Below are 72,089 nucleotides of genomic sequence, written 5' to 3' on the forward strand. Positions count from 1 at the left end.
CTGTACTAGTGCCGACATTGTGCATGCTCTGTTGCCTGTGTCTATGTGCCTGTGGTTCTGTCAGTGTGATCATGTGATGTATCTGACCCCAGGAATGTGTCAATAAAGTTTCCCCTTCCTGGGACAATGAATTCACGGTGTTCTTATTTCAATTTCCAGGAGTGTATGTGTCTTACAGTGATGTATTTCTGAAGGTACTACCTGCTAGAAGTGCTGCGAATGAGTGAGAAGCAACGAAGTAATAAATTTAAACGTCTTGCATCAAGCTGCGCTTTTTCACGTATCTCAGTGTTTATGGCACTACCTGTCGTACAATGATATAATTTTTCTGATAAATTCAGAGGTGTATATGAATCCTATCTGCAAAATTTGACTCCAGGATATGTAGTAGTGAACTAGTAATAAATTAAAGCGTCATTCCTCATCCGGCAATTTTACTATCCTGACAATGAAAATGTAATAATCGATAAGCTTTTTCCCTTTCTTCATTTTGCAGGGGTTGTCAGCAAGAAACAGTTTCGTACAAATTTGTAATGATGTGTAAAGATTGTTGCAGGTGACTAAGTGCTTTGATTCTCAAATGCTGGATGAATAAAATTTGGGTAGTCGCGCATTGTAAGCTGCATTTCTTTTTCACTCCATCCCCACCCTTCTATAAGTTCTTACTCCCATAGGGATTCTTCCCAGACAATAAGTAAGTGTACCAAGTTTGGTTGAGATCCATTCAAAGGTTTAGGAGGAGATGTGGAACATACATACGTACATAAAAAGATATATGCATACACCTAACTTATAATGTGTAGCAATTAGTGGGTCACTGAACCGTGGAAAAGTTGTATGACAGTTTAAAGTATATTATAATTTAAATAAAGTCTCATTATAATACATTTTTATGAAATTATGGTGTGGCGTTGATGGCCGGAAGGCCCCATCAGGGGAAGTTTGGTCGCTGGGTTACAAGTGCTGTCTCTGGCGACGCCAACTTGGGCGACTTGCTAGTCGGTGATGATGAAATAATGATGATGAGGACAACACAACTCCCAGTCCGTGAGCAGAGAAAACTTCCAACCCGGCCGGGAATCGAACCCAAGCCATCTGCATGGTAGACAAACACGTTACTACTGAGCTAAGCAAGCGGATTTTTATTTCCTGTAATGGATGGAATACATATATACTTACTAGAGAGAAAACTTTTCTAAAAATCAGCAGTGAATGCATAAAAAAAAGAAATGACGCTAACACTATGGTGCACACCAAATGACAGGGAAGACTGCATCGCGACACAGAACATGTCATTCTATTCCAAGTTACTGAGACAAAATGAGAAATTATAATGAAATTCAAGTTGCATGCCAAAACAACTAAGTCACGAGCTGCTCAGCATATGGATCGCGCAACTAAAAAGAGATGGGGGAGGAGGCGAAGCGATATGAAGGGGTGGGGGTGGGAATTAGATGGGCAAATAGAGGGGCGGGGAGGGTGAGAGAATGAGGTGGACAGAGAGATGGGGTGAGAAAGAGATTGCTACAGCAAGAGGGGAGGATGAGATGTGTACAATACATGTGTTGAACGCATATGCGAGTGAAGCCATGGTGAAGAGGCTGGTACATGTAAGAAGAATGGTGGAGACTTTGCACTTCGCGACTATAGCAGAAGTTGATTAACAGAACGGGATACGGACTCTGCACTTGGGGACTATGTCAGGACTGGTTAACACGTGTCAAACCGAGATATGACTCTGCACTTGGTGGTTAATGCGTGTCAAAAAGAAGTACGGATTTTGCACTTTTTGACTGCGACAGGAGTGTCAGAGGGAGGACGGACTCTGCACACGATAATGGCGTCGCAGCGAGACAGGGGCGCCACGGCTGCAGCTACTTACAGCGGCTGGTGGCGGCGAGCTGCCTCCAGCTGGCGAGGTCGTGGCGGGCGGTGGGCTGGCAGCGCGCCCCCGCGCCCGCCCCCGGATGCGCGCCCCAGCAGCCGCCCCCGCCGCCCCCGCCGGGGCACTGCAGCGACACCGAGCCGCCCAGGGCCGCCTCCAGCAGCGCCGGCTGCGCCGTGCCGGCGTCCGCCCCTTCACCCCTGCCGCTGTCCGATGTGGCCTCCGGTTCTGAGTCTAAACACACGTGGCCAGGTGTCATGCCACTTGTCCAACACGCTGGTCGTTCTCTAAACAAATGGCTTCAAGAATTTGCACAAATAATTTAGCAAAGTGAAATTCCTCTTGAGGTGATTTCTTTGACGAACCTCACTATTAGCGTGCTTGTTTGGTTGAACAGTAAATGTTTGAGAATTCTCCCTGGAGAAACAAAGAATTACTAATTGCACGAAACTTCCTGGCAGATTAAAACTGTGTGCCGGACCGCGACTCCAGCTCGGGACCTTTGCCTTTCGCGAGCAAGTGCTCTAGCACCTGAGTTACCCAAGCACGACTCACGCTCCGTCCTCACAGCTTTACTTCTGCCAGTACCTCTTCTCCTACCTTCCAAACTTTACAGAAGCTCTCCTGCGAACCTTGCAGAACTATCACTTCTGAAAGAAAGGATAATTTTTGTTTGTTCTACTCACGTATGTTTTAGCGATTTTACACCATCATCATTGGGTTACGTTTTGTTCTACTTAACGGCACATTTACACTGAAGTGCCAAAGAAACTGGTATAGAAGCGCGTATTCAAATACAGAGATATGTAAACAGACAGAATACGGCGCTGCAGTCTGCAGTCGGCAACGCCTATATAAGACAACTGTCTGGCGCAGTTGTTAGATCGGCTACTGCTGCTGCAATGAGAGGTTATCAATATTTAAGTGAGCTTGAACATGTCGGCGCACGAGCAATGGGACACAGTATCTCCGAGGTAGCGATGAATTGGGGATTTTCTCGTACGACCATTTCACGAGTGTACTGTGAATATCAGCAATTTGGTAAAACATCAAATCTCCGACACCGCTGAGGCTGGAAAAAGATCCTGCAAGAACGGGACCAACGAAGACTGAAGAGAATCGTTCGCAAACTGCTGCAGATTTCAGTGCTCGGCTACCAATAAGTGTCAGTGTGCGAACCATTCAACGAAACATCATCAATATGGACATACATAGTCGAAGGCCCACCCGTGTATCCTTAATGACTGTACCACACAAAGCTTTACGAATTGCTGGAGCCCGTTAACACCGACATTGGACTGTTGATGACTGGAAACATGTTGCCTGGTAGGACGAGTCTCGTTTCAGATTGTATCGAGCGGATGGGCGAGTACGGCTATGGAGACAACCTCATGAATCCATGGACCCTGGATGGCAGGAGGGGACTGTCCAAGCTGTTGGAGGTTCTGTAATGGTGTGTGGCGCGTGCAGTTGGAGTGATATGAGGTCCCTGATACGTCTAGATACGACACTGACAGGTGACACGTACGTAAGCATCATGTCTGATCACCTGCATCCACTCATGCCCATTGTGCATTCCGGCGGACTTGGGCAATTCCAGCAGGACAATGCAACACCCCAAACGTCCAGAATGGCTACAGAGTGGCTGCAGGAACACTGTTCTGAGTTCAAACACTTCCGCTGGCCACCAAATTCCCCAGATATGAACATAATTGAGAATGTCTGGGATGCCTTGCAACGTGCTGTTCAGAAGAGATCTCCACCCTGTCGTACTCTTACTGATTTAAGGACAGCCCTGCAGGATTCCTGATGTCAACTCCCTTCAGCAGTACTTCAGACATTATGGGAGTGCACGCCATGTCGTGTTGCGGCATTTTTGCGTGCTCGCGGGGCCCCTACACGATATTAGGCAGGTGTACTAGTTTCTTTGGCCCTACAGTGTAGTTGTTCACGGAACTGTGCGGCTTTTGGGGCACAGCATGTGCTGTAACACTGGTTCTCATCTGCAGTTGTTTTGACAGTATTAGTTTTCACGTTGTTACAAGTCTATATACTGTATCCACAACAAGCACTGTTTGAATGTTTACGATAGATCTATCTGACATAACAACATATATGGGTGAAAATTCTACAAAACTTCAATGATGTATGCAGAGTGAAACATCACCATAAAACGAAGAAGTCGATGTACGACTTACTGGAAGCTAACGGACCAGGTACCTGTGATATGTTTACCAGGCAGAGGTCACTGTGGGCTTTCAAGTCGACAATAGTCAAATATCGTGGTACTGTCAGTGACAGTAAGCTGTAGTGGAATTCGGTCATTAAAACCATTATCAAAAACAGCGTACAAGCAATAAATTGTCTACATTGTCTATGGTATTCAATTTGGCAAACCGGTCGATTGGACTGATGTTTAATCGCACTTTACTCCATGATCTTGGTGGTTTGGTTCACCACTCAGTTTACCTTCACGCCATGGCCCCAACTCAAATCGTCGTCATTCGTGAGAAATTCAGTGCGAAATCCTTATTACAGTTGCTGTAGTACACGGATGCTAAACTCTTAGAGAATATTCGACAGCTACCTGACATATGGCTGACATCAAAGTATTTGTTGGAGAGGCGTCAGACAGACTCGTGGTGGAGTTTGAAGCGAAATGTCGTCATCGCGTAAGATACTGTTGAGAGGTGCGCCGCAAACTCTAGCGGTCAGAAACTCAGCTCCCCGGCGAAACACTGCTGGTCAAAATTTATTCCAGTCCCAGGATTCGAGTCGCCTTACCTCAAACTGCCACTGCACAGGCGTGCGTTAGCGACCTCGGCTACGGAGGTGGCAATGGGGGGCGCAGTTTAACGTGGAGTCCAAAACACTCCTCAGTACGGCACTTTTTCACATTAAGAAATCATTGCTTGAGATGAGAGGAGCAATAAGTGGACTGCAGAGGCATCGAACCCTGATCCTTTGGAGTACTGCTCTGGCAGTCCACACTGAGCCGCCGAGCAGTGTTGTTCTACACTATTAATAGTTTATAAACAGACGGCATAACACCGTCTGGATCACTATTTTTTATTAATTATGACTGGTTTCCATCTGATTAGCAGACCATCTTCAGATCTAAGTTGGGAAAAAGGAAGGAAAAAAGAACAAAAAGAGAAAGGACACGACTGTATAAAAGATTTACTTGCGTGCAAGCTGGCCTCTGTGGCCGAGCTGTTCTAGGCGCGTCAGTCCGGATCCGCGCTGCTGCTACGGTCGCGGTTTCGAATCCTGCCTCGGGCATGGATGTGTGTGATGTCCTTAGGTTAGTTAGGTTTAAGTAGTTGTAAGTCTAGGAGACTGATGACCTCAGATGTCAAGTCCCATAGTGCTTAGAGCCATTTGAACCGTTTTGAACTTACGTCGTCAGTGAATTTCAGACAAGATTTAAACATAGCGAATATTTAAAGTAACAGTGGCGGCATTATTTATAGCGTTACACTTTGAAAGTTATCTGTTACGTTCACAAATTTAAGCATTCAATTTCTTTCGAGTCTCAGACACTCTGCGAAGATATAAACTGCCGGAAAAAATGCAATACCTTCAAAGACAAGATCATATTATTGACAAGTGATGTGACAGCTAGTCTTAATTTTAGGGATACATGATAACTAATTCAGTCCAAATGAAACACACATGTCGCAGTAAAGGGTGTGCAGACAGTCAAGTTTATATACGTGCCGTCAACGCAGGCGTTTATCCTCGTATACAAACAATCATAAAGTTGCCGAATGTCATCCTGTGAGAGACGGTAGCGAAGGTGTTGCACCTTTTGTAACAATACGGCAGTGGTTTTTGCAGGCTCTGGGGAACGAGGAAGTTCCCGCTTCATCATGCCCCACACGTCTTCAATTGGCGAGAGATCTGGGGATCTTACTGCCCAGACCACAGACCAGCTGTCGTACGCAACGAACAACGTGTTGTGTGGCGGCAGTTGTATGTAGTCGTGTATTGTCCTGCCGGCTGAGAAGGCGCATCAACACCATGTCGAAGAAATGGCAGTAACAGCTTCGGCAACGTAGCGGGGACCGTAGCTGGTTGCTTGGCTGTGCAGAAACACCGCATGCGACAGCACTACACACACACATGAAACGCGCCTGGGGTGGGACCTGTGTGTGATCTCTGTGGAATAGGCAGCTCAGCAGTTCCACGCCACACCAGTGATCCTCCATCAGTCGCCTACAGAGAGAACCTCCTCTCATCACTGAAGACAACAGAGTTCCGGCCGACTCTTTCACCACACCAGAACTGCCGTACTTCGCAGTGTCGCGGTGTCAGCTGTATGCTGGCCAGAGGCACACGTGCTCTTAGTCGGTTCCCAAAGGTACCTGGTGACAAAGCAGGTCCAGCATGTGCCCGGATTTCTTTCCTGGCTGATCTTCGGTGGGCCACTGTTGCTCGCACAAAGCATCAGCACGTCAAGGCTAAGGCCCCCGTAAACGATCAAACATGTTTCACAAAATCGCTCTTATCTAGCCACGAATTTGCCAAGCAGGCCTGTACACGTTCAAATAGTGTTTGTCAGCTTAAACTCACTTCGAAGCAGACGCAATTCGCTTTCGTGTGTATTTTGAGCGCAGCGAGTACGGCCACAAATGCAGTTAAAGCATTCCTGACATTGACTTTGCCACTGTGTTTAAAGAAGAAGAACAAAAGAAGACTCTCGTCCAGGGAATGGCTTAAAACGGGAGATTTACCATGAAAATATGCTAAAGGAAATGTGGTGTCACCGCCAGACACCACACTTGCTAGGTGGTAGCCTTTAAATCGGTCGCGGTCCGGTAGTATACGTCGGACCCGCGTGTCGCCACTATCAGTGATTGCAGACCGAGCGCCGCCACACGGCAGGTCTAGAGAGACTTCCTAGCACTCTCCCCAGTTGTACAGCCGACTTTGCTAGCGATGGTTCACTGACAAATTACGCTCTCATTTGCCGAGACGATAGTTAGCATAGCCTTCAGCTACGTCATTTGCTACAACCTAGCAAGGCGCCATTATCAATTGCTATTTATCTTGTGATGCATGTACCGTCAGACCGATGTTCACCAATTATGGATTAAAGTTAAGTATTCCAACAGCTACGTACTTTATTTGCTAGACTCAAATCCTTTAACTGTTCCAGACCTCACGCCAGCCTGCGTGAGCTTAAACGCGTGCCTTTCGGCTTCACCTCCTAGTTGGTTCAAATGGCTCTGAGCACTATGGGACTCAACTGCTGAGGTCATTAGTCCCCTAGAACTTAGAACTAGTTAAACCTAACTAACCTAAGGACATCACACACATCCATGCCCGAGGCAGGATTCGAACCTGCGACCGTAGCGGTCTCGCGGTTCCAGACTGCAGCGCCTATAACCGCACGGCCACTTCGGCCGGCGTCACCTCCTAGTGGCTTGGCTGTCTTGCCAAGTCACAACAGGAAATAATACTCTCAGAACGGGATGATTTCAACTTTCTTCAAATGGACAATGAAACTTTTTAAAACTTGTTCAGTCCCTCCTAAAAGAGCAAGCTTGCCTCTGAAGTTCGCTCTTATCTAGCCACGGATGTGTCAAACAAAGCTTGTCAATTGGTCCTTACTTTTGAAGCAGACACTTTTCGTGTATTTTGGCTACAAATGAAGGTAAAGCATTTCTAAGATTGCCTCTGGCACTGTGTTTGTAGAAGAAGAAAACAAGAAGCTGGACCCTGGGATGGTTTAAAATGAGAAACATGCAACTGGAAACCTGTTAACGGAAATGTTTCACTTATTACCTCATCATTACATCAGCTTTCTGCGGATGGACAGTGAAACGTTAAAAAAGTTGTTTACTGCTACTTCGCCCTCACATTGAGAAACCCGACACAAGTTTTCGAAAATTTATTCTCTTCTATTTGGTCGCCTAATGACAAGTCATTAAAATACCGCAACGTGGTAACATGTATAATGACTTTTCTGGAGACTAGAAATATACTCTGTAGGAATCAGCATGGGTTTCGAAAAAGACGGGAAATCACGGGAAACGTCAATCAGGATGGCTGGACGCAGGTTTGAACCGTCGTCCTCCCGAATGCGAGTCCAGTGTGCTAACCATTGGACTACCTCGCTAGGTAGAGGCCAGCGGGTAATGATTATATGTTAAAGAGCAGATAACTAAAAATGTGGCAAATTTTTTGAAAAATAACAACACAGGAAACAGTAGCGACAAAAATTCACCTGTAGAAAAAATACGTGTAAGGTTTGATAGCTCTTTGCTTCCTACAGTTTCTTTCAAAAGAGAATAAACGGCGGAGTACAGTGGAGGACAGGTAATAACAATAATGATAGTGACAATTTCGTGTAGCGCAGTGGCACAGTGCAAGTCTTTCAATTGGACGGCACTTCGGCGACGTGCGCGTCCCTAACCTACCCCAGTAACCCTACCAGGGTGAAAGGGACAGTTGAAGGCGCAAGACCTACCGCGAAAAGAGGTTCTGCTCATGGGAGGAAGAATTTTGATTGAATAAACAGTAGACGAAAACATCCAGCGATCTTGTGGGATACACAGCTTGTATAATTATGGCAAGACGTAAGGCACAGTGCAGTACAGCTGTGTGAGAGCAGGTGAGCTCTCAGCTTGTCGTCGCGCAGACCGGTGCAGACGGTGGAATCGGCGGGCGCAGCAGCAGGCGGCGCGGCGCGGCGCACTCACACAGCACGTTGAGGAAGTAGCCCAGCGAGCTGGCGTCGCCGCTGGTGCACTTGTACCAGCCGCTGTGCTGCCGGCTGATGGCGCTGAAGTTCAGGAAGCCGTCGCCAGACTGTGCCACCGGCGGCGGGCCGTCGTCTGCACAGAACGCACAAACACGCCGTCAGCACGCGCAACCGCTCCAGCGATGATATGACCGACATAATTGTTGCTCACTTTACCTCTCCATTTCATCTGAAACACCTTTACATTACCAAATGAAATTCTGCGCCAGCAGCTGTCGAGACAGACAGCCTGGAAGCATTGGTCCTTGTCTGGAAATGATTATGGCGGCGAGATACAGCTCAAAGGAGCTGTGCCACGTTTCAGTGGCACTCCCACGTCTGCAGTGGCTGCCTGAGTTCGTCATCGAGCCAGGTGTGAAACGCAGAAACTGGACAAATATTCAGGAGGGACTGATTAAAATCGCCATCTGGTCGTCCAGATTTAGGTTTTCCGAATTTCCCCCAAAAATTGCACAGACAGATGCCAGGACGGTTCGTTCGAAAAGGTCACGGGCGACTTCCCGTCCCATTCTTCCTGTTTCTGAGCTCCTGCTGCGGCTCTAAACCATGATCTACATCTACATCTACATACATACTCCGCAATCCACCATACGGTGCGTGGCGGAGGGTACCTCGTACCACAACTAGCATCTTCTCTCCCTGTTCCACTCCCAAACAGAACGAGGGAAAAACGACTGTCTATATGTCTCTGTACGAGCCTAACTCTCTTATCTTATCTTTGTGGTCTTTCCGCGAAATGTAAGTTGGCGGCAGTAAAATTGTACTGCAGTCAGCCTCAAATGCTAGTTCTCTAAATTTCCTCAGTAGCGATTCACGAAAAGAACGCCTCCTTTGCCCTAAAGACTCCCACCCGAGTTCCTGAAGCATTTCCGTAACACTTGCGTGATGATCAAATCTACCAATAACAAATCTAGCAGCCCGCCTCTGAATTGCTTCTATGTCCTCCATCAATCCGACCTGATAGGGATCCCAAACGCTCAAGCAGTACTCAAGAATAGGTCGTATTAGTGTTTTATAAGCGGTCTCCTTTACAGATGAACCACATCTTCCCAAAATTCTACCAATGAACCGAAGACGACTATCCGCCTTCCCCACAACTGCCATTACATGCTTGTCCCACTTCATATCGCTCTGCAGTGTTACGCCTAAATATTTAATCGACGTGACTGTGTCAAGCGCTACACTACTAATGGAGTATTCAGACATTACAGGATTCTTTTTCCTATTCATCTGCATTAATTTACATTTATCTGCCATTCTTTACACCAATCACAAATCCTGTCCAAGTCATCTTGTATCCTCCTGCAGTCACTCAACGACGACACCTTCCCGTACACCACAGCATCATCAGCAAACAGCCGCACATTGCTATCCACCCTATTCAAAAGATCATTTATGTAGATAGAAAACAACAGCGGACCTACCACACTTCCCTGGGGCACTCCAGATGATACCCTCACCTCCGATGAACACTCACCATCGAGGACAACGTACTGGGTTCTATTACTTAAGAAATCTTCGAGCCACTCACATACTTGGGAACCAATCCCATATGCTCGTACCTTAGTTAGGAGTCTGTAGTGGGGCACCGAGTCAAACGCTTTCCGGAAGTCAAGGAATATGGCATCTGTCTGTTACCCTTCATCCATGGCTCGCAAGATATCATGTGAAAAAAGGGCGAGTTGCGTTTCGCAGGAGCGATGCTTTCTAAAGCCTTGCTGATGCATGGACAGCAACTTCACTGTCTCAAGGAAATTCATTATATTCGAACTGAGAATATGTTCGAGAATCCTGCAACAAACCGATGTTAAGGATATTGGTCTGTAGTTTTGAGGATCCGTCCTTCTACGCTTCTTATATATAGGCGTCACCTGCGCTTTTTTCCAGTCGCTCGGGACTTTACGTTGGGCAAGAGATTCGCGATAAATGCGACCTAAGTAAGGAGCCAATGCAGTAGAGTACTCTCTGTAAAACCGAATTCGAATCCCATCAGGACCTGACGATTTATTTATTTTAAACCCATTCAGCTGCTTCACAACCCCAGGGATGTCTATCACTATGTCCTCCATACGGGAATCTGTACGAGACTCAAACGGCGGTATGTTTGTACGATCCTCCTGCCTGAAAGATTTCTCAAATGCTAAATTTAAAATTTCAGCTTTGGTTTTGCTGTCTTCCGTTGCCAGGCCAGACTGATCAGTGAGTGACTGGATGGAAGCCTTCCACAGCTCGTCTAGTGTCATGATTTTTTCGCCAGGTGGCCAGATCGGTGGCAGCTTGTGCAAAATTTTACCAATTCGTACAGTGTGGTATCCTGTAGCTCTCTGGCTTACAGGGATAATAATCGTAACTACATTGAATATGTTACTTTTACGTAAATGAATTGAACAGTTTAAATAAATTTAAATTAGTAGTTAACAGTTTAACATTGTGAGCAATAAAATAACATGGCAGAAAATGATGGTAGCAGCGGCAGTCGAATCTGGGAAGACGAACTGCCATCGTGGTTGACCATTCAACCACAGCGTCATTACGTCAATTGTTCCTAAAAAGTCCGTCATACTCTGTGCTTCCACAACACGTTACAAAGGAAAGCACTGACCCAAGGCTGTGAGCAAACGTAGCACTCATAATGCCGGAAGGGATGACGTCACACCGTCCAACACTTACAGCTACGTCCCTGTCCTGAGTTGATTGTAGTGCGGCTGACCACTGAAGCAGAACATGGTACTGGTTTCTAGCTATCGCGGAGCGAGAGCTACAAAACATGTTTTCGCCCATTTTATCTGCCAACTAGCATGTATTCGCAGAGAAATCGCTTAATGTTAGTATGATTTCTGGCCCATATTCGACGAGAAACAGCAGCATTTTAGTGTGCTGTAACAGATTAGCACATGATAACTGGCCGCCAATGGACCAGATACTACCCATATCCTATCTACATTACCTGAAGAAAAACTGAAGCACCCAGGTGGTGGTGGTGGGTAGTGTTTAACGTCCCGTCGACAACGCGGTCATTAGAGACGGAGCGCAAGGAACCATCCCGGCATTTGCCTGAAACGATTTAGGGAAATCACGGAAAACCTAAATCAGGATGGCCGAAGCACCCAGAACTTGGAGCATGTACACACTGCTAGTGTGTGTATAAATGATCAGGCCAGAATATCTCTGTGGCTACATCTCTGAACCTCCCCCCCCCCCCTCATTTCATGGCTTATTATTCACACAATTTTGTCACTCTCACTGTAGTATCCTGAATACATGCCAATGCTTGCGAGAAGACTATAATGGAACGTTTTGTTTCACTTTTTCTTGAGATCAGTATCCTGAAAGGCTTCAACCAATAGACCTCTCATATAATTTTGTGTTTTTGCTTTTTCACATTTGGAAGAGTATCTTTTGTCTTCCTAAATTTGCTCATATTTTCCATGCCATAGAAGAAGATCACACTGATAATCTAAACAGTGTGCTGTGTTTATTCTTACTTTAATTTCGATGTCCCCAACACAGATAACCGCTCGTTTTGAATGAATGTGAGTGTAATTAGAAATGCATGCAACTACGCAGATTCAGGGGGAAGATATTGATTTGACTTTGCAGTAGCAGACTGGGATGGTATTTCAGTGTAATCTTTGAAGTTAGGTCGGCGGCGATAGTTTGTCATGACACTTTGTCGCACTACAGTTGGCTGTGCGCCTCGAGAGATGTGGCCAAGTGGTTGATCCTTTCTAATCCAAGTGCAGAGACAATAACTTCAAATTTTCATCCGTTGAACGGAGTGGAACATTTTAGGTCGAAATAAATAGGTATCGTCCGTCACGTTTTCTGATTGTAGGATACGCCTGCTCTTACTGGCAATATCATCTTGGTGATGGGTCAGTGCGCCCAACAAATTTTGTTCGCTCACTGTCTGCAGAGGCGAGGCAGTTTCGGGTTTAGACTGAATGTACGGCAATGCGGCAATCCGTTGCTATTCCGCGGTCAAGTAATTATGAAAAATTTTGGAAATTTGTGGTAAGGTCTTAGGGGACCAAACTGCTGAGGTCGTCGGTTCCTAAGCTTACACACTACTTTATCTAACTTAAACTAATTGACGCTAAGGACAACACACACACCCATGCCCGAGGGAGGACTCGAACCTCCGACAGGGGGAGCCGCGCTGGCCGTGACAAGGCGCGCCAGACCGTGCGGCTAGCCCGCTCGGCAGTAATTATGACGTACTATGTCTGTACATATATGAACAGTGATATTTGGATGACATTTAGGTCGATTTAGGTTTGTCTATGACTATAATATTCAAGCGTTAGGAACAGTACGGAATTATCGTGAGTGACGACTTTAGTATTTTCTTACGCAAATTCAAAAGGAACCGAACTTGGTCCTTAATCGGTCACGATGCACTTCATGCATCGTGTTAACCTTCTCGATTCTTTCCGCTGTGAGTCAGTAACTGGCTTTGATGATTCATTTATCAGTGTGTCCGCAGCTCGTGGTGTAGCGGCTAGCGTTGCTGCCTCTGGTTTACGGGGTCCCGGGTTCGATGCCCGAGGACTGGGTATACGTGTTGTCCTTATCATTTCATCATCATCATCATCATTGTTCGTGACAATGGCTAGATTGTGAAAAAAAAATGAACTGTGTCAAAACTGGTACTTCGTAGGGGTGCTTCATGACAACGCAGTTGAGCGCCCCACAAACCAAACGCCATCATCATCATTTACCACTGGAAAGTAATGAAATTTGTTTTCAATTACTGAGTGCATTTGAATCTTTGTGTGTGAACCATAATTCTTCTACGTGTTATGTGTTATGAACAACATACTAGAAATCCTGCCTGGTGTGGGGTGAGTATGGCAGTTGGGTGGCGTCTGAACGTCTCTTTTGTACGTTGTTACTAAATAACTTGAAAACTTCGGTCTCTAGAAAAAGCGTATCCCAGTTCAAAATGTAGCCACACTCAACTTGGTCCAAAAGGTATTGTTCATTTTTTTATGTAGGATTAGTTTTTGCGTGTAACGAGCGAGAGAATATGAAAATCTCGCTTTAGGATTTTGAAGGGCAGTTAGAATATTGCGGGTTGCGTAAAACTACGATGGTTAGATCAGCTGAATAACCCTGTACGTGCGTAACATCGAGTATTACGGAACATACTTCTGTTAAATTAATAAGAACGATTCTCAGAATCTTTCACAAACGCTAAGGTGAATAACAAAACTTTTTCAGTTGGTAGGATGCGAAGCAAAACTTTTGGTTTCTTAGCTCCACATGGATTCCTATTACACCACGGCGATGACCTACAATTCTTACATTGTCCTGTGTCATATATCACATGAAAGTTTTAAACGCCGATGAGTCATACCTGAAATTTTATTGCAACAAAAAATGGCTCTGAGCACTATGGGACTTAACATCTATGGTCATCAGTCCCCTAGAACTTAGAACTACTTAAACCTAACTAACCTAAGGACAGCAGACAACACCCAGCCATCACGAGGCAGAGAAAATCCCTGACCCCGCCGGGAATCGAACCCGGGAACCCGGGCGTGGGAAGCGAGAACGCTACCGCACGACCACGAGATGCGGGCTTTATTGCAACAAACTGTACCAATACTGAAATCATTTGTAGAGATCGTCAATGTGTTACTGTTTTGAAACAGGATTTTTCAAAGGACGTAAAGAACAATATAAAGCACGCCAAATACGATCTTGGTAAAATCCGATATGTCGTCTCCCAGGTTTGATACGTTGAGGTGACAAAAGTCATGTTACACCTGCTAATATCATGTCGGACTTCCTTTCACCACATGTAGTGTAGCAACTCGACATGGCATGGACTCAACAAATCGTTGGAATACCCCTGCAGAAATATTGAGCCATGCTACCTCTATGACCGTCAATCACTGCGAAAGTATTTCGGGCGCAGTATTTCGTGCACAAACTGACCTCTCAATTATGTCCCATTAGTGTTCGATGTGTGACCATATCATTCGCTCTAATTGTCCAGAATGTTCTTCAAACCAATCGCGAGCAATTGTGACCTGGTGACATGGCGCATTGTCATCCATAAAAATTGCACCGTTGTTTGGGAACATGAAGTCCATGAATGGCTGCAAATGGTCTCCACATACCCGAACATAACCATTTCTAGTCAATGATCAGTTCAGGTGGACCACAGAACATAGCCCATTTCACATAAACAAAACCCACATCATTATGCAGCTACCATCAGTTTGTACGCCGTGTTCTTGACAAGTTAGTTCCATGGCTTCGTGGGGCCTGTGTCACACTCGAACGCCGTGACCAGGTCTTACCAACAGAAATCGCGACTCATCTGACCAGGTCACGGTTTTGCAGTCGTCTAGGGTCCAACCGAAACGATCGCGAGACCGGGAAAGGTATTGCAGGTGATGTCGTGTTGCTAGCAAAGGCACTTGCGTCGGATGTCTGCTGCCGTGGCTCATTAACGCCAGATTTTGCGCACTGTCCTAACGGATCCGTTAGTCGTACGCCTCACATTGATTTCTGCAGTTATTTTACGCGTGTTGCTTGTCTGTTAGCAATGATAACTCTATTCTCGGTCGTGAAGTGAATGCCGTCGGCCTCTGTATTGTCCATGGTGAGAGGTATTGCGTGAAATCTGGTATTCTCGGCACACTCATGACATTTTGGATATCGGAATACCGACTTCCTAACGATTTTAGAAACTGAATGATCCGTGCGTCTAGCTATAAATATCATTCATCTTTCCCCGTTCAGAGTTTGTTAATTCCCGCCGAGCGGCCAGAGTCACGTCGCACACCCTATTACATGATGCGCCTGACTACAAGTGACAGCCCAGCCAATACACTATCCTTTTACGTACACTACTGGCCATTAAAATTGCTACACCACGAAGATGACGTGCTACACACGCGAAATTTAACCAACAGGAAGAAGATGCTGTGATATGCAAATGATTAGCTTTTCAGAGCATTCACACAAGGTTGGCGCTTGGCGACACCTAAAACGTGCTGACATGAGGAAAGCTTCCAACCGATTTCTCATACACAAATGGCAGTTGACCGGCGTTGCCTGGTGGATTGTTGTTGTGATGCCTCGTGTAAGGAGGAGAAATGCGTACCATCACGTTTCCGACTTTGATAAAGGTCGGATTGTAGCCTATCGCGATAACGGTTTATCGTATCGCGACATTGCTGCTCGCATTGGTCGAGATGAAATGACTGTTAGCGGAATATGGAATCGGTGGGTTCAGGAGGGTAATACGGAACGCCTTGCTGGATCCCAACGGCCTCGTATCACTAGCATTCGAGATGACAGGCATCTTATCCGCATGGCTTTAGCGGATCGTGCAGCCACGTCTCGATCCCTGAGTCAACAGATGGGGACGTTTGCAAGACAACAACCATCTGCACGAACAGTTCGACGACGTTTGCAGCAGCATGGACTATCAGCTCGGAGACCATTGCTGCGGTTACCCTTGACGCTGCATCACAGACAGGAGCGCCTGCGATGATGTACTCAACGACGAACCTGGGTGCACGAATGGCAAAACGTCATTTTTTCGGATGAATCAAGGTTCTGTTTCCAGCATCATGATGGTCGCATCCGTGTTTGGCGACATCGCGGTGAACGCACATTGGAAGCGTGTATTCGTCATCGCTATACTGGCGTATCACCAGGCGTGATGGTATGGGGTGCCATGGGTTACACGTGTCGGTCACCTCTTGTTCGCATTGACGGCACTTTGAACAGTGGATGTTAAATTTCAGATGTGTTACGACCCGTGGCTCTACCCTTTATTCGATCCCTGCGAAACCCTACATTTCAGCAGGATAATGCATGACCGCATGTTGCAGGTCCTGTACGGGCCTCCCTGGATACAGAAAATGTTCGACTGCTGCCCTGGCCAGCACGTTCTCCAGATCTCTCACCAATTGAAAACGTCTGGTCAATGGTGGCCGAGCAACTGGCTCGTCACAATACGCCACTTACTACTCTTGATGAACTGTGGTATCGTGTTGAAGCTGCATGGGCAGCTGTACCTGTACACACCATCCAAGCTCTGTTTGACTCAAAGCCCAGGCGTATCAAGGCCGTTATTACGGCCAGAGGTGGTTGTTCTGGATACTGATTTCTCAGGATCTATGCACCCAAATTGCGTGAAAATGTAATCACATGTCAGTTCTAGTATAATATATTTGTCCAATGAATACCCGTTTCTAATCTGCATTTCTTCTTGGTGTAGCAATTTTAATGGCCAGTAGTGTATATTATGTGTACGCGATACTACCGTCGTCAGTAATACATTCACATCGCTGTAGCACGACTTTTGTCACCTCAGTGTATACCTTTGAGAGAAGTGGAGCCACACTACCTCTCGTAACGTATACGTAAACAAAGGCGCGCGTCTTCGGCAGCGGCGACGTTCCACAGGTGCGGCGGGACCAGGACACCAACTCCAGCTGACGCGTCCCGGCATGCAACGCGCGGCAGCTGGGACACTGCCGGTCTGCTGTACTGACCTTTGACCCAGACGGGCCTGGACGGAGGGTTGGCCTCGACTTCGCACCTCAGGGAGACCGGCATCCCTTCCTCAATTGGGAAGCCGAAGCCAGGGTAGCGGCTGATCATGAAGGACGGAGTATCTGTAAGCAGATGAGTACAGTTGCAACATGTATCTCCATTCATGTGTAAACATTAACAGTGAGTAATTCTACGCTGAACAGCCTGAACAACTTTAAACTGAGAGTCGAGCTGAGCCCTCTCTATACTGTGCGACTGATTATAGAGGCGGACATCTCCAACTCGAAAGCAAAAATCGTGAGCCCCTCTCATTGAAAGCTCCAGAGGCACTGAAATACGAATCTGAATGAAACTAATAGAGCTGCATTTAATTTTATATTGTAAGTGGAAACACTGGAACACGTGAGGCAATACTGACCTTACGACTTATCTTAGAAGAAAGATTAAGGAAAGGCAAACCTACATTTCTAGCATTTGTAGACTTAGAGAAAGCTTTTGACAATGTTGACTGGAATACTCTCTTTCAAATTCTAAAGGTGGCAGGGGTAAAATACAGGGAGCGAAAGGCTATTTACAATTTGTACAGAAACCAGATGGCAGTTGTAAGAGTCGAGGGACATGAAAGGGAAGCAGTGGTTGGGAAGGGAGTAAGACAGGGTTGTAGCCTCTCCCCGATGTTGTTCAATCTGTATATTGAGCAAGCAGTAAAGGAAACAAAAGAAAAATTCGGAGTAGGTATTAAAATTCATGGAGAAGAAATAAAAACTTTGAGGTTCGCCGATGACATTGTAATTCTGTCAGAGACAGCAAAGGACTTGGAAGAGCAGTTGAATGGAATGGACAGTGTCTTGAAAGGAGGATATAAGATGAACATCAACAAAAGCAAAACAAGGATAATGGAATGTAGTCTAATCAAGTCGGGTGATGCTGAGGGAATTAGATTAGGAAATGAGGCACTTAAAGTAGTAAAGGAGTTTTGCTATTTGGGGAGCAAAATAACTGATGATGGTCGAAGTAGAGAGGATATAAAATGTAGGCTGGCAATGGCAAGGAAAGCGTTTCTGAAGAAGAGAAATTTGTTAACATCCAGTATTGATTTAAGTGTCAGGAAGTCATTTCTGAAAGTATTTGTATGGAGTGTAGCCATGTATGGAAGTGAAACATGGACGATAAATAGTTTGGACAAGAAGAGAATAGAAGCTTTCGAAATGTGGTGCTACAGAAGAATGCTGAAGATTAGATGGGTAGATCACATAACTAATGAGGAAGTATTGAATAGGATTGGGGAGAAGAGAAGTTTGTGGCACAACTTGACCAGAAGAAGGGATCGGTTGGTAGGACATGTTCTGAGGCATCAAGGGATCACCAATTTAGTATTGGAGGGCAGCGTGGAGGGTAAAAATCGTAGAGGGAGACCAAGAGATGAATACACTAAGCAGATTCAGAAGGATGTAGGTTGCAGTAGGTACTGGGAGATGAAAAAGCTTGCACAGGATAGAGTAGCATGGAGAGCTGCATCAAACCAGTCTCAGGACTGAAGACCACAACAACAACAACAACAAGTGGAAAATGGAAAAGAAATGCATTCAATCTGTTACCCCACACACACCACCTTCTTTCACATACACCGTGAAGCACCTAAGAAAGGCCAACTGAATAACTCAGCCACAATTAGTAACAGAAGAAAATATTTCAAACAAAATCTGCTTACCTTGTAGTGTGGTGTTCAGGATACAGGATATATGATATTCAACTTTGTTGTTTTAAAAGGATTGGCGTGCTACATTACTTGCCTTTCAATAGAGTTTTGAAGACGTGCACGCTGCGTTAGGTTGTACAGTACTCATCTTAGCTGTTGTCCTTTTGTACGCACATTTGCAAACACATACTGTGAGACTACGATGAAATGTACGATAAGTAATTTAATGACGTCAGATACGAGGGTCACTCCAAGAGAAATGTACATTATTTTTTTAAAAATCCATCTTTTATTGAAAGTTTTATTGAATGTTTCAAAGTTTCAATCCCTCTCAACTGCTATACGCCATCTTGGAACCAGCGGCTGTATACCCGTATGGTAAAATTCTGGACCAGCCTGTTGGAGCCAGTGTTTGGCAGCGTGCACAAGGGAGTCATCATCTTCAAACCTTGTCCCACGAAGAGAATCTTTGTTTCCCAAAGAGTTGATAGTCACGTGGAGCCAGGTCAGGACTGTAAGGCGGGTGTTTCAGTGTTGTCCATCCGAGTTTTGTGATCGCTTCCATGGTTTTTTGACTGACATGTGGCCGTGCATTGTCGTGCAACAGCAAAACATCCTGCTTTTGCCGATGTGGTGGAACACGACTCAGTCGAGCTTGAAGTTTCTTCAGTGTCGTCACATATGCATCAGAATTTATGGTCGTTCCACTTGGCATGGTGTCCACAAACAAAAGTCCTTCGGAATCGAAAAACACCATAGCCATAACTTTTCCAGCAGAAGGTGCGGTTTTGATTTTTTTTCTTGGGTGAATTTGCATGATGCCACTCCATTGATTGCCTCTTCGTCTCTGGTGAAAAATGATGGAGCCATGTTTTATCACTTGTCACAATTCTTCCAAGAAATTCGTCTCCACCATTCTAGTACTACTCCAAAAGTTCGCTGCATACCGTTTCTCTTGTTTCTTTCTGAGCCACTGTCAACATCCTTGGAACCCACCTGGCACAAACCTTTTTTAACGCCAACACTTCCAGTATTCTGCAGACACTTCCTTCCCCTATCCCAACGTAGCGTGACAATTTGTTCACTGTGATGCGTCTGTCAGCAATCACCAATTCGTTAACTCTCTGCACATTGTCTGGAGTGTGTGCAGTACGAGGCCTGCCGCTGCGAGGACAATCCTCAATATTGCCGTGCTCGCTTTCATCACGTAACCTTCTTCCCCACCGACTAACTGTACTGCGATCGACAGCAGCATCTCCATACACCTTTTCAACCTCTTGTGGGTGTTTCCCAGTGTCTCGTTTTCACAGCACAGGAATTCTATGACAGCATGTTACTTCTGACGAACGTCAAGTGTAGCAGCCATCTTGAAGACATGCTGTGACGGCGCCACTCACGGGAACAAGTTGAACTAAGTTTGAAAACAAGCGGAAAGGATGTATCTACACACTGTAAAACTTTCACACATTCAGAATGAAAACTGTATTTTTACAAAAATAGTGTGCATTTCTTTTGGAGTGAATCTTGTAGCTTTGTTACGGCATGTGTTCAAAATGGTGACCATTAATAGTTAGTCATACATGCTGTAAACCGATTGCATGTGGATCATAGTGTACGTTGAATTTCACCCAAGCTGATGGCGGAACAAGCTCGTCTACTACGGTACTTCACGTCTTCGTGAGTGGTTGCAGTTTCATTGCAAACGTGTTATGTCAGTGTACTCCGCAAGTGAAAGCTCACATGCGTTACGTCTGGCGAACGTGCAAGCCAGTTTATGTCGTGAGACCGACCAATACGAGGCTCTCCAAATCCGTTGTCCAGAACCTCTGTAATTCTCGGTGCAGAATCTACAGGACATCCATCGTGTCCAGTGGAATATCCTCTAGTGAAAGTGGCAGTGCCTCTTTTAAGAAATGATAATACATTGCTCTATCACTCTTTTCAACATAGGACTATACAGCCAACAGGTTGAAAATAACTGTTTGGTACACTGACAAGGTTTCGACACCTCTACGGATGTCTTCATCAGAATGATATTTTGAGGGACCGTAAAATTACTTTGGGAGAAAGCAATGGTCAGAATTAAGAGCAGATACGCTAAATTCAAAAACGTTTTTTATTTTTTGACTTGAGCATATCTGCTCTTAATTCTGACCATTCCTTTCTCGCAACGTAGTTTTACGATTTCTCAAAATTTCATCGGTAGGGGTGTCGAATCCTAGGTCATTGTACCAAACAGTTATTTGCAACCGGTTTTCTATATACTCCTATATTGAAACTAAAATACGGTTGCTGAAATCAGCCATGTTTAAAATTGCAACATTGCTCTATTTAAGTTCCTATAAAATAAGATGGGGTCAATAAATCGACTATTTAATTGACCGCACCACACGTTGACCGACCAAGGTCCTGGTTTGTTCTCTTCTATCAGGCACTGTGGGGTCTCAGAGGACCACTAGTGTATGTTGCGAAGCTTGTACAGCCCATGCTCTGTTTGCAAATAACGTCTTCATCTGTTTGTATTTTCCATGGCCCCCCTTCGCAGAACAGTGCTCCTCGTCGAAAGTCATCGCTATGGGGCTTTTTATATAGATACGTAGTATGGGTGAAGTTTGTTGGAATATAATATTCGAAGAATGCATCGTTTACTAATTCCACCCTCGTGTTTGAGCTGTCTAGTTGTAACACGTGGATAGTGTGCTACAGCTGCTAAGACGTCAACTGCGTGTCGCTCATCGGTTGCTAATTCGAGCCATTTACGTGTTTTCGCTTTTGACGTTTCCCGTTTCGTGAAATGCATGTATTAATTTGCAAAGATGAATCACAAAGGTGTCGCACAATCGGGGTACCTCTCTGCATGCAGTCACACTGCTACTCTGATATTTTGACAACGTTCGCCGTAAATAGAAACAATATCAAATTTCTTTTTTAGCTTTTGTGCAGAACATTATGAAGATCCAATAACTTTATGAAGACGTCACCTGCTCGCTGCGACAGCAAAACCAAAGGCTAATGGTGTTCATACTACAGAGAAACACACGAACCCTGCAATGAGTGGCATGTTCTTTACATTTGATGCAATCTATACACTAAATCAACCACATTGTGTTTAAGTTTTTTACTGAAGACACTCCATGATTAACGGACGCTCATAGATAACCAGACGTAACAGAAGATATTAAATTGTACGCGTTTACAAACGCATTTACGAGTAAAATAACAAAGTTGGCTATCAGTCGCCTCTATCCTTCAATCTAAGAAAAAATTATGAACATCATGCTATATCGCCTTTGTAGCTAAGCAGATTTTGTTTGACAGATTTTATCACTAAAAGTGGTTGAGTTATTCATGTGATGTGTCTCAACCTTGTCGCCCTGCCTCCAACTCAATCATCAGTGGTAGCCGCTGTTTGCGTCCGACTCCAACCCTTCTCGTGACAAATTCTCTTGATACTTGTCTCCAACAGGTCCCCACATTTCTCTGAATACAACTCTCTATGGACTGGACGGTCACTCATAGTGTTTGTTTCGCTATTAACTGTTCCTAGAGAAAAACGGCATACTGGCGAGTAACTGAGAACTGTTGGTTGATTTCATCCCACAGTGCTACAAGGCTGTGTCGCATTTAATCTAGTTTTGGCGATTAATATTCACTGATTCCTTTAATTGCTTGTACACTACTGGCCATTAAAATTGGTGTAGCAATTGCTACACCAAGAAGAAATGCAAATGATAAACGGGTATTCATTGGACAAATGTATCTAACTAGAACTGACATGTGATTGCATTTTCACGCAATTTGGGTGCATAGATCCTGAGAAATCAGTACCCAGAACAACCACCTCTGGCCGTAATAACGGCCTAGATACGCCTGGGCATTGAGTCAAACAGAGCTTGGATGGCGTGTACAGGTACAGCTGCCCATGCAGCTTCAGCATGATACCACAGTTCATCAAGAGCAGTGAGTGGCGTATTGTGACGAGCCAGTTGCTCGGCCGCCATTGACCAGAAGTTTTCAATTGGTGAGAGATCTGGAGAATGTGCTGGCCAGGACAGTAGTCGAACATTTTCTGTATCCAGAAAGGCCCGTACAGGACCTACAACATGCGGTCGTGCACTATTCTGCTGAAATGTAGGGTTTCGCAGGGGTCGAATGAAGGGTAGAGCCACGGGTCGTAACACATCTGAAATGTCCACAGTTGAAAGTGCCATGAATGCGAACAAGAGGAGACCGAGACGTGTAACCAATGGCACCGCATACCATCAGGCCGGGTGATACGCCAGTATGGCGATGACGAATACACGCTTCCAATGTGCGTTCACCGCGATGTCGCCAAACACGTATGCGACCATCATGATGCTGTAAACAGAACCTTGATTCATCCGAAAAAGTGACGTTTTACCATTCGTGCACCCAGGTTCGTAGTTGAGTGCACCACCACAGGCGCTCCTGTCTGTGATGAGGCGTCAATGGTAATCGCAGCCATGGTCTCCGAGCTGATAGTCCATGCTGCTGCAAACGTCGTCGAACTGTTCGTGCAGATGGTTGTTGTCTTGCAAACGTCCCCATCTGTTGACTCAGGGATAGAGACGTGACTGCACGATCCGTTACAACCATGCGGATAAGCTACCTGTCATCTCGACTGCTAGTGATACGAAGCCGTTTGGATCCAGCACGGCGTTCCGTATTACGCTCCTGAACCCACCGATTCCATATTCTGCTAACAGTCGTTGGATCTCGACCAACGCGAGGAGCAATGTCGCGATACGATAAACCGCAATCGCGATAGTCTACAATCCGACCTTTATCAAAGTCGGAAACGTGATGGTACGCATTTCTCCTCCTTACACAAGGCATCACAACAACGTTTCACCAGGCAACGCCGGTCAAGTGCTGTTTGTGTATGAGAAATCGGTTGGAAACTTTCCTGATGTCAGCACGTTGTAGGTGTCGCCAAGCGCCAACGTTGTGTGAATGCTCTGAACGGCTAATTATTTGCATATCACAGCATCTTCTTCCTGTAGGTTAAATTTCGCGTCTATAGCACGTCATCTTCGTGGTGTAGCAATTTTAATGGCCAGTAGTGTATGTCCCCTCTTAATAGTATTTATTAGCTGAGTACCAAGCGGTGCGCTCACATTCAGAAAAGAACAGAAGACCTTGAACGATTAGAGAAAAGACGTTCATATTCACAGGACCTGTACATCAATATGTTCTGCAGAAGTGATTAGTATTTGAACCATGTTGGTACGCGGTTTCAAGGTCAACACTGAAATCGGGGCGCGGCACCACCTACCAGTAAAATGTGCCTGCTGCTATCGTTGTCGCTATAAACAGAAGGTAATCGATGAGCGAGCAGACGTGCAGGATGCCTCGCAGACTAGGCGGTACCGTACCGTCAAATCAATGAGTTTGAAAGAGGGCGCATTATTGACATCAGAGAATATGATGCATCCATTCGGGGAATTGTTGCTCGTATGGGATGAAGCGTTTCGGCAGTGCGACGGGTGTGTGTAAATGGTGCACGGAAGGCCGTAGAACGTGATGAGATGGGTCAGGTCGCACAACCCAGACACCCCACCTTCCCCCGGAGAAGGTCGACATCTCATCCGAATGGTATTGAAGGACAGATCTGCGGCGTCCTCGGCTCAGGCGGAACAATGGAACACGTCGTACGTTTCTTATGACATGGGTTACGTGCGCGTCGTCCACTTCTCCGTCTACCTTTGGCGAATGTACAGAAACATGCTAGGCGTGGAGCGACGTCACTGGGAACAGGAATGACATCGTAGAGTGTTTTCGGATGAATCCAGGTTCTGTTTGTTTCAAAATGAGGGTTCGCCGCAGACGGGGGCAGCGGCATGATAGTGACTGCATTCGACAAGACATACAGCGCCAACTCAAGGCACGGTGTGGGTTGCTATTGGCTACAGCCATAAATCACAGTTGTTGAGTGTCCAGGGCACTGTGACCAGTGTGGCCTACGTGAATGATATCCTGCGACCCGTAGTCATACCCTTTCTGCACAACACTCCAGACGCTATTTTTCAGCAAGACAATGCACGACCACATGTTGCTGCACGAACACGTGCCTGCCTTCTTGGTGTCACAGGATGTCAGCGGTCTGCCCTGGTCTGCCAGATCACGAGCCAGTCGAAAATGTGTGGGGGTATGGTGAAACAGCGTTGTGACTCGATGCCAACCACCACAGACGAACTTCGCAACCAGGTGAGTGCAGCATGGATGGCTGTACCACAGAACACCATTCGCGCCTTATACGCGTCAATGCCATCACGGTCCGAGTGGGAGAGGGGATTTAAATCGGCCGCCCACCCTCAGGAGCTCAGTTCGCCAGCGCACCTGACGATGGCAGCATGTCTGATCGCCGAAATATTGTGCCCACTGGACGCTATGAACCGGCAGCATACCCGTGGACTGTTCGAGCAACTAGGTACTTAATTTGCATCTCCAAAAAAATCACCATCACTGCAGAACGTTAACTTTAGTAGCGAATACCGGAAATGGACTGAACAAGTGTCAGTCCTCCTGTTGAAGAGAGAGAGAGACTGAGGAATATGGCTGGGAGCAGCACCGGCAGCACCGGCGGGCTACGTACACTGGACGTCGAGCAGCAGCTGGACGGAGAGCGGCCGCTGCAGCGCGGGGTGGTGGGCGCGGCAGGCGACGGTGGCGCCGTGGTGGGCGCGCCGCAGCGACTGCAGGCGCAGCTCGGAGCGCCGCGACGCCCGGCCGCCCGGCTGGTGGCCCGGCACGCTCTCGGCGGGCGAGCCGTCGGCGCGCGACACCTGCCACGACAGCGACGGCGCCGGCACACCACCCTCCGCCACGCACCACACCGAGAGCGCGGCGCCCTCCCACACGGGCAGGAACTGGTTGCCCGGGTCCAGGCGCCGTCAGTCCACCTCCAGGAAGACGCCGTGCGGCGGCTCTGCCGTTCACATCGCAATACCCCGCCGTCACACTCCCGTATTCTCTTGTTCGTTAAGCTATACAGTTTACTTGATACTCGGAGTTTACAGCTGCAAAATGTAAGGTAAATAAGAAGGCGAGAATATAACAACTACAGCTCATCCGCCCTGAAGTCGTAACAGGATTTTTTCCTTCCTATACAGGGTGGTCCATTGATCTTGACCGGGCCAAATATCTCACGAAACAAACTACAAAGAACGAAACTTGTCTAGCTTGAAGGGGGAAACCAGATGGCGCTATGGTTGGCCCGCTAGATGGCGCTGCCATAGGTCAAACGGATATCAACTGCGAATTTTTAAAAAGGAAACCCCATTTTTATTACATATTCGTGTAGAACGTAAAGAAATGTGAATGTTTTGCTTAATTTTATCCATTGTTTTTCAGTGTTTCGTCCGCGACTGTTTTACTTTCGTAAAACGAAGAACAAACCGCCTTCAGTCACAAGTTGCGTTTATTTACTACACTGTGCATTTCGAGCCCTGGAGGCTCATCTTCAGGTGCTTTATAGTGATTTGCATCAGGTTTTTTTTTTGTTGTTTGCCTGTTGATATTACATGTTTCTGTTACAACATGGTATGTTGTAGATATAAGTTTAACAGCGTTAGAAATATGAAAATAATTAACAGTTTAAGATTGCATGACGTCTGCTTCTGTTGTGCAGTTGGTATACACAATATACATCTTTAATTTTGCAGTACATACTGGGATATATACATAGTCACACACTTTTTCGCACATTGTAGTAGCAGAACGTAAACATGCCAAAGATTCTCGTTCATACAGATGTTCTACTTCTAAATATAATCGATTTTCTTGTTCCACAGAAGATAATATGATATAGTATTATTAGTACACAGGTATTATTAAAATAATTATTTGGCACTATGTTGTAGGTTGTCAGCTGTTTGTACTATTATAGATTTGATTCCTCAGGAAAAAATAAACTTTTTTATTCATTTTACGAATATGAATGTTTTAGTTGGACCACTTTTTTCGCTTTGTGATAGATGGTGTTATAATAGTCACAAACATATGGCTCACAATTTTAGACGAACGGTTGGTAACAGGTAGGTTTTTTCATTTAAAATACAGAACGCACGTACGTTTAACATTTTATTTCGGTTGTTCCAATGTGATACATGTACCTTCGTGAACTTATGAATTCTGAGAAAGCATGCTGTTAAGCGTGATTACCTGTAAATACCACATTAATGCAATAAATGCTCAAAATGATGTCCGTCAACTTCAATGCATTTGGCAATACTTGTAACGACATTCATCTCAACAGCGAGTAGTTCGCCTTCCGTAATGTTCGCACATGCATTGAAAATTCGCTGACGCATGTTGTAAGGCGTTGTCGATAGCAAATATCCTTCAACTTTCCCCACAGAAAGAAATCCGGGGACGTCAGATCCGGTGAACGTCCGGGCCATGGTATTCTGCTTCGACGATCAATCCAACTGTCATGAAATATGCTATTCAGTACCGCTTCAACCGCACGCGAGCTATGTGCTGGATGTCCATCATGTTGGAAGTACATCGCCATTCTATCATGCAGTGAAACATCTGGTAGTAACATCGGTAGAGCATTACGTAGGAAATCAGCATACATTGCACCATTTAGATTGCCGTCGATAAAATGGGGGCCAATTATCCTTCCTCCCACAATGCCGCACCATACATTAACCCGTCAAGGTCGCTGATGTTGTACTTGTCGTAGCCATCGTGGATTTTCCGTTGCCCAATAGTGCATATTATGCCGGTTTACGTTACCGCTGTTGGTGAATGACGCTTCGTCGCTAAATTGAACGCGTGCAAAAAATCTGTCATCGTCCCGTAATTTCTCTTGTGCTAGTGGCAGAACTGTACACGACGTTCAAAGTCGTCGCCATGCAATTCCTGGTGCAAAGAAATATGGTACGGGTGCAATCGATGTTGATGTAGCATTCTCAACACCGACGTTTTTGAGATTCCCCATTCTCGCGCAATTTGTCTGCTACTGATGTGCGGATTAGCCGCCACAGTACCTAAAACATCTACTTAGGCATCATCATTTGTTGCAGGTCGTGGTTGACGTTTCACATGTGGCTGAACACTTCCTGTTTCCTTAAATAACGTAACTATCCGGCGAACGGTCCGGACACTTGGATGATGTCGTCCAGGATACCGAGAAGCATACGCAGCACACGCCCGTTGGGCATTTTGATAACAATAGTCATACATCAACACGATATCGACCTTTTCCGCAATTGGTAAACGGTGCATTTTAACACGGGTAATGTATCGGGAAGCAAATACCGTCCGCACTGGTGGAATGTTAAGTGGTACCACGTACTTATACGCTTGTGACTATTACAGCGCCATCTATCACAAAGCGAAAAAAGTGGTCCAACTAATACATTCATATTTCTTTACGTACTGCACGAATATGTAATAAAAAATGGGCGTTCCTATTTTTAAAAAACACAGTTGATATTCGTTTGACTTATGGCAGCACCATCTAGTGGGCCAACCATAGCGCCATCTGTTTCCCCCTTCAAGTTAGACGAGTTTCGTTCGTCGTAATTTTTTCATTTGATTCTTATTTCGTGAGATATTTGGCCCAGTCACTATCAATGGGCCGCCGGCCTTGGTGGCCGAGCGGTTCTAGGCGCTTCAGTCTGGAACCGCGCGACAGCTATGGTTGCAGGTTCGAATTCTGCCTCGGGCATGGATGTGTGTAATGTCCTTAGGTTAGTTAGGTTTAAGTAGTTCTAAGTTCTAGGAGACTGATGACCTGAGATGTTAAGTCCCACAGTGCTCAGAGCCATTTGAACCACTATCAATGGACCACCCAGTATTTATTGTTATTTCACACCCCTGCTCCCCGTGTGAGGGAGGGTGGGCTGTAAGCAGTAGAGGCAACCCACTTTTCAGGCAATTGACAATACAAAATTTAAAAAAAAATGGGAAACACATAGTGGACATGTTTACAGTTGACTTAAAATTTTTTAAAAGTGAAAAGAAATGGGATTTTTTGATATATGACACATGACTTCTTGCACTGCTAGTTAAAAACAGTAATAATAAAAGTTAAAATGGAACACAGTAAATGAACCATTAGAACAATTAAAACGTTGCTGACACACTGATATTTGGAAGAAGCACTTTCCTGTCACCAGAAACTGGAGAAACCTGTCATGGAAGAGGGAGTCAGCAGGTGAAGGGGAAAAGGTTGCCCATTATGGACGGTGGCAACGGCCTTGCCGCAGTGGATACACCGGTTCTCGTGAGATCACCAAAGTTAAGCCCTGTTGGGCGTGGCCGGCACTTGCATGGGTGACCATCTAACTCCCATGCACTGTTGCCATTTTTCGGGGTGCACTCAGCCAATTGAGGAGGTACTCAACCGAACAGTAGCAAGTTCGGTCAAGAATACCATCATACTGACTGGGAGAGCAGTGTGCTGACCCTACGCCCCTACTATCCGCATCCTCCTCTGAGGATGGCACGGCGGTCGGATGGTCCCGGTAGGCCACTCGTGGCCTGAAGACGGAGTGCTATATTATGGACGGTAGGAATGTGGTGGTATAAGGATGGAGGACTGGTGCAGAGCAGCGATGGGGAGTAGTGGCTATTGAGGCAGAAGATGGGGTGGAATAGAGTGGGAAATTGGTGACACTTATACGAGTAGTTGTTGGGAAAAGGGGTTGGGGAAAGAAAGGCAGTATGGGGGAAAAAGAGATAAGGAAATGTGGCGTGGGGTGGGAGAGGAAGTCTTGAGAAAGTGTGTTGGGTATAATGGGCTTACAGCTGGTAGGAATTCGTGACCTAGGAGGGGCAGAGGATTGGAGAGACCATGTGGAGGATGTGTATGTGGAGGGTTTGTGGGATGTGTTAGTAAAGGCATGGCAGCGTAGGAGTGCTGGCATGTAGAGAGGAAATGACAGAATAATTGGAGTCGAGTTTGCAGATGGTGAAGATTGTTTGGAGGTGTTCCACATGAATAGGAGAGGTGAGAATTTGATGAGTATTGTAGGATGTCACAAAACTCCTACATGCAATGCTCGATTTTGAGAGCCCCACACTGTGAAACTACATGAATTTGTCAGAAACTATTGGCTCCATCTTTTTTATTTTATAATGTAAGAGAACTACAGGGTGCCAATCCAAAGGAAGTCTTGGTTCCAAAATTAAATAAACTGAAAACTAAGATCGATAAAGGAGTGCAGCAAATTGTACGTTTATTGTGGAACCTGTAAGAGTTTTATACAGACCTTACATGGATGTTTCGAAATAGTTCGAAAAGCTACTAACTGGTGGCTCTGTAATCCCAAAATGTAATGCCTACAAGTAACGCACTGCAGTGCAGACCGACCAGTGTTCTGATGCACTGCCTCCAGTCGCTATCTCGGAAGGCCCCATCCCGTGGTCAACAAAGGGTAACTACCTAGGGATGACACTGGACTGCGTTCTCACCTGACAACCCCACACCTGCGTCATGTGCAACAAAGTATTGGGGACCTCCGCGCTTTTCTCGCATACCTGATCCTCAGCCCGGCATGTACGCTTCCTTCCTGATGATGATGATGAGAAAGTTTTATGAATTTATTTGTAAAAGTACAGACAGTGGAAATTAAAATGTCCTGTGGTGCCCCTCCTGCTCCAAGTCGCTCCATTTGACGTCCTACACTAGGGTGACCAAATTATTTTCGGTGAAAACCGGGACACATTCACCCGGGTGCCAATGGACACCTCATTCCACATGTACCCAGGTTTCTTAATTTAAATATTAATGTTTTGTTGATACATTTTGTTAACCCGATTATTATAACTACTAAGAGGATACAAAAGACTGATATAATCTAGATTATCTGTATAATTAATGACATTTAATGAACGTATACAGCAATAAAGAAATGTATTACGATTTTACAAAATTTTACAGCCATTCAACTTTTAATCAATTAATATTAACATGAGCTTTAATATTACTGAGCACTTGTAGATGGAATTGACTGTCCTTGGAGAAAAGGGTATTTTTCACTGCCTCTAGCCTTCTTGATCATGTCTTTGTTGTTTGAGATACAATGATAAAACTCGGCACAATCCATTTTGTAGTTGTACAGGATCTGCAGGATTGCTTCAAGAGAGTCCACCTCCATTCTGTTTCTTTCATCAGTCCACTGGATATTCATGAACGAAAATATTCTTTCCACATTGGCATTATGGGCTGGGATTGCAAATAAATATCTTGCAATTATTACCAACTCAGAGTAATGCTGAAGACAGTCACAGCTTTTAAAAAAACTCACCCACTTCTCATGACATTCCAATGGTGGTTTTTTTTCATCATTCCACTTGTGAAGACTTTCTTCAACAAAATTTATCATTATGGCGAACTGATCAAAGAAAATGGAATCATTGGTTTCAATCTCTTTACTCTTCAAATAAGAAACTGTCTGTTCAACACTTTCCCATTTTGGCACTCTCTTCAGTAACATCCAATCAAACACCGGCGATGAGGGTAAATATGAGGCGCTCCACTTGCTAAGATATTCTACACAAGTGTCATAAAACTTGTTAACTTCTTCTTAAAAACTCCTTTCCGGTGCTTCGGATACTTCTGCTCTTTTAAGGACAGATTTAACATTAAAAGAAATGAACTGCTGTTCTCTCCTCTTAGTAACAGTTTCCAGAGTATTTTTCAAATCATCATTTACCTCTATTACACTTTTCGTGCTTCCCTCAATTTCCTTTATTCCATGCTGCAAAGTGCTAAGCTGACTGTGAATGAACCATAAGCAGGCTTCATTTAAAGGGTTACTGAAAAACTGAACCAATATTTTGGGGGCTTTGTCTTCATCTAGGAAAAAATCTTTTAAGGGTTCAAACAGGCGGACTGCTCTTTCAGCTGCTGGAAACAGTGATAACCAGCGAGTTTCCGAGTGACACATTACATTCATATATTCAGTTCCCACATAGTCACAGAACTCCGTAAGCCTCTCTGTTCTAACAGTATATATGTAAACGTGTGAGTATACCTTTATGACGATAGTTTCAACATCACAGCTTAAACTGTCAGGAGATGTCTGCACGCTATTGTGTAAAACATGTGCAGGGCACACTATGCCTTCAATGTTTTCATGCAATGTTGCCTTTAATTTGGTAAATACGTTGCATTTGCCTTGCCTTTTTAAACCACCAAAGTTTGCGTTAGTGCTGTCTCCACAAAATGCCACACATTTATTTTTCTCAAGATCAAACATACAAACCTACATCAAACATACAAAATCTTGAAATTTCGTCAGATGTTTCATTAGGTAGCGAACACACCTTCAAAAGTTTGGTCTGAATTCCCTGATTAATATCGAAAAACTGAACAACAAAGGGAAATATTTTAGTGGCCTTATGATTGTGGTTCATGGTGTGGGTTCCTGTAGTCATGTCCTAGTTCATGAACCACGGGCAACGTATGAGTGGCCAAGTAAGTGGTCCCGACAGTCGGGATACCAGTTACTTTGGAATAAGGCTGGGCATCTCGGACATATTCTGAGTCGTGGTCACCTTTGTGCTCATACGGCAAAGACTATCAAATCCACCGGTTAGTCCCTCAGCCGTTAGGGGTAAAACCCAATGGGACTCGGGGCAAGTAAGGCTAGCAACCTGCTTCCCTGGTACTTTAAATATGATGCTGACAACAATCAGAGCAAAATGCCTCGGACCTTTGGAGGTGACGGAGTCCCACCTCTAACTGACAAACCAGGGACTCCTAAGATACGACTTGGCAAACAAATGGTAATGAGATGGGGAGCTATTAATATCAATGGGGGCTACTCTGGGAAGAAGGTAGAGCTGGCAGAGGCTGCAAGTAAGATGGGGCTGGACGTTTTAGCTGTTAGTGACATCCGGATAAGGGGTGAGAAAGAAGAAGAAGTGGGAGAATACAAGGTCTACCTGTCAGGAGTCAAAGCAGGAATAGCACAATGGGGTGTAGGGCTTTACATCAGGAAAGAAATGGAACCCAGTGTCGTTGCAATAAGGTATGTAAGCGAACGACTGATGTGGATAGATTTGACAGTGTCTAGCAAGAAAATTAGGATCGTGTCAGTATATTCGCATTGTGAAGGGACTGATCAAGATAAGATGGATAGTTTTTATGAGGCACTCAGTGATGTAGTTGTTAGAGTAAAGGACAAGGACAGTGTTCTGCTCATGGGTGATTTTAACGCCAGGATTGGAAATCGAACAGAAGGGTATGAAAAGGTTATGGGTAAATTTGGAGAGGATATGGAGGCCAACAGGAACGGGAAACAACTCTTGGATTTCTGTGCCAGTATGGGCTTAGTAATCACAAACTCCCTTTTTAAACATAAGAACATTCACCGGTATACTTGGGAAGGCAGGGGAACCAGATCTGTCATTGACTATATAATAACAGATCAGGAATTCAGGAAGGCTGTGAGGGACACACGTGTATTCAGGGGATTCTTTGATGACACTGATCATTATTTAATCTGCAGTGAAATTGGGATTGTGAGGCCAAAAGTGCAAGAGGTCAGGTCCATATGTAGGAGGATAAGAGTGGAGAAACTTCAGGATAAGGAAATCAGGCACAAGTACATAACAGCGATCTCAGAAAGGTACCAGTTAGTTGAATGTAGTCAATTACAGTCATTGGAAAAGGAATGGACAAGATACAGGAACACAGTACTAGAAGTGGCTAAAGAATGTCTTGGAACAGTAGTGTGTAAAAGTAGGATGAAGAAAACAGCTCGGTGGAATGATACAGTCAAGGCAGCCTGTAAAAGGAAAAAGAAGGCGTATCAGAAATGGCTACATACCGGAACCCAGGTAGACAGAGAAAGTTATGTTGAAGAAAGAAACAAAGCCAAACAGATAATTGCAGCATCCAAGAAGAAATCGTGGGAAGACTTTGGAAACAGGTTGGAGACTATGGGTCAAGCTGCTGGAAAACCATTCTGGAGTGTAATTAGCAGTCTTCGAAAGGGAGGTAAGAAGGAAATGACAAGCATTTTGGACAGGTCAGGAAAACTGCTGGTGAATCCTGTGGATGCCTTGGGCAGATGGAGGGAATATTTTGAAGAGTTGCTCAATGTAGGTGAAAATACGATCAGTAATGTTTCTGATTTCGAGGTAGAATGGGATAGGAATGATGATGGAAATAGGATCACATTTGAGGAAGTGGAAAAAATGGTCAATAGATTGCAGTGCAATAAAGCGGCTGGGGTGGATGAAATTAAGTCGGAACTCATCAAATACAGCGGAATGTCAGGTCTTAAATGGCTACATAGGATAATTGAAATGGCCTGGGAGTCGGGACAGGTTCCATCAGACTGGACAAAAGCAGTAATCACACCAATCTTTAAACATGGAAACAGAAAAGATTGTAACAACTACAGAGGTATCTCTTTAATCAGCGTTGTGGGTAAAATCTTCTCAGGTATTGTTGAAACGAAAGTGCGAGTATTAGTTGAGGACCAATTGGATGAAAATCAGTGTGGGTTTAGGCCTCTTAGAGGTTGTCAGGACCAGATCTTTAGCTTACAGCAAATAATGGAGAAGTCTTATGAGTGGAACGGGGAATTGTATCTGTGCTTTATAGATCTAGTAAAGGCATATGACCGGGTTCCTAGGAGGAAGTTATTGTCTGTTCTACAAGATTATGGAATAGGAGGCAAACTTTTGCAAGCAATTAAAGGTCTTTACATGGATAGTCAGGCAGCAGTTAGAGTTGACGGTAAATTGAGTTCATGGTTCAGAGTAGTTTCAGGGGTAAGACAAGGCTGCAACCTGTCTCCACTGTTGTTCATATTATTTATGGATCATATGTTGAAAACAATAGACTGGCTGGGTGAGATTAAGATATGTGAACACAAAATAAGCAGTCTTGCATATGCGGATGACTTAGTTGTGATGGCAGATTCGATTGAAAGTTTGCAAAGTAATATTTCAGAGCTAGATCAGAAATGTAAGGACTATGGTATGAAGATTAGCATCTCCAAAACGAAAGTAATGTCAGTGGGAAAGAAATATAAACGGATTGAGTGCCAAATAGGAGGAACAAAGTTAGAACAGGTGGACGGTTTCAAGTACTTAGGATGCATATTCTCACGGGATGGCAACATAGTGAAAGAACTGGAAGCGAGGTGTAGCAAAGCTAATGCAGTGAGCGCTCAGCTATGATCTACTCTCTTCTGCAAGAAGGAAGTCAGTACCAAGACTAAGTTATCTGTGCACCGTTCGATCTGTCGACCAACTTTGTTGTATGGGAGCGAAAGCTGGGTGGATTCGGGTTACCTTATCAACAAGGTTGAGGTTACGGATATGAAAGTAGCTAGGATGATTGCAGGTACTAGTAGATGGGAACAATGGCAGGAGGGTGTCCACAATGAGGAAATCAAAGAAAAACTGGGAATGAACTCTATAGATGTAGCAGTCAGGGCGAACAGGCTTAGATGGTGGGGTCATGTTACACGCATGGGAGAAGCAAGATTACCCAAGAGACTCATGGATTCAGCAGTAGAGGGTAGGAGGAGTCGGGGCAGACCGAGGAGAAGGTACCTGGATTCGGTTAAGAATGATTTTGAAGTAATAGGTTTAACATCAGAAGAGGCACCAATGTTAGCACTGAATAGGGGATCATGGAGGAACTGTATAAGGGGGGCTATGCTCCAGACTGAACGCTGAAAGGCATAATCAGTCTTAAATGATGATGATGATGATGATGATATGATTGCTGGCATCAGTGGATATGCCATAGAAAGGAGACTTTTTGATGTATTCAAGTCTTTCTTTTACACTCTGGGGAGCAATAATTCCTTTCACTAAGGCTGACACTTTAGTTCTTGCTGAACTAAACTTTTTTGCAATGGAAGAATCATCAAACATAATGCTGTTAAGCTTATTAGTTCAATCACTAGATTTATATGTTTGGTGATGTTTTACTGTGTGGTAGGCTAGTGTAAGCTCGGCTGCTCGAACTTTCGTCTCTTCACTTGACTGATGTTTCACAAAATAATTTTGTAGAGTTTTACTGCAGCTCGGTGCAATGTATCTGTTAATGCGTTTCTTTGACCTGAGGTGATCAACTATGTCGGAACGTCCACCATGACTTATACTAATAAAACAGTTACATACGGACCACTCTGCTTCGTAATCAAAACGACCTTTCTTAATGAAATTCCATTCTTTGGACTAACAGTCACTGAACTTGCAGGCACGTTTCGGCATTGCGTTTCACAGTACTGCAGCAATAATACCACTAATATGAGAAAAAACTATTGCAGTTTGTGTAACAAAACATCAACTACTACACTGTTCTGACAATGTGTGTGTGAGTTAGAGGCGCGACAATCGAACGGTTTCATAGGTCTGTTACAATAATACAACTTACTACTTGTTGGCCAAAGTCCCGCTCAAAGTAAATTATTGCCTGAGTGTATCAATACTGATAATGTGATTACTAGTATGGGACAATGGAAGTTTTAGACAAATAAACTAAAATATATTAATTTCTTGTGTTGTATTTCCTTTAATATAGCGAAATCCCAAAAATTTGAGAAAGTTTCACGAAATATATTTAAAAACTAAATTCCGGCACTTTTGAGTGTCCCGAAGCAAATTTTCGGGACACCGGAACACAGGGATGAAAACCGGGACAATCCCGGTTTTCCGGGACGTTTGGTCACCCTATCCTACACCCCTTAACAAAATGCTGGATGCATCATCACGAAGCTGACACATGTAGCTAAAAGTAATGCAAAAAAGAAATTATTTTACGAAATAGTTTCTGTAAAATCGTTTGTGAGAGATTGCACGGCGTGTGTCTCGAGTCTGTCATCGCTGACCAGTGGAAACGGGTCAGACACTGTCGGCTTCCCCTGGTTACTGCGCATCGGCCATCGGACATGTGTGGACATTCAACAGAGGACACGAGATACGCGAGGCGACGCACCGATGACGTGGAGCCGCAGCGGCGGCGAGGCGGCCAGCAGGCGGCCGGAGCGCGCGTCGCGCCGCTCGCAGCGCCACAGCCCGGCGTCCTCCAGCCTGGCGCTGCTGATGCGCAGCTGGCCCGACGCCAGCGTCACGTGGCGCGGCCCGCCCTCGGCGCCGCCTCCGCCGCTGCCGGCCGGCGACCCGGCGCTGGCGGGCCGCGACAGGTGGCGCCACAGCGGCGCGCCCGGCGGCGGCGCGCACTCCAGCAGCGCCTCCTGGTGCAGCCGCAGCTCGACGACGCGCTCGCGCTCCGCGGGGCCGGGCAGCAGCAGCGGCGGCGCCGGGGGCGGCGTCGCGGCCGACGCGGAGGCGGAGGCGGCGGGGTGCTGGCGGTGGCGCCGCTCGCGCCTCCCGCACTGCAGCGGCTGGCCGCTCTCTGCAACACGAGGACTCGACTCACTGGTCGCTCGCGTCTGCTACAGGTTTAGTTCAAATGGTTCAAATGGCTCTGTGCACTATGGGACTTAACATCTATGGTCATCAGTCCCCTAGAACTTAGAACTACTTAAACCTAACTAACCTAAGGACATCACACAACACCCAGTCATCACGAGGCAGAGAAAATCCCTTACCCCGCCGGGAATCGAACCCGGGAACCCGGTGCGGGAAGCGAGAACGCTGCCGCACGACACGGGTTTAGTCTCTACGGCTTCTGAAATACACTGAGGAGACAGCAGTCGTAGGATCCCTTCCCACCCCCGTCCGCTGCAGCGCCTGTACTCCCACATCCCACCTGCTCTCCATCTCTGCACACTCCATCCCCTTGCCCAAGGTGGCTTCCGCCAACTCCCCCTCCCTGATGGCGGCCTCATCCCCTCCATCTACCCCTCCTATCAACTTTGATCCTCCCTCCCACTGTGCTTTTCTCCCAGGGCACCCTCTCTCCCCTCTTTCCCTCCTTTCTTCCTCTCTCCTTCCCCTCCCCTCTGGGCTTCCACTACCCACCCCCCAACCTTCTCCCTGCCCCCCCCCCCAATCTCCTCTGGCAATGTCATCAACACCTGCACCTCTTCCCTTTGGCAGGTCCCCGGCTTTGTGCGTAAACAGTGAATCTTCGTGCCCCGGAGATCGTCGCCAGTGCTTGTGTGTGTCTTCGTGTTAGTGCTTAAGTGTCTCCCCCTTTGTGCTCCACCATTCACGTGTGTAATTTCTGTCTCCTCGATTTGTGTACAGCGATGAACGTTTTTTATTCGGACAAGTGCGCCTGTGAATGGCAACATGTATTTTAATATGTCTGTCTACCGTTTTTATCCACCATGATTGTTTTGTTTTTCTGTCTCTCTTTATACACTGTCTGTGTTATCTGTGGTCGAAGAGCGGCATAGGTAGGCCGCTGCCGGCCTACCTATCGTGTAAAGGTGCCGAAATGACAATAAAGAAGAAACAAAAAAAATGTCGTGGGATTACTCCTAATATCGTGCTGGGCCTCCTTTTGCTGGGAGTAGTACAGCAACTCGACGTAGTATGGGCCGAACGAGTCGCTGGAAGTCTTCTGCAGAAATACTGAGCTACGCTGCCTGTACAGCTGTCCATAATAGCGAAAGTGTTGCCGGTGCAGCATTTTGTGCACTAATTGATGTCTCGTTTATGTCCCATAAATGTTGGATGGGTGGCCAAATCATTTGCTCGAATTGTTCAAACCAATCACTTGACCTATCGCTGTTTTGGAACTCCTCTAATTGCTGCATATGCTCTCCAAGTAGCCGAACATAACGATTTGAAGTCAATAATCGGTTCACTCGCACCGGATGACCTAGTCCATTCCATGCACACAGCCCACACGGTTATAGACACACCACCAGCTTCCACAGTGCGTTGTTGATGATCTCGGTGCCTGGCCTCGTGGCGTCTGCGCCACAAAATCTACACTCAGCTCTTACCATCTGAAATCGGGACTCATCTGATCAGCCCACGGTTTTCCAGTCGTCGAGAGTCCAACAGAGCCTACGAGAGGCGCTGCAGGCAATGTCGTGTTGTTAGCAAAGCCACTCGCGTCAGTCGTCTGCTGCCGTAGTCCATTAATGCCAAATTTCTCCGCACAGTCCTAATCAAAATGGTCATCGTACGTCCCAGATTGATTTCTGCGGTTGTGTCACGCACTGTTGCTTGTCTGATAGCACTGACAACTCTACACAAACCCCATTAAGTAACGGCCTCTGTGGCAGAGCGGTTCTAAGCGCTTCAGTCCAGAACCGCGCTGCTGCTACGGTCGCAGGTTCGAATCCTGCCTCGGGCATAGATGTGTGTAATGTCCTTAGGTTAGTTAGGTTTAAGTAGTTCTAAGTCTAGGGTACTGATGAGCTCAGATGTTAAGTCCCATAGTGCTTAGAGCCATTTGAACCCCATTAACTGAAGGCTACTGCGACGTCCGCAGTGAGAGTTAATGCCTGAAATTTGGTATTTTCGGCACGTTCTTGACACTGTGGATGTCGGAATATTGAATTCTCTAACAATATACGAAATGGAATGTCCCATGTGTCTAGCTCCAACTACCATTCCGCGTTCAGAGTCTGCTAATTGTCATCGTGTAGCCATAATCACGCCGTAAACCTGTTCACATGAATCACCTGAGTACAAATGACACCTTTGCCATTGCACTGCCCTTTTATTTCTTGTGTATGCGATACTACAGCCATTTGTATACGTGCATATCGCTATCCTCTGACTATCGTCATCTCAGTATAATTATTTGCGTCTCAGTCGATTAATATGCGTGTGCAAGATCGATACTTGTTTTCTGCACACTGGAATATCTTTGGGACATTACCTAAAGTGACGTTAGGTTCAGTTATTTTTCGATTTCGCGCTTCATAATTTCCTGAGTTACTTGACAGCAGACGCAATTAGTAATGTTGTTATCTCTGACTGAATCTCATATACATGTCCACTTCTCAGTTTTGTGTACACACCAAATAACCCTAACATATCTCTGAAGACTGGACGACACACATTTCATAGTGACACACTAGATTCAGTGGGAGAGTACCTTGTTTCACTTATCCGTCATACCAGACATCTCGTGATATACTGTATTGCATCATTTCGATTACAACACAACAGAGTGACTATTTCAGTGCAGACAATGCAGGGTATCAAATAACAAAGAAAGTAATAATATTATGAAATTAAAATGCAACAATTTAATTAAAAACTAATTGGTTAATATAGCCAAATTAAATCATCAATTTCCGCAAAAAACATACGACACATGAGGATTTTTATACGAGAAACAAACCACATGCACAAAATGCAAGGTGTGGATCTGAGACGAGCCTAGGGTTTTAACCTATCATCCTTACTTTTCTATTTTGTATAAAATGATTTATCGCAAAAATGTACAGATATCTTTAAAGATATGTGTCTGTGAAAGTAACTTAAAGTTGCCAACATTAGTGTTGTTAACAACAATAAGCTGACATTTAACACGGAGCTTTTTATTTTTTGATATGTATCTTTTTATATAATTTCGTTTTAGATTATAATAATTTTTAAAAATATTATACTCATGTCTTGTGTGTAAGAGTATATGGTTGAAATTGGCCAATTGCATGGATAATGAAAAGAATACAGCCTACTTGGACCATGTTTTCATTCTGAAAACACGTTCAGGCGGTGGACCCCCACAATAACAAAAAAAAAAAAAAATTTCAAACATAAAACCTGATGTAGAGAACGTCTGCAGCGCAGGATAATTTAAAGACCTGAGACCATTTGATCCCCGATGTAAGTAAAGACTTCACTAATCTCCACCTCCAACCTTAAGGATTCGTCCTTGACGATTTAAAAGAAACAGAAATGTTGAACAAGCGTAATCACACCCTGAGTTTAGGTTAAAGGAACAAACCACACTCAAACATAGGCCAATTCCAAGTAATTATTTTGAGTACTATAATGATATATTCATGTCTAGGCCCTTCAGTCTATTGTAACCTCGCCGGCCGAAGTGGCCGTGCGGTTCAAGGCGCTGCAGTCTGGAACCGCAAGACCGCTACGGTCGCAGGTTCGAATCCTGCCTCGGGCATGGATGTTTGTGATGTCCTTAGGTTAGTTAGGTTTAACTAGTTCTAAGTTCTAGGGGACTAATGACCTCAGCAGTTGAGTCCCATAGTGCTCAGAGCCATTTGAACCATTATTGTAACCTCCGGTATAGTTTAGCAGTTTTGATGATGGCACTTTCGTTCATTATATATCTTTATTTTAACTACCTGCCACATATTCATGTGTTGTCCTTGGGGTACTTCATTATCATGTTGTCGTGCACTTTATGAAAGAGATTTCATCTTTTTTTTGTCTTGGTGCTTGGTTATCCACTGTTTTGTTTTATGCCTTGTTATCAACTTGTTGAGTGGTAACTATTTTATTCTTCTCTGGGTTATTTATTTGTACATTATAGTTTTAACTCTTGGTCTGAGTCTGCATACGTTTATTGACAACATAAGTGAAATTCGCTTTTTGTCACGCATTGTTTTTTTTTCTTATTATGACCTCGTTGAGTGGTATCTGTTTTATTCCCTACTGCGTTATTTACACGTACACCAGATTTTATATCAGCCTTTATATGCTTTTTGATAACTTTTTTTTTACATTCGCTACCTAATGTGTCTTTTTTGACCACGTGGCTAATTCATACAAGTGTGTTCTACATTTTAGACGGCCGAAAAACAACATGCAACACCTAAAAGAACTGTGCTCAGTGGCACCAGGTTATAACGTGTGTGTACTGGGAGACTCTGCGGTTAGTGATTCATTTGCCACGCTCAACGGCAATCAGACTGCGTTCAGGAGGCCTGTCTGTGCACCCTCTGCTTTAACTCTCTGGGCGGTAAATTTGCTGAGTTCAGAGGTGAACAGTGTTCGCAACATTCAATCTAGGATACAACAATTCCCACTCCTGTAGACCAGTTTCAGGACGTTGTGAAGATGCACGTCAAGATCGGCACGTTGTGCGAGCAACGGTGGCCGACCGAACATCGTCCAAGGGCGAAATCTGGGCACATGTTGCACCTGCTTTGGTATCAGGGACAGTTGTGATTCGTCTACTCGTAGCAAGTCTAAGATAACGTGTGACCCATCGCCAGGCTACCACCATCACGTCGCCGCCGAAGTCAGCTATTCTGGAGTCATTGAAGAGTTCACTAGAGTGTGGAATGGTGCTGCAGTTATCGTGAGTGACGAAAGCAGGTTCTGCCTGTACGTGAATGATGTATGGCGCAGACATAGGTAGCCACCCATTCTAGAGTGTTCGCCCACGATACCAGGTCCCATGCCAGGCATCAGGATGTGTGGAGCAATCAGTTACAAGTCGCAGCAATATTTGCGGTTTCTGCAGGGTAAAGTAACCAGTGCCCGCTACGTTGCACGGACAGTTGCCCACATGCTACTACCACATCTTCGACACGGAAGTGATGTAATTTTTCAGCAGGACAATGCGCATTTACATACGGCTGCCGCGACATGTCTTGCTCTTTGTGATGTATAAAAACTGCTGTGGTCAGCAAGATCACCAGATATCTCTCCAACTGAACACGTGTGGGTCATGACGAAGCGGAAACTTAGTCGGTTCGAGAGTTTGCAAGAAAGATTGCCGAAATGCAACAAAAGGGGCAAGGCGCTTGAGATAATTTATCGCAGGATGCCATCTGGCACGTTTTCGATCATTTGCATGCGAGAATACACACCTAGGTTGCCGCCAGAGGTGGGTTCACTGTGTACTGATGCGAACCTTTCTGCAGCCTTTACTGTGTGAAATGCGTTGCATTTGGACTGAATTTATCATGATAAAATCCTACAATGATGAGCAACCTGTCAAAGCGCTTGTCAATAAAAATGCCTTTCCCACCGAGAGTGCTGCATGTTTCTCCGCGCACAGTGTATGTATCACCCTTCCCTCTTTTCCACGTATTTGCTGCCTTATATCTTTGTTATACCTTCCACTTAAAACGTCCCTATGGTTCCTGCCTTAAATGTTTGCTATTTTTTTTAGCTGCAACTTGTATGTATTTGTCCTTCTCTATTAGTTCAAATATTACAGTTAATTGCTTGCATTGTTCTCCTGGGATATATTAATAATTTATTCGTTGTATTCTTCATTTTTCCTTTATTTTATGGATTTCACGAGCACGTAAGCGGACGGTCTACTCAGCTCGGGCTTTCTTCAGCTTATTCCGTGGGGCTTAGGTCGTTGCCATGTTATCAGTTCTCATGCAGGTCGCCTGCGCCGCCACACCCTGCTCGTAAGCCGCCGGGCCGAGCCATTTTAGGTTAGTTAGTATAGGTTTCTCCTTGCTGGCTGCCGAACCAGCCTCTCCCCCCCCCCCCCCCCCCACCTTCTTCAGTCCCCGCCTACTGTACCGACGCATAAACACGCTTGGTTATTGTATTTAATTTGTCATGCATTTTCTTCTTGTCACTCCACTTACTGTAGTATTACTGTTACAGTTCTATGTGTCGCACAGACGTGTGTTTAATCTTTTATGATTGATTTGCCTGCCTGCCACGCATCCAGAAATTAATAAAATACGTGAGTGGTGCCAATAATTATGGTTTTCTCTCAACTTTCGATCATTAAGCTACCCCTTTTTGTGCAGCTCCCTCTCTTTTTGTTCGCAGTTGCTGACACGGGAGAATATATTGGGTTTAAAGCATGCTGTCGAGATCCAACAAACGCCTATGACAAGGCATGTCCACGTGCGCCACTTAGCGACATGGAGCCGGACAAGCGCTTCTGGAGAAAGTGAGCTACTCAGAATAACTGCCGCTAGTAAACAAGGCCGGCCACAGATGGTCCTGGAGCCTCGAGCACTGGTAGGAGGGCCAAAGGGGAGTCAGCATAGGCTTGCAGAGACGGAACATTGCAGAATAGTTGAAAAATAAGATAGGGAAAGCGGATGCAAGGCCTCGTATTCGAGTGGGAAAGGTCTTCGAAAGGTCTATAAAGGAACAGCCATAGGCAGTAGGAAGTCAGCATCCAGTGAACAGCGAGTCAGCATCAGGCAGACACTGGCCAGCGTCGCCGAGGCGGCGGCACTGGAGGGCAGCAGTGGGTGCTGATGGAGCACTAAAGCGTAGACTAGCAACAGATGGTGACGTTTCGCTGTACGTAATTGCAACCGATAGATAAGCAGCAACTTTACAAGATACAGTTTCAGTTGGAATAGCGCCTCAGATTCACGGTCGGGTCACGTCAATGTGACCTCCGGCTATGTTCGACGTCAATGTGCCATAACCATTCACAGGCAGCAGGTGGCAGCACTAGCAGTGGAGGGTATATAAAGCGTGCTGGGGGACGCGGAAAACTGCAGTCGCTATCGTACTGCGGAAAGGGAGCGATTTATCTAACTCCAGAAGGGTATTATCATTGGCTTTCGGGCCAAGGGTGTAAGCACTTCCGAAAGGGGTAAGTCTGTAAACTACTCGCTTGCCGCCGTGGTTCAAGAATATCGTGCGTGCCAATATGGCGCTATCCAAAACTGGCGCCGAGGCAACTGTGTTATACTACTGACTACAGTTGACAGTGTGGGCGGTGTGTACAGGAGAGTGGACGTGCAACTGTTGAGCAACTGACCGGCAAGATGAACCAAGGAGCTAGCAACAGTATCCCCTCAAAGATCTGTGAGTGAATGTTACTGCGTATGGGCTTCCGCAGCAGGCGTCTGCTTCATGAATACATGCTGGCTGCTGTTCGGCGACAAGGCTGGAATTGCCACGCCAATGTCGCAATTGGACGTCCACTAAGTGGCGACAGTTGGCCTAGGTGACAGATGGCAGTTGGTGGGTACGGCATGAAACGTCTGAAAGCAAATTCCCTGCAACAATCGTCGGAAGAGTCCAGGCCGGCGAACGGAGCATTGTAGTCTGGGGAATGTTTTCACGGCATTCCCTGGTTGATCTCGTCATCATGAAAGGCACAATGGATATCCTGTGGACCATGTTTGTTTCTTCTAGGCACGATGACATCTGACAGCAGGACAGTGCAAAGTGTCGCACAGCTCACAATGTATGTGCATGTTTCAAAGAGCACCAATATGGGTTTATGTTACGCTTCTCCCCACCGCCTTGCTCGGGCTCTTCGCAGCATGGATCTTGAGCTGAGAAACCTAGAGTAGGTGGCCATGGCACTGAAGTCAGGCATGGCTCCACGTCCGTGCCAGTACCTTCCAGAATCCCATTGACTCTCTACCAGCGCGTCTCGCAGAGGCCCGTGCTCCAAAAGGTGGTGATTCAGGCTTTTGACAGGTGGTCACAGTAATCTGACTGTATAGTGTAGTTATCGTTGAGGATTTCACTATGTGGTAGAAACAAGTAGCTGAGTAATACTCGTCTCCTGCCAGATAGGCAAAGGAGCCGTTAATGAGTGGTGAATTAGGCCAAGGGGCCAATGATTGATTCGTTATGCCAAGAGATCAGTGATTCAGAACTTAGCAGAACTAGTGGTAGCAAGTGCACCGAGAGAAATTGGAGCCAATGTGCAAGAGGATTGAAAAGAGCTCTGTCTCAGCTATATGTATAACGAAGGGTAGCTGATAGGACACTACTCACATCAACGTGTTTAATGATAAATAAATCTATTTAAAGAAAATTAATAACTTGCTTCTTCAGCACATCACCATCCCTGCAAAATCCTTAATCTTTGTTGCCCAATTGCAGACACTACCCTAAGCAAACAATGAGATTCTATTCCCTTTCGACTCTGCTATAAAGGTTAATTAGAGAAACTAATCAACTCCACAGACCCACATTGTCGTTAATGTCCTGACTGCACTACACGGGCACAAAAATGCTATATTGGTGGATTGGATCTGTGCCAGGACGTGACAACCTGATGATGGAGCTACAAGCCTCCAAAACTAGTGGTGCAGCAAAAAGATAGCTACAACTGCAGCAGATTCTTAATTCTATCAATATATTACCGAAACTGTTGTTAGATAAAACCAATAAAGTTTCACTATATGAACAAAGCTACAAATGGTATTGAAACATATGATCATTTTTTATATTTTAGTTTTAGAGAAAATGAGAAAGTTTCAACAAAACAAGACAAAACATAATTACGAGTTAATAATTTTTAAGATTATGATATGCAACGAGGAGATATTAAGAAGGTAGGAAAGATCAATCAAGTATGGCGAAAGCTTCGAAAAGAGTTATGTATCTTATAAATATTCCTCATAATTAAACAAGTCCATAAACTGTAATAACGCATTTATTAGTGTATAATGGTGCAATGAAGTGTGAACAGCCACTACAAAATATATTTTTAGAGAATAAATAAGGTAAAATAATGAATGTAAACACTTTATTACCAACAACTATAAAATTACTACAGTGTTTGGAAGACTGAATGATGATGAAAATTCCTAGTCTATGAAAACTCTGTGGCAGACTAAGTCACAAATATGGACCTTTGCATTTTGCCACCATTTGAACTATTCAGGCACGACCCACGACCTGCCCTCACAGTTTAACTTCTAATGGAACTTCTTCTCCAACTTTCGGAACTTCACAGAAGTGCCGCATTTTGGGGTCAACATTTTTGGAAGACAGGATATTTTTGAGAAAGGACTTAGCTAGAGAGTATTTCCAGTATGGAGTGAGGTGTGGCCAAAGCGAATCTCTGCAGGCAGATCGTGCATCTGTGTAATTCAGTTAGTAATGGTATTGTCCCTGTATGATACACATTTTGTAGTAACATTTAAAAATATGATATACAGAACATAGTATTATGTATTGATAAATTTTGATACTGCAGTTAATAAAACAATAACAATAGGAATTCTGGAAGTTCAAACCAATTTTTTTTCATCTAGAAGATAGAGCAATAATTTTTAAGTATTGATGACCTCAAAAAAAAAAAAATGTTTTAAAATGAGCTACTTGCGAGAACCACGAAAGTTAATTCCTGATCCTAGTAACAATACTTATGATGATCATGTTTCAAGCAAATAAAGAAGTAAAATTCTTAATGTTGTTGACACAGGAACATATCAAATGCAATCTGTAGTTCTAACATGTCTTTCATCTCTAGTGTAAGTGCCATTGATAGTATAATTATCCTTAAGCATTTTTCTTTCTCTTTTCCTTTATATGAGTTTCTCCACACATAGCACCAATTTGGAGCAAATGTAATACGCTAGCTTTTTATATCTGTGCCGCGTTATTGAACTCTTCTGCATGCCAAAACGCATTAGTTTCGTTTGGTAATATGGTTATTCATTCCTTTAAAACATTATGTTAAGATGTAGTAGTTTTTTTGATGAGTATCCCCCAGCTGATAACGCACAACCTCTGTGGCTCACAGTCCTCAAGTATATGAAAACACATCTTCATTTAGTCGTTTTACCGTGGAAAATTTAAAGCAAGCTCAGAGTTAGTAGTCGTTGACATTCCATCTCTTGTTGTTGATCTAATTCTGATGCTACTTTCGTCGTTCGCTCTTGTGGATTTCAGTGCCTTTCAGTGGATTTCATGTGTTTAGTACGATAACTTACTACAATACAAAGTTTTAGGCAATTTTGCTGTATTTTTTTTTTTACCACGAAGAGCTTTACTTTTAATGGGATTAATACCTCTTGACGCAGACGTGTGCAGAAGTGAAGCACCATTACAGATTTGAATGATGTTACAAGTCACCGTCAATCATTTATATTTTTATTTTATTTTAGGGTTGTAACATCCTTGAGATGTGGAAAATTTAGCCAATAACTCTAAAAAGAGTGCAATGAAGGTTTTCGTTTGCACTGCAGGGCTGTCTAACTCCAGGGGACTGGTAACGAGGTGAAGCACACAGACGTCATGGTCAGATGCCGATGTAACTTCGTACAAGTACACACCATCGGCCAGTGTAAACGGCTGCAACTGAAGTTCTCTATGAAGGGCAGAACGGCCTGCACTGTGCATTAATGTTGTTCGTGTTTAGTGTTGTTACTATGCATGGTAGCGTGTAAGGGGAGGGGAGGGGGGGGGTGAACAGCGTCGGATGTTGAGCTATCACGCTGAAGGACGCGGTACTCCTGTGAGAAAGCGTTTTCAGTACCTGACAGTGTGTAGAAGGGACATCATTATGGGCCTCCTTTTGCATAGTTGGTCGATTCGCTCAGTATCCAGGTTATGAACTTTCCCGAAAAATGAAGACCTTAAGCAGCAAGCAAAATGAGATGTACTGGTGGAGATAAAGCTGAGAGAGCAGATCGTGAGTCGTGTAAGGGTTTTGTATAATACAGAAAATTGTAGTTTTGGTAATATTTTGAATGTGACATGGAAAAGTAAAGATTCAATAGCATCTGAGTAATAGCAGGCAACATCTCCGTCAGAGAAGTTGTGCTGCGAGAGGCTGTTAATAAAACCTTTGTTTGTCAGTGGAGTGCAGCCACGGAGGGTGAGACAGAGAAGAGAGCGAGAGCGAGAGAGAGAGAGAGAGAGAGAGAGAGAGAGAGAGAGAGAGGTGTCGTGTTGCATCTTGTGATGGAGTAAGATGTGTTTAGGCCGTGCTGAGTGCTGGAAATAATCTTCTTGTGTTATTTTTCATTTATGGAGAGATATTTTGTTAATTCATTTATAAGACTTAAGAATGTACTGTAATACCGCATTTGCCGAGACATCCAAGCGTATTAGTGTTCTTGGTCAGGGATTTAGAATTGGAGAGTTTTATGACAACGTAACAATGTGTGGTTTACTGACTTTTTTTCAAAGACGGATAGAATACATGTTTGTAAGAAAGTAAAGAGAATTTGTTCAGGTTTTTTCGCTAATAATGTAAAGCGAATTTTTAGCTTTTCAAGTGTTATACTATTTTGCCTTAGTGATGTAAAGTGTTGTTAATACAATTAATTTATTGTTTTTCAATCAATCATCATTCATCTGTTTATTTCAAGTTTCACATATATAATTTTGCTTTCCTGAGTTTCTCAGCAACAGAACATTAATTGACCATGATCATTGCAGTAATGAGATTTATTAATACAGGAGTTTTGCGGTTGTCTCTCTGGTTTAAAGCATGCACTGCACATCGTGTTTTTATTTTTTAACTAGCATGGCAGCAACACCTGCAGTAGTTTGGAGATTGCAGCAGGACAGCATTTATTTCATTGCACAAACAGGCAGGCCATTTAGAATTTACGTATGATACAATTAACATTTCAGCACTGACATACTTTTCAGCCAGGGCATTTTTGGTAGTTATATATATTTTGTATATGTCTCACAGTCAGATTGCTTGTATTATTGCCAACACGACAGTTTTCTAAAATTTAACAGAACAGACTGTACCTACGCCAAGAGCGTTGCAGTATACAGTTTAATGAAATGATAATTAAATAGACACCCTAGCTGCAAGCAGGCGTTGATACACTTCATTGGGGACATGTTGAAAATGTGTGCCCCGATCGGGACTCGAACCCGGGATCTCCTGCTTACATGGCAGACGCTCTATCCATCTGAGCCACCGCGGACACAGAGGATACTGCGTCTACAGGGACTTATCCCTTGCACGCTCCCCGTGAGATCCACATTCCCAACATGTCCACAACACTACATTCGGACTTGGTAGATTAATCTGCCACGAGTAATGAGTATGATGGGCAAACATCTATTAGGCGCACTACGAATGTAGTGTTGGGGACATGTTGGGAATGTGGATCTCACGGGGAGCGTGCAAGGGATAAGTCCCTGCAGACGCACTATCCTCTGTGCCCGCGGTGGCTCAGATGGATAGAGTGTCTGCCATGTAAGCAGGAGGTCCCGGGTTCGAGTACCGGTCGGGACACACATTTTCATCATGTCCCCAATGAAGTGTATCAACGCCTGCTTGCAGATAGGGTGTCTATTTAATCATCATTTCATTTCTAGCAAAGCTGCATGGTCATCCACGGTAACTGTTCTTTCGGGAACAGATACTATCGTCATATATAGTTAAAAATATGGGTTCCCGTTACAGTTAACCACGCACTGAGGAAAAAAGATAATGTGGATGGTGGATTTTATCAGCCAAGGACATTGAGAAGTATAAATGCTGGGGAGCTGATACACGCAAAGCTGCAAGCCGGCAGCAATAATAATTCGAAACAGGCCGCATTAAGAAGACAATAGTTTTCTACCTAATTTTTTACATATGGAGCTCTACCTTGACAAAATGTAAGAGTTCAATAATATATACCATTACTATAAATTGTCAATGTGAAGCACTGATGTGATTTCTTAAAGAAATGAATATTGAGTAAAGACTTCAGTTCAGCAGGTTTGTTCATCCTTTTCTCCTGTAGCCTACACAATTCTCCTCAACAAACGAACCAGCCAACTCGCACCATGGGATTTTCGTGTTGTAGATGTGGGCTGTTCCAGCGTTAGGTATTTTTCTCGCATGCATTTCTCTTATTTCCTTTGTATAACACCCCTAATTAAATGTTTTATGTCCTGTCGCTCAGACATCGTCAGTTCTTCAATGTTCAGATCGCGTAGAACGGCCACAAGTCCAGCAACACGTCACTGCCTCATTCAGTGGTCAATATCACTGAAATTCCCCTAACACCAATGCATAGCATAGACGTCAAGAAAGTGAAGAATTTCTTCTGTTCCCCACTTCATATTTGGATATGTTTCCACTATACTGACACACCTAACCTCAAAACTCGTACAAGGAGTGTCGCCAAAGTTGGAACGAACCGAAACTGCTTAGTTTCACAAACGAGTTACGCAAACGCGAGCCGCGCATGCGCAGTGGTCAGGCAGCGCAGTTGCATGCTGCCTAGTGTCGTTGTGAAAACTGGGCTTAAGAAATGAGCGGGCCAGGTGTCTGGCCCATGGCCTAGCTTGGCCACAGAGGGTCAGTCACAGAGGCTCTGGGGAAGCGAAATGACACCACAGGGCAGTGCAGCTCATGGGAGCGGATGCAATAAGCCCCTACCCATTGTTTTGGCGGTGCATGTGGTTCTCTCCTTTGAGCGCAGCTGAGGGTAAGCCATTCTAAGTCCCTAGAGCATGCGTGACGAGTTCACTTTCCTGTACGGAGCTGTAAGAGTGGTCTAAACGGCGCCACTTGATCAGCGTGAGGAAATTCACTGCCTTTTGTCTCCTAATCTTGTTGTCCAGTCAACCGAGTCTTGCCTGCCACCATTTTTGGATTCGAAGGACACGACCAACGACTGGAACATTGCTAGCAGCTGAAACCAACCTCTTAGATATCAAGAGGCAATCTGTATATCAAGAATCGGAAAGTTCTGTAGGTTTCCCCTGTATTCAAGTAAATAAATCGAAATTCTCGCTGGTAACCGTGGCAATATTTGGGTGCCCTGCCCTCCAAGTAACGTTTTTCATAAAGTCGGGAGTTAGGTTTGGAGGAAGAGAATATAGCCACTTGGACTGGGCAAGCCACATGCGGTACTCATGATCCAGAGGACGTCTGTGACGGCCTTCTTCTGCCACCACCTCGGCCGTCTTTATCCAGTGCTGACTGACGCGTTCTGGCGCACGTTTTATGAGTTTTTCTTTTTTGAATGAGTGTCGCATCTCCAATTAGCGCTATCCACTTTCTGAGCAGCTCATAATTTGCGGGATTTCCTCCATAATTTGAGTTACTTGATTAATTGTGTTATTTCGTGAATCTTCGACTCGTTTACTTTGCATTTACGAACTGCACATAACAGGAAAGATTGTAGCTTTTCCAAAGCAATGTTGGCGGGATATTCACAATTAATTTGAGCTTCTAGAGAGTTTTATGTTTAAATATTTTAGACGATTTTGTGCTCGTTTCTTTGGAGATATTTCTATCGCCTTTATGAAACTTCATTTTTATTTCGTTGGTAACTTATCTATTCTCTGTCAGTTTAATTTCGTATACGTCGACATTTTAATTAAACAAATAATTTGTTAAACTCAGACTTGATTTGAATAGCAGAACCAAAACAATGTCCTACAACTGATCCATGTTAGGCGACCCTGTAAAAGTAAATATAGCCCTTGCATTCCTAATTTCTTCGTATCACTGTGACAGTGTTTCATTACAAACCAGGTGCAACTCTTCTTGTTTTAGTATTGAATATGAAAAACTTTGGTCTGTGATTATGATTTATGATTTACGGGCATTGCACAGAGCTCATCCTGAAGGCGCTGAAGGCAGGTCCCAGAGATACCAGAAACATAGGTAAACGCTTATTTTCAGGTGGCTTGATCACATTATATTCTGTTAAAATTTAGTGCCGGTTTCGGCTTTACAACCACGTTCAGGTTTAAAACTTCAGCAGCAACACATAAGCTTGTAGTCAGTAAGGGATGATAGAACGATAGGAACACACGATGTTTTTCGGTCGGTACTTGAGTCTAGCGACTGAATTTAGAATCACAGGAAGCCATATAGGAATGCAAACTGAAGACCACCTTAAGCTGTTTCCGCCATTTTCTATGTTTCTTTTTGCATGAAATTATGTTTTGCACAGTATTTGTAAGTATTTCGCGTTCTACACATTTAAGTGCTCTATAACATACTGAAACGTTTTGGAATATATTTTTATTTTTTCAGGTACAGTATTTGATGGTGATTATAATGATATATATTTTTAAAACTATTTATATAACGAGGACTTCATATTTTGTGCCTCTTCTTGCACCTTAAAACAGGACATATAATGAACGAAAATTTAAGGATTTATGGATTTATTTATTTATTTAGCCATCCGTGGACATGTTGTCAGTTGTCAGTTTGTGTACATTCATATGTTTATACAGCTTGCTGTTACATGTAGTTAAACATTGTTATTTACAATCCTTATCAGAAAGTTACATATATTAAATATTATGAAACAAAAGTTATTTACAATCATTTTGTACGATGTCCTCCAGAGATGGGAAGAATATATAAAAGAGCTATATGACACAAACAGCAAACCAGAAACTCTGGAACTTGAATCACACAACAGTGTAAGTGATGAAGAGAAAGGACCGACCATCATAATGGAAGAAGTAAAGTCTGCCATTGCTGCAATGAAAAATGGCAAAGCAGTAGGTACAGATACAATACCGGGAGAAATACTAAAATGCTTGAACCACAATGGAATAAGAGAAGTATTGAGGTTATGTAATAAAATATATGACAGTGGTGAATGGCCTGAGGACTTTTTGACAACAGTAATGATTCCATTACCGAAAAAACAAGGAACCAAGAAATGCAGCGAACACAGGACAATCAGCCTCATTTCACATGCAGCCAAAGTGATGTTAAGAATAATTAATAAAAGACTTGAAAAAGTAATAGAGGAGAATATCGGCGAGGAGCAGTTTGGCTTTAGACGGAATACGGGCACCAGAGATGCAATAGGGCTCCTACGAATCTTGGGAGAAAGGTTTATTGAAAAGGGAAGAGACCTATATATGTGCTTCATCGATTTAGAAAAGGCATTTGACAATGTGGTTTGGGACAAGCTGGCGACTATTATGAGGGAAAAGAGAGTGGACCGGAAAACCAGAAGACTTATAAACTCATTGTACCTTAATCAAAAAGTTTCAGTTAAAGTGAGAGGAGAAAGTACAAACTGGATCAGACTAGGGAAAGGAGTAAGACAAGGATGCTGTTTATCACCTACTCTTTTCAACCTGTACTTGGAAAATATGATTGACCAATGCTCATTAGATGACAAAGGAGTAGAAATTGGAGGAAGAAGAGTAGGGTGCTTGAGATTTGCTGATGACATGGTCCTTCTAGCCACAGGGGAAAAAGAATTACAGGATTTGGTGGACACCATTGCAACTAACGGAAAAAAATATGGAATGAAAATTAACACAAATAAAACAAATGTATTGGCAATAGGAGAAAATAAGGAAATAAAAATTGTGCTGAATGGAGAAACACTAGAACAGATGCAAAATTTTAAGTATCTTGGAAGCAGGATGGACACCGACTGGAAGTGCACCACAGAAATTAAAACAAGGATAGCAATGGCAAAAGAGGCGTTTTATAAGAAAAGGAGAATCTTCTGCAGCAGTATGGACAGAGAACTCAGAAAGAGACTCATAAAATGTCTTGTATGGAGTGTTCTTCTATATGGCGCTGAAACATGGACTATGAGGAAAAAAGACAGAGAAAGGCTGGAGGCTTTTGAGATCTGGACATGGCGGAAGATGGAGAGAATAAGTTGGATGGACAGAGTAAAAAATGAAGAGGTACTGAGAAGAATGGGAGAGAAAAGGCAGTTACTAGATGTAATAAAGAGAAGAAAAAGAAATTGGATTGGGCATATATTAAGAAAGAATGACGGACTGATAAAAACAGTTTTAGAAGGTTATGTAGAAGGGAAAAGGAAGCGAGGAAGGAAGAGATTCCAGATACTGGAAGACATGATGGACGGTACAACATACAGCAGCCTTAAGAAGGAAGCAATGGATCGCAGAAAATGGAGATGCAAAGGACCTGCTAATATAGCAGATAACTGATGATGATGATGTACTAAGGAATTCACTTATAGTGTAAAAGCAGTGTTCTTGCAAATACAATTTAAGATTTTTCCTAAAGCGTTACATGTTATCTGTTACTTTTATTTTCTGTGGCAGTTTATTATTCACTTTTACACCTTCATACAAGAAGCTATTTTGGGTCTTATGTTTACTCTTCCTGTCTAAGTGCAGACAATGACTTGTTCTTGTACTATAGTACTGCTATATGTGCTAAAATTTTCTATGTTTTTCTTGATGTACACTATGGTTTGGAATATAAATTCACAAGGAACAGAATTTCCAACATTTTGAAGAGTTTTCTGCAGTGGGCCCGCTTACTGCTTTTCGTTATAATTCTTACTGCTCTCTTTTGCATTTTAAATACTGTTTGTAAAATCTGAGCACTGTTTTCCCAGAAAATAATACCATTACTGATACTCAATGAATATAACTAAAGTATACAGTTCTAAAACATTCATTACTGCATGTGGATACAAGAACTCTAAGTGCATAACATGTTGTGGATATCTTTTTCGAGAGTTTCATACCATGTTCATTCCACTTCATTTGGCTGTCAATGAGCAACCCTAAGAATTTTGTTGTATGTACATCATCTATGGAGATGTTATCTAGTTTTAAATTTAAGGGACTCTGTTTTCTGTTCATTCTAAAGCATATTGCATTTGTTTTCTTTATGTTGAGAGTTACTTTGTTTTGTGAACTTCCCTCAGCACTTCAGTAGAATTTTTCAGCATTTGTGCTGGTGTCTTACTGAAGATTACTATGTTGCTGTCATCAGCAAACAATATCTTCTCTCCATGGCTGATAGATTGTGGGAAGTCATTTATATACACCAGAAACAATACTGGGACCAGTACACTTCCTTGAGGGACCCCAATATTGATATATTGTGGATCAGATATATGTTTCTCAATGTACTTTGATCCACTGGAGACATGTGTGGTCTCTACTGACGGTATTGTTTTCTAGATATGAGCAAGACCATTTGAGAATCACTCCCCTTATTCCTAGTGCCTCTAACTTATGTGACAGTGGTGGTCAACTGCATCAAACGTGTTAGACAAGTCAAGGTAAAGGCCAGTTACATAGCTATTCTCATCTAGTGCTTGCAAAACTGTTTTTGTAAATTGTGCTATAGGAGATTCTGTACCTCTACCAGGCCTGAAACCATGCTGGTCATTGCAGAGGAGGTTGAATTTACTTAGATAGCTCATAAGCCTGTTTTTCATTATTGTTTCTATCACTTTGGAAAAGCATGACAATAGAGCTATTGGTATGTAGTTCTCAACACAATCCCTCCTCTCTCTTCAGTTTTCTGCAGACATTGTTAGGTGCAGTGACAGTAATAGCAACAAAAACTAGAGAAAAAAATATGGAATGGGCATGCTCTGCGAATACCAGATGGAAAGACTACGAACCAATTGGTATTTTACAGCTTGAGAAAGAAGGCAGATTGTGTACTATCCTAAACTTGTTCATGTTTGTAGGCAAACAAGTTACTAAGAGAAAACACATGAACACAACATGAGAGGCATTGTGCATCACAGAGACTTATCCTATTGAAATTCTGAGATAGTGTTTGCAGGGAAACAAGTTACTAAAATACATAAACAGTACAAGAGCAACGTTGTGCATCACGGAGACGGTACTACTCAGGTTCTGAAAGTGTACGTTCCAGGGAGAGTTAGCCAACTCGCACATCCTCCCACACACGTCGCGCGGAATGAACTTAAGGAGAAAATCTGAGAAATTAGAGGCTAATACAGAGGTTTATTTTTGTATTATTGTAGAAATCATCACGTTAGTGAATTGAATGCTGAGTGGTGTTGATTAAATATGCAAGGGTACCCTTCAGAACAATGAACAGGGAAACTTACGTATTAAATGAGACACAAGTTATAGTTGCTGTGATTTATTACAATGAAATGGTCTTCAAACAAACGACTGTGGCATCAAAATCACTAAAAACAAATGGAAATCTGTGAATAATATTTTGTAATAAAACCTTGGAGTATCTGATGTAGAGCATTGGGCGAAAAGATGTTAATAATCATGCAAGCAAATTAATTACAGTCGTGAAGAGCCATTGATTGTCATAATGGTAAATGAAAATGGATAGTACTACAGAAGGGAATTTGTAACACCTGTGGTTGGGGTCGAATTCAAGCGTTTGTGGCATTAAAATGAAAGTATTCAGAGTAAAGCTTGATGTAATTATTTAAAATGACTTTATTGGTCATACACATCGTCTCACAGTTGCGGCTCAGTCTTAGCATAATGTTGTAAGGTGGTGGCTAAAGTGGCTGCGGAATCGATCATTGGCAAAACTTATGTCCCTCGTCAGTGGCTAAGTTCAGATTGGCCCAAAAGTTTTGTAGGTCCCAAATACATCAGCTCAGGTGGCTCGGCAGTCAGTAGTGACTCTCAGCGTGGAAGCCTGGTGGTGGAGGCTCCCGAAGATAGTTATGAAAGTTGGAGCTGAAGTCCATGTCTGGGTTCTGATAGAGTGTTAAAGGAAAGGAAACCGCACACTTCCGCACTTTTGTCTCCCACTGGCTTTAGATTGGCTTGCTCCAGATGTTCCGAGTGCCAACCGATCAAACTGCTTCCTCTGGCTGGTTAACCAACAACTTGTATGCTACCACCGTGTACAGAAATAAGACGCATCAGTCTCTCTGTCTCTGTCTTTTTCTTCGACAGATAAGGTTCTCTGCACTGTCACTTTCCGGTGTCTCTTTCTAACTTACAATTTAGCTACGCTGGTGGATCTTATATTGTACCAGCATCTGTTTTTCAGACATGAAACGTTTGGCAGTGTCTCGCGTTTTACAGGCCCAGGACTGCAGGTCCTCTATCGATCTGAGGTGTTTATGTCTAACTTTCATTACTTTCTAGGAAAATGGTCAGCTTTCCACTTTCCGGGTAGAACAGTAACTTCTGCTACAAATGGCAATCCTCTTCACTCCATTTATAGGTCATAGAGGTTTCCGCCAGATATTCGCTCCACGGGAGATGCTGTGTGCGTTTCTACACAAAACCTGACGTCCTGCAGCTCTGTCTGCTTCAAGGCAATAGCTGTTGGCCGGTGGGCCACTGACCATCAGCTCTCTCTCTCGGGTGTTCCAAGAACTGATACTGAGGGACAGCTGACTTAGCTGCTTCTGGCGATCCATGTGCCTTTTCACAGTTAGGTATGCAAGTACTAAGTAACACTAAAAGAATAGTAAGGCTGCATTAGTTATTTACCGCCAATCACTAGTACCACTGTTTATAATTCTTTGCTGAAAATTAAGAATTGCGATCGAATGGGATTCCTTTCATGGGTTTGCATGTGTTGCGAGACTATTTCCAAAGAGGTGGTCCCGTAACACACTCTTCCGTGCGATGCTCGCGTATGGAACAGGGCAGGCGGGATCAGTTGGTATAGAAGTAGCTTCCGCCACACATCATAAAGTGGCTGGCGGAGTATCATGCAGATGGTGATGTACGTGTGTACTGTTACTTCACTATTTGTTGCTTTATTTTTCCTCATAGTTTCGTCTGTAACCTGTAGTACATAGGGAACCAATGTATTCCCTCTAAAAAAAATCTGGTCGTACGTAAAATCACTAAAAGTGGGTGAAGGCTTCTATACACTCATATGTCGATCAATCTGGTGCGGCAATAGACGACAGAAAAACTGAAGTTTTGAATTTCACATTTGTAAGTAGGCTGTTTAGGTATTTATGTTGGTGACGCCACGTAGCACTCTGTATGAAAATCGCTGACTGCGCTGTGAGCTGTCTGTGGCTAGTTGGACTCATTGTTGGATTATTCGTTAGTGTATTGTTGGGCAGTTGGATGTGAAAAGCGCGTGGCGATGGGCAGTTGGACAGTTGGAGGTGAGCCGCCAGCAGTAGTGGATGTGGGGAGAGAGATGCCGGGGTTTTGAGATGTTAATATGAGTGGACGGTCTCGACGTGTGTGCGTCAGAAAAAGGAAATTTGGCAACATAGATGTCAAGAATATATATATATTCTTGACATCTATGTTGACAAATTTCCTTTTTCTGACGCACACCACACGTCGAGACCGTCCACTCATATTAACATCTCAAAACCCTGGCATCTCTCTCCCCACATCCACAGGGTGAGTCACCTAACATTACCGCTGGATATATTTCGTAAACCACATCAAATACTGACGAATCGATTCCACAGACCGAACGTGAGGAGAGGGGCTAGTGTAATTGGTTACCATACAAACCATAAAAAAATGAACGGAAGTATGTTTTTTAACACAAACCTACGTTTTTTAAATGAAACCACGTTAGTTTTGTTAGCACATCTGAACATATAAACAAATACGTAATCAGTACCGTTTGTTGCATTGTAAAGTGTTAATTACATCCGGAGATATTGTAACCTAAAGTTGACGCTTGACTACCACACCTCCGCTGTTCGATCGTGTGTATCGGAGAGCACCGAATTACGTAGGGATTCAAAGGGAACGGTGATGGACCTTAGGTACAGAAGAGACTGGAACAGCACATTACGTCCACATGCTAACACCTTTTTATTGGCCTTTTTCACTGACGCACATGTACATTACCATGAGTGGTGAGGTACACGTACACACGTGGTTTCCGTTTTCAATTACGGAGTGGAATAGAGATTGTCCCGACATGGCAGGTCAATAGATGTTCAATGTGGTGGCCATCATTTGCTGCACACAATCGCAATCTCTGGCGTAATGAATGTCGTACACGCCGCAGTACATCTGGTGTAATGTCGCCGCAAGGTGCCACAATACGTTGTTTCATATTCTCTGGGGTTGTCGGCACATCACGGTACACATTCTCCTTTAACGTACCCCACAGAAAGAAATCCAGAGGTGTAACATCAGGAGAACGGGCTGGCCAATTTATGCGTCCTCCACGTCCTATGAAACGCCCGTCGAACATCCTGTCAAGGGTCAGCCTAGTGTTAATTGCGGAATGTGCAGGTGCACCATCATGCTGATACCACATACGTCGACGCGTTTCCAGTGGGACATTTTCGAGCAACGTTTGCAGATCATTCTGTAGAAACGCGATGTATGTTACAGCTGTTTGAGCCCCTGCAATGAAGTGAGGACCAATGAGGTGGTCGCCAATGATTCCGCACCATACATTTGCAGTCCACGGTCCCTGTCGCTCTACCTGTCTGAGCCAGCGAGGATTGTCCACGGACCAGTAATGCATGTTCCGTAGATTCACTGCCCCGTGGTTTGTGAAACCCGCTTCATCGGTAAACAGGTGGAACTGCAACGCATTCTCTGTTAATGCCCATTGACAGAATTGCACTCGATGATTAAAGTCATCACCATGTAATTGCTGATGTAGCGACACGTGAAACGGGTGAAAGCGGTGACGATGCAGTATGCGCATGACACTACTTTGACTCAGTCCACCGGCTCTCGCAATGTCCCGTGTACTCATGTGTATGTTCATGACAACAGCAGCTAACACACCAACTGCACCCGCTTCTCCTACGACGGGCCTGTTACGGACCCGTTTGCGTGCTACGACCATACCTGTTGCATACAGTTGGCGGTAGATGTTTTGCAATGTGCGGCACGTTGGATGCTCTCTGTCCGGGTACCGTTCTGCATCCACCCTGCAGGCTTCAGCTGCATTTCGTCGACACTCGCCACAGATGAGTATCATCTCCGCCTTTTCAGAGTTCGAATACACCATGGTCACAGTTCCTACAACACTACACTATAGAGACGTCTGGTAACACGGTGTACTACAGTTGGTCTGCGTGCGGAGACGAATGCAGAATAACAATAGCAGCAAGCGCTACATGCGGACACTGCGACAGCTAGACCAAACCACAACAGTGCACTACAGCCACACTCGTAAACACGGTCGTCATCGTAAACATGTCCCTGCAGACGCCGCTCGGCGACCGTGGCCCGTGTTTGTTACAACACGCAACTGAACGTCGGAGGTTTCAAGCGTCAACTTTAGGTTACAATATCTCCGGATGTAAGTAACATTTTACCATGCAACAAACGGCACTGATCACGTATTTGTTTATATGTTCAGATGTGCTAACAAAACTAACGTGGTTCCATTTAAAAAAACGTAGGTTTGTGTTAAAAAACATACTTCCGTGCATTTTTGTATGGTTTGTATAAAACAATTACACTAGCCCCTCTCCTCACGTTCGGTCTGTGGAATCGGTTCGTCAGTATTTCATGTGGTTTACGAAATATATCCAGCGGTAACGTTAGGTGACTCACCCTATGTTACGGTAAATACATCTTTCATTTGCTAACTATATGCCTATCAGTAGTTAGTGCCTTCAGTAGTCTTTTATTTAGCTGGCAGTATTGGGGCTCACTGTATTGCAGTACTTCTAGTAACGAAGATATTTGTGGGATAAGTGATTCATGAAGGGTATAGGTTATTGTTAGTCAGGGCTATTCTTTTGTAGGGAGTATTAAAAGTCAGATTGCGTTGCACTAAAATATTATGTGTCAGTTTAGAAAAGATAAGAATAAGTAAAGAGAAAACTGTCTGATTACGTTGCGTTTTACTCAGCTGTTTCTGTATCAAGTAACGTAGAAGTTTACTAGCACAGTCTTTCTTTACGTTCAAAGGGGAAGTTTCACATTTAAAAAATGATTCACACACGAGGATCGTACTGTCAAACCATCATTTTACGGCCGCACAGACTCCCATATGGAGGACATAGAAACAGGCTCCTTTGGATTTGAGATGCAACTGTCAGAATTGTTAACAAATAAGTCGCCCAGTTCAGACGGAATCCCGGTTCGGTTTTACAAAGAGAACTCTTCATCATTGACCCCTAACATTCCTTGCATTTATCTCGAATTTCTCGCCCACCCAAAACCTCAAGCCACTGAAAGAAAAACAGGTGACTCCTGTATATAATAAGGTTAAAAGAATGGCCACACAAAATTTCAGACCAATAACACCAATTCTTGGGCATTCAATGTTCCAATATTAAAAAGTTCTCTTAGACTGAAAACCCATCCACAAGTCATCAGGATGTAGAAAGCACTGCCCCCATGAAACTCACTTTGCCCTTTTCCAGCACGGCATCTTGCATTCCAAGGGCGAAGAGAAACAGGCAGATTGCATACTCCTATATTTCCGGAAAGTGTTTGACACAGTGCTGCCTCCACTACAAGCTGTTAAAGAAGGTCCCAGAGCACGGAATAGCTGTCCCAGATATATGAGTGGATGGAAGACTTCTTAAGTAACGGAATCTACTACATTGTCCAGGATGGTGTGTGTTCTTCAGAGAGAAGTGCGTCGTTAGGGAAGTGTGATAACACAGCTCTTGTTCTAATATAATAGGGCACGAAGCCATCTGCGGCTGTTTGATGATGACGCTGTTGTGTATGGTAAAGTGTTGACACTGTACGAGAATACATTGTGACTTACAATTTCTATTCGGTGCGATGAGTGGTAATTTGCTGTAAATGTAGAAAAAAAGTAAGTTAATGAAGATGAGTAGGAAAAACAGTCTTGAAATATTCGAATACGGTATTAGTGTTGTACTCCTTGATACTGGCACATAGATTACATATCTAGGCGTAATGCTGCAAAACGATATGAAATGGAAAAAGTACATTAGGTCGGTAGCAACGAAGGCGAATTGTAGATTTAGGTTTATTGCGAGAATTCTAGGAAAGTGTCTATAATGGAGCCCAAGTATACAAGAATAGAGTGACCCATTCTTCAGTACTGTTTGAATGTTTGGGATCCCCAATTGGTCGGATTATAGGAAGGCACTGCAGTAATTCAGAAGCGTGCTGCTACATTTGTTACTGGTACGTATGATTAATAAGCGAATGTTTCGCAGATTCTCCGTGAACTCAAACAGAAATTCTTGGAGAGAATCGATGTTCTTTTCGCAAAACACTATTGAGAAAGTTTAGAGAACCGGTATTTGCTACTGTCTACAGAACGGTTTCAATTCCATCAGATCACTTCTCACGTAAGAAAGGCGAACAGAAGATTAGCGGAAGTGAGTCTCCTCGGAGGCACTGAGACAGTAGTTTATCCCTCGCTTCATTTGTTCGTGGAACAGGAGAGGGACTGACAAGTGGTGGTACAGGGTACATCTACATCTACATTCATACTCCGCGGAGGGTACCTTGAGTACCTCTATCGGTTCTCCCTTCTATTCCAGTCTCGTATTGTTCGTGGAAAGAAGGATTGTCGGTATGCCTCTGTGTGGGATCTAATCTCTCTGATTTTATCCTCATGGTCTCTTCGCGAGATATACGTAGGAGGGAGCAATACACTGCTTAACTCTTCGGTGAAGATATGTTCTCGAAACTTCAACAAAAGCCCGTACTGAGCTACTGAGCGTCTCTCCTGCAGAGTCTTCCACTGGAGTTTATCTATCATCTCTGTAACGCTATCGCGATTACTAAATGATACTGTAACGAAGCGCGCTGCTCTCCGTTGGATCTTCTCTGTCTCTTCTATCAACCCTATCTGGTACGGATCCCACACTAGTGAGCAGTATTCAAGCAGTGGGCGAACAAGTGTACTGTAACCTACTTCCTTTGTTTTCGGATTGCATTTCCTTAGGATTCTTCCAATGAATCTCAGTCTGGCATCTGCTTTATCGACGATCAACTTTATATGGTCATTCCATTTTAAGTCACTCCTAATGACTGCTCCCAGATAATTTATGGAATTAACTGCTTCCAGTTGCTGAGCTGCTGTATTGTAGCTAAATGGTATGGGATCTTTCTTTCTGTGTATTCGCAGCACATTACACTTGTCTACATTGAGATTCAATTGCCATTGCCTCCACCATGCGTCAAATCGTTGCAGACCCTCCTGCATTTCAGTACAATTTCCCATCGTTACAACCTCTCGATATACTACAGCATCATCCGCAAAAAGCGTCATCCACAAGGTCATTTCCGCCATGGACAGTATGGTAGCTTGCGGAGTGTTTACGTAGGTACAGAATGTATTAGATGTTATTCTGGGATAACACAGAAACTTCATTCACGTATGACAAACATCAGAGACAACGTTCCGAGCGTTTTGTCGCTCTGAAGACAGTGCTGCAACCTCTGGCTCTACTGCCGCCGTCGATCAGGAGGAACAATAGAGCGCAGGATAGTTTTCATGACGACAGAAGTGTCTGAGAACAATACAGGCCAGAATAATGGAACAGGAGCGCCCTGCGGACTTGCGGGAACATCTCCGGGGGGCCATTGTGCCGGCCTCCGGGATTTATTGCGCCCACTTCCCCTCTCCTCTCCACCGTTTCCCCTCCCCCATCCCCCACCCCTCGGCAGCTGGGCCGCTCACTTCCCTTTCCACTGAACCGCGCCGTTATTTACTTTTAATGAAGTAACTAGCTTTTATCTAGACTAAAGCGGCGCTGCAAAGCGACTTGATATTTATGTTTGAACTTGGACCATTATTTTCTCCTTTGTTTATTGTGTTCCATTGCGCTGGCTTCCGAGTCGTTACTGTGACGACGGTTTCAAGCAGCGTGCGAGTCGTTTTCGTATACACTGAGGCGACAAAAGTAATGGGATAGCGATATGCTCGCTTACAATGGCGGTAGTACAAGGTACAAAAGGGCAGTGGATTGGTGGAGCTGTCATTTGTGCTCAGATGATTCATGTGAAGAGGTTTCCGACGTTCTGACGTGATTATGGGCTCACGACAAGGATTAACAGACTCTGAACGGGTGATGGCAGTTGGAGCTAGACACATGGGACATTCCGTTTCGGAAATCGCTAGGGAATTCAAAATTCCAAGATCCACAGTGACAATAGTGTGCCCAGAATGCCGAATTTCAGACATTACCTCTCTCCACTGACAGTGCAGTACCCGATGCTGTCAGTACTAACAACCAAGCAACACTGCGTGAAATAACCGCGAAAATCAATCGACTGACATGAGTGTCTTTGCTAACAGCATGACATCCCCTACAGTGTGTCTCCTGGGTTCAGGTCATGACCGTATTGGCTGGAGCCTAGCGACTGGAAGACTGTGGCCTGATCAGGTGAGTTTCGATTTAATTTGCACACAGCTGACATTATGGTTCGAATGTGCTGCAGACCCCACGAAACAACAGACCCAACCTGTCAACGAGGTACCGTGCAAGCTGGTGTTGGCTCCATAATGGTGTGGGCCTTGTTTACACGGAATGGACTGGGTCATTCACTGTGAATTGCCATGTTCAGTGTTCTTGGAGACCGTTCGCAGCCATTCATGAGCTTAGTGATTCCAAACATGTCACTGGGCCACAGATGTTAGCGATTGGCTTGAAGAACATTCTGGACTATTGGCCACCCACATCACCAGACATGAATCCCATTGAACATTTATGCGATATAATCGAGAGGTCAGTTTGTGTACAAACTCTTGCACCGGCAACACTTTTGTAATTACAGACAGCTACAGAGGCAGGATGGCTCAATATTTTTGAGGGAGACTTCCAGCGACTTGTTAGGTTCATGCCACGTCGATTCGCTGCAATACCCTGGGCAAAAGGAGGGATGACATGACCTTAGGATGTATTGCATGACTTTTGTCACCACAGTGTATTTAAGTTTTCTTCGACTGAAGCCTTGTGGAAATGAAATAAAACTGACAGAACACCACAAAACACATAGACTAAGGAGTGGGAAAAAAATGTTGACGGATTGTTAGTGCGAGTTGCCTACATTCAGGGGCAAACCATTTGGTCTCCTTTGATTAACAGGTGCATAATCCATTGTTCTGCTAGGAGGATTATGACGCCCTAGGGATAATCCATCTTTTGACTGACAGGTTGTATGGGGCATGGCCTCCTGACCATCATTTCTTACATATTCCGTCCTCACAATCGTATTCTGCACATCAAGACGCCTCATTCGAACCCATACTCGATAAGGTAGAGTCAATTTTGTATGAATTAATGTAAGTGATATGCAAATCTAATAAGTAAATTGCAAGTGTGCACTGAGGTTGAAAAAAGTCGAGGCTGGCGTATAAAACATGGCGGCCACAGGAATTTTCGTTCTAAAGAGAAAACCAGCCCACTGGGAAGATGGTCCCTTCAGAGGGCTGCGTCAACAACATACCTACTTTGGCTGAAACGACCGCCCAGAGAGAGGACAGCTTTTGCCAGAGTGAAGGGGTAACGACCCCCGTGTTCGACTTCCACTACATTGTGTGGGAGCGCCCAGAAGACGCATTTTTTCACGGCTGTAGTTATGTTCTCACAGGAGGACAGTATACATCTAATGGAGATGCTACAGATTTCCGCATTGGTCGACTTAAATGAAACGTCATTCTCCCGTTCAAAAGAGCAACGCTGATTGGCGGAATATTTCTGATGCAAAGAGTCAGAGGAGTGAGGGAAGGCAGCAAATGATATACCCTTGCAACTTTTCCAGAAAAAGGGGCCGTTATGTTGTTGCTCTTGGAGTGTGAACATGTAATGAGAGCGAGTGCACTCGTATGTGTACGCAAAGAGTGAGGAACGAAGTCTCTCCTCAGTACTTCACTGGGAGAGCACCTCTGCTGTTAGTTAATCGGAGTGACACTCTATGTTGAGTCGCTCGCGATTAAGCATTGTTCAGAGTGTTGGCCGCCACACTTATTGTGCATTGTGAACACGGACAGAGTACTAGTTAAACGCCTGCGGGTGAGTATTGAGTGGCATCGTGGTGGACTGGTTATCTGACCAGTGTACCAAGCCAATAGTTAGACTAGGGGCAGATAGGAGCCCTTGGCTTCGTCAAGGCATAAAGAGAGTTTGATTGGCGAAGGTCAATCTAGACAGAAAGAGATAGTTGTGTTATTTGTCAGCAGCGAGCGACACAGGCAGTAGTCGTCGCAGCTTACAGTATTGTGCACTACAGTGTTTGCGAGCCCCATCTGTCCTCCCTAACAGTACACTCCACTACATTTCTCATGCGATAGCCTTGACCGTACCTAGAAAAGTTATTCAAGTTGTGTAGATGTGGCTCTCAGCCATTCTGCCGAGTAAATAACATTCTTAAAGAAAAGAGGAAAAGAACCTTTCAATACTTTGTAAAATAATAGCAATCCTCTCCATAAGAGGCAATCTACTGTTCCGAAAAGAACCCAGAAATTTACTAACTTTTTATAAGAAAAAGGTTCACTTGGTTTCTCAGAATTTTTTTTTGCAATAAATAATATTTCTCGTTCGTTTAATGTTTTTCTTACACTAACTAGCAATAGTTCTGTACCCAAGTATCCCACTACTTACGTAAGAATATAGAATATTTTTGTGTCTTTTCCTTACAGTCGATGGCTCGATATTTGTTGCTGAATGTTTTTCAAGCAGTTCTTGTTGGTACATTAGGAGCGTCTGTCTGACTTCTGTAGTAGTGTGAGGTGGAAATTGTTTCTTGCAGGAGCCAAAGGGTACGTGTTGGATCAATCAATTGCACAACTTGACAGATTAGAACCCACACACTCACAAGGTTATTATCACCTGGGGATAATCCTTCCTTTTGATTGACAGGTCCTTAACTTATTGTCCCCCAGTCCTCCCCCTCCTCCTCCCCCCCTCCATCTCGACCTCCCCCATCCATCAGGGAACTCCCCTCGCCAATAAAAACACATCAATTTGATTGACTAACTAATTAAATCTAGCAATTATTTAAATCCACTATCTGCAAAACCCCCAGCCCTCCCTCTCCCCTCCTCCTTCCGGATATTGGCGGGAAAAAGACTCAGTTGTTCGGTAATTTCAGGGATAACGATTGCAGTGTATGGAATATCGTCTAAACAGTTTAGACAATGTGTAGAATATTGTTTATTTGAACAACTGACGCGATACAAGGAGGTGTTTGGAATATAGTTTATTTATTTAGTTAAAGAATACGTCAGGAATTGCAGTGTATGGAATATTGTTTATTTAAACAATTTATTGGATATAAGATGGTGTATGTAATATAGTTTATTTCAACAATTTGCCAGGAAATCGATCGCAGTATGGAATATTTAAACAACTACGATGAATTTTTATTCTGATCGCATTTGAAAACGCTGAGTAGGCTTAGTTTATATTTGCTGGCGGAATCAGGGATGTGAAGGCTCTTATTATTTATTTTCCTCACTTTTCGAGGCACACTGGTGTTTACGCAGAGACAGGAAAATCAGAACAATTACCTATCTAAAATGCACCATCACTTTGTGCAGATGGACAAATTACTAGAATCTCAGCGCCAAACTATTTCGTCCATATCGAGAAACATACTGTAACTGTATTGCACTGACAGTTAAACCCCACAACAGTGGTCGACAAATCATGAATGGAATGAAGTGCCGTATAGTACCCACTGCCTGGGGTCTTCCGTGCGTGTCTCTATCGTCAGGGCACCGCAAGGATGTCAGAACCGCCCAATGACCTAAATTAGAGATCATGTTACTAAATACCATGGACCACGTATCAGCCTCCTTTGGTCTCGTGCCCCTCAAACAAAGCACCAAACGGCAGCATTCTGTTGATTGGGAAATTCCAGACTCACTTCCTGCCTCTGTCTTTCTCAAGAGGCCACTCCCTGATTGTCTGTGCCAACCAGCGTCCCAAACATGTAGACAGTGGTTTGCATCTCTTGTCAGAAAACAATGTTCCTATTGGCTAATGCTGGAACAAAAGGAGAGCTGATGCAGGTTCTACATCAAAAATAAAGTGATGTAAGCCTTTTGTGCTACCCTTTCAAATTAATTGTTTAACAATTTAAAGGAGTCAAATAGATGGGTTAGAACGCTCAACTCCACCTTACGATGATCCTTCTTCTTAATAAAACATACTTTCAATGTTTGGGTATCACACATAAACATTATGCAAATCAAGTAATGAAATTTCTACCACAAATTGATTTTTGCACTAAATATATCTGAGGTCTTGTACAGACCAACCTTCGAGAGCACAAACACCCTTCTCCACCATAACGTTCCTCTAAATATATCTGAAGGGAAGAAACATCCTACTGATCACACAAACTAGCGATCGCAAGGGGTGCGCCATTCGCCATCTGCAGTGAAACCCCTACCCACACTGCCAAGGAGAGAGACACCCACACCCTAGTAGCAGGGTAGTGGGGGCATTGGTGCAATTTTGGTATCAAATTGATATGCAAATAAATTAAATTGATCAATGAAGTACCCCCACCCTTGACCATCCCCACCCCCGACCACACCCAATCTACCTCAGATGACGTCATGTGTTCTTCTCAGCCTGCACATGGGCTACAGTCTCCTCCCGCCTCACCCCTCTCCACTCTCCCCCTCCCCCAACCCAACCTATTGGTGCGAATTTCGTATTTTTGTAGGAATTTCTTTGTCCCAGGGCTGTGCTGACATCCCACCTCACCCCCCACCCAAAAATTGGCGTGAATGAAAAAAATTGGAAGTGCCCTTTCTGGGACTCAGACCCTGGTCCCCCTGGACGGAAAGCCCAAGTACACCCCTCAACACATGGAAACTGCCCAGATGCATGAGAGGAAGGTTAGGTTACTGTACTTTATTTATTTTGGTTGGGAAACTGAAGTAAAGATCGATCCTAGCTATGTAATTAATCAGAAAGATCAGGCCTAATTACACAAACATACGCATAGCGCTACACAAGGACGGCATAAAATCGCAATAAAACTCAAAAACTAATGATGCCATACAACTGGTATTATCCTGTTGGAAAACAATTTCGCAATACCCTCGAAACTAGTGACAGACACTCTCACACTTTACCTTTCACCTACGAGCTGATCGGAAAAAGGCAGTGGTGTAAGGTACTATCTTTATTATTTTTGGCAGGAAATATGTTCAACTGACGAGATGCTGGTGCTGGACAGAGAGGAGTTTATCCTGTATGCATACAGTGTTTATCGTTGTTTGATGTCAGAATTCGCTGCAGACGCCTACTCAAAAACCACCCTACAGCCCAGCTAATCCAAGCTATCACAACTGATGGAAAAAATGCGTCACAGTTCTAATTACAATTGTCGTGAAGAAACCAGCACTCGTAATGAATGTAGTAGTAGTAGTAGAGGGGTTTGTGGGCGCACGACAGCAAGGTCTTCTCGTAATGAATGCATCATAATGCAACACATGTACTGTGGAAAATTGTCATCATAAAAGACTGCAAAGGAGGTGGTAATTGAACGTGTGTTTTCCTCGATGTACACTCACAAACTGTCATAAATCGAGGCCCTCTCCCCTCCCTCCCACCCTTTCTAACTCACTCTATCCAGCTATGGGGTGGATGGGGGGAGGGAGGGAGCTACTTTGCTGACCGTCTCACGGCACATGCTGTCCGCTGTCCGCCTTGAAGCGATGGTCCTTTGCCGACACAAAAGCAGGTATAGTTAACTAAACAATAAGGGATAAAAGAAAGGCTGTCCCAAGCGCACCTTATTCGTCTAAAGTACAGTGACACAGCCGCCCCCAATGGTTACAGGGAAGCAAGAGGAATATGGGATAAAATCTGCAAGGAGGCACTGGAAACCATTTCGAAAAAATACAAAAATCCTGTGGCTATTCCAGTGGAATCAGCCGACGCTAAATTTGATATTTCAATAGAAGAGTTGCCTGGAATATTGCAGCAGCTACTTGTAAACTATTATGACCTTTCGGACATAGACATAACGCAAGACTTTGCCGGAATTTATAATAAAATTGAGATATACGACTACCTAATATCAGTGCATGACTTCTGCATGGAAGGAGACCAGCAATGTGATTGTGGACAACGATAAGACAGCTGGAATACACTGTTTAACGTGGATGAGTTCAAATTGTAGAGTAAAGGTATATAACAAAATTATATGTCAAATCACAAGTCCAGGAGTAAACAAAGTTATCACTAACCATCTTATAGACTTTATAAAATGCCCAGACACGTGACTACGCGGAACTTTTACGTCTTCTTTGGCTAAGGAGCATGACATTACCAGGTTGGAGGCTACACTATACAGCTACAGAAAGGATCGTGTGTTCGACCCAGTGCAAACCTGTTTAAGTGTATTAGAGACCAACAAGCAGTATTTACAATGTAGTCCACTTTACTCTGTGCCAATTGCGTGCATGTGGTGTAGCTGACTAATAATTTACAGAACAGTTGCTGCGTGGTGTTTAACAACGTACTGCAATTTGTCTACTGGGGTAGTAAGAACACCCGAAAATTGACTGGTGTGCAAGTAAGTTTGCCGGACTCTCAAGACCGAAAGCTTATTAGTTATACTCTGTCTACATACAGTTTTAGTTATCTACCTGTAAACTACGTGCACGTTCTTAACTCTGACACCAACAAAGACAATAAAAGTATTACGCAGGAGTGTTATGTTAAAGCAGTATAAACTTATTTTTCTCGGTCTAGAAAACTATTCTCCACAATACCGTCTGATAAAGATATCGCCGAATTGGGACTGGTTTCTACAAATAATGTTATACCCCAAGTCTTAAGAAAAAGGACCAATGTATCAAACAGACTTAAACCATTCCCCAGTAAAGAAATTACTCCTCTAAGTACAGTTAGTATATTAAGTGTATCGAAAAGAAAACTGGAAATGGATGACCTCGAAGTAAAGAGAAGGAAACTTGAGTATATCGAGATGACAACTGCCATAATGGAAGAATATAAGATACAATTGGAAAAGAAAGACGCTATTACGGATGTACAGGCCCAGCTTACATGCGGATTTAAACACACTATGTGGAAAAGCCTGACTACGAAGGGGGAATACAAAATATTGGCATTTACAGTAAACAGCAATGGAAACTGGCCAAGTGTTGGAGTACTGGGCGAAATCAATGGAATCGAGAACGTTTAATATATTAAGGAATACACGAAAAATGTGTTTATTAAGCTCTATTCCCATTTGGATCGACTTAAAAAGGATGGTTATAATCTACGAGGGTTGGAACTTAAATAGTGACAACTATTTATTCACAACCGATACAAAAGAGTTACATGCTTGCACCTGTTACTGTCCTTCAAATTAGTCACCAGCGTTGTGTAGAACCCATTATCAGCGATGTGGAAGACGTAGTATACCGTTAGCAGAGCCTGTTCTGTTGATGGTGCGCATGGAGCGGTCTACTGGCTGTCGGATCTATGGAGCAGTTCTGAAGCAAATGCCACGAAGTGGTTCCTTCATCAAATCAACGTCACAAAGACTTAATTCCGGGGAGTATGGTGGATGGTACAGTACTTCCCAGTCCCATCGACCAAACAGAGCAGCCACAGCTTGCACTGTATGCGCCCTCGCATTGTCGTGCAAAATGATGGGTGGGTTGCGCAGAAAGTGTCCCGCTTCATTCGCAAAGACCGTCAGTGCACAGTATTACTGTTCGTTTTTGGAGCATCACCTGCGACCAGCTCTGCGAAAGAAGCAGCGACGCTTTCTGCGCAACCCACCCCTCATTTTGCACGACAATGCGTGGGCGCATGCAGCGCAAGCTGTGGCTACTCTGTTCGGTAGATGGGATTGGGGAGTACTGTACCATCCACCATACTCCGCGGACTTATATACTTGTGACTTTGATTTGATTCCGAAGATGAAGGAACCACTTCGTGGCACTCGCTTCAGAACTGTTCCAGAGATTCAACAGGCAGTAGTCCGCTCCATTCGCACCATCAACAAAACAGGCTCTGCTAACGGTATACTAACCCTTCCACATCGCTGACAACTGGCTCTACACAACGCTGGTGAGTACTTTGAAGGACAGTAATAGGTTGTGAATGAATATTTGCCACTATTTAAGTTCCAACCCTCGTATCTAAGTGTGG

General features: G+C 44.1%; 1 pseudogene; it reads right to left on the reverse strand.

Annotated features, from left to right (window-relative positions):
- Positions 1 to 1,874: 1,874 nt before the first annotated feature.
- On the reverse strand, positions 1,875 to 39,883 carry LOC124776117 (annotated as a pseudogene).
- Positions 39,884 to 72,089: the final 32,206 nt, after the last annotated feature.

The sequence above is a fragment of the Schistocerca piceifrons genome, chromosome 2 (assembly GCF_021461385.2).
Source record: "Schistocerca piceifrons isolate TAMUIC-IGC-003096 chromosome 2, iqSchPice1.1, whole genome shotgun sequence".
Classification (NCBI taxonomy): Eukaryota; Metazoa; Arthropoda; class Insecta; order Orthoptera; family Acrididae; genus Schistocerca; species Schistocerca piceifrons.